Raw genomic sequence first — 72089 nt, 5'->3', positions numbered from 1 at the left:
ACTCGATATTTTTGTATTACCTTTTTGTATTCCTTTTTTTTTTTTGTTTTACGATGATGTAGGAGAGAGCCACCTTCTCAGCCATGTCATCATCACTTGTCCTCACACTGGCCCTTGTATCTGCAGGAACAGAAGCACTTTAGTTCATCTGATTACTCATTTCATCGCCATTAACTCCTTCACCTTCATCATTCTTTGTCTGTGTCTGCCCTCCTCTCTTCCTATTTCTCACCATCATCCACTCCCGTGGTGTAGTGCAGCCTTCTTCTTTTACCTTTGTCATTCTTTCTCTGTGTCTGTCCTCCTCTCTTCCTGTTTCTTACCACCATCCACTCACTTGATGTAATGCTGCCTACTTCTTCACCCTTATCATTCTTTTTCTGTGACTGTACTTCTCTCTTCCTATTTCTTCCATCCTTCTTGTCACTTTTTATTACTCTTCTTTCCTTTTCAGGTGGCTTTACACTGAGTAACAAGCCTAATGGTTTCCTGTAAGCCAGGAAACCATTTACAACGCTGGGTGGTAACCATATAACTAACCTATATGTTTTCCCCACGTGTCAACAAGTGGGTTGGCAGAGGGTTAGTGCCCCTCCCCGTAAAATAATGAGCTCAAAGACAAAAAGCCACCCCTTACTGGATTGTGGCATCTGGCTATAGATAGACAGATAGATAGATAGATAGATAGATAGATAGACAGATTGATAGACAGACAAATAGAACTCCTTCAATATGCTATTTTTTTTTAGTTCACTCATACAACTATGCTATGGTTTTAGTCACCTTAAAAAATCTTTAGGAGTGAAACAGTTAACAAAGGATATGTTCAATCCCTCTAGCCTGCAATATCACTCCTAAACTGAATCAAACCATCAAACAGAAACAGGAGTACAAAAAGATGGAGGTCAACATATTAAATGGGCTAATAATATTTCACCAAGTCAATATTATACTGCAATGGGAAAAGTGAAAACTAGTAAAAACTAAATGGCTGCAGCAAGAAACTTAAACAGAATCAAAAGAAATTGATTATAAGAGTGGTATGGGATGAGGGATAGAATACTAGACATCCACAGCCATGAGAGAGTTAAATATAGATACCTGGTACCGTACAGATAATGTGACGAGCTGCTAAACAAACTGACATGACAGACCTGGTGCTCACTCACTGACTGCACCCGGTTCAGCATTATCACCTCCCGTACCTCAACCAGGAGGTCTGCCTTGGCCTGCTGGTTGGCCCAAACATAACACTGTACAGCTTCCTGATGGCATCTTCCTCCAGGTCACTCTCAGGTTTTGTGCATCATTTCTGAAATATAACATGGTGGGGATATTTATACATCTCACTTATGAACACATCAGTAAAAAAAACAAAAAGTTGGAAACATACCAGATGCACTGTCTTGTTTTAAGGGAAATTATATGAATGTACAATACTATAGAGAAATGCTACTACTTTACATCAGTAACAGTTTTGTCTAATGGTAGGTGGAGTAAACTAGGATGAAATTTAGTATATAATGAAGGCATCTTGAATTGGTCTATTACTGGTATCTTGTTTTCATTTTTCTTGGAGGGAACAATTTTGCCCACTTCAAGCCTTTGGTTCCTACTTCCTTGCATTAAAAGAAATAAAAGATATAATATCCATGAAGAAAAATGCACTATGAACTAGCTGCCTTAAATGTGGAAGCACATACAAAATTGTAAATCATCTCTAAAAAATCCTATCAACATACTACACTGAGAAATACACTGAGGTGGTCTGGACATATGGAGAGAATGTAGACTGAATGACTAAGAGAGTGTATGCAGGTGTGGTGGAGGGAGGGAGAGACCAAGGATGAGGTGGAGGGATGAAGTTGAGAGGTATATAAGGGAGGGGGGAGTGAGCTAGGGGGGAGGGCAGTCAAATGGTGGGTGACAGAGCAACTTGGAGGCATTTCGTATGCGACCATCCTTTCCGGGATTAGGGCATTGGGCTATTGATAGATAAACAGATAGACATACAGAACTGTAAAACATCTATAAAAAAAATCCTATCACCATACTGAAAGGGATTAACCCTTGCTAAACTACAAACTTCATATAAGGTACAATGAAGGTGTGCACGGGCCCAGCTGCAAGTCTGGTATGAGGTACAGTTTACACTGGCTATAAAACAATGATTCAGAGGAGGTAACCTATCTTACAAGCAATCAGTGTGGCAGGGGTTCATGCTCTCCTTCTCACTCTACCTTCCAGCACTCTGTCCACATGTAGCCTATACATCACCTCAGAGCCACTCTCCTTATCCAACCCACATCACCAATTCATTCTCCATCATATTTCTATTATTCTAGCTAATGACCTAACAACTCTGGAACTGTCTCCCTCTGTCTGTACTTCCTACTGCCTATGACCTCCAGTCTTTCAAACACAGTTTGTCCAAGCATCTTGAAACAAATGGATCTTGATTTTGGCTCTCTGTTAACTTGTTTTTTTTTTCTCTTTCTCTCTCTCTCTCTCTTGGAGGGAACACTCTTACAATGACAATATACTTCCTACTTCTGATCTGCTTCAATAAACCTGTTGCCTCAATACAAATTACAGCATTACATCCATTTTCTTCACAAGATTCAAGTGCATTCACTATCCTTTCATGGTTTTCTAAGATAGCAGACACAGTATCTAAATGACCTGACCATCTCTGTTCCAAAAGTCGTTTGAGTTTTGTTCCATCATAAATCCTGTCTAGCTCTGGACGGTGTAGAAAGTTGTACAGTCTATTGCAAATGGAAAAAAACAATTTTACATCATTCTGCATTTCAACTGAATGTACCACAACCAAGTGCAGTTGGTGACTGAAACAATGTACATATGGGATTTCCTTCTGAAGTTTTTCTTGTAGCTTTTTTTGAACACCTCCATGCTGACCTGACATCACAGATGCTCCATCATAACATTGAGATAATATATTACTGCAATCAAGTCCACATTCATTTAGTGTTTTAAGCATTAATGAGGCCAGGCTTTCTGCATCAAAATCATCTGTTGTTGGCATACCAATTAGACTCTCATTTACTTTACCACCCTTTACATATCTTACAACTACATATATATTGTCTGTGTTAGCAGGGTCACGAGTTCCATCAGACTTAATGCTAAAAAATGGTATGTCAGCCTCCTTGATATCATTAACAACATTCTCTATGACAGTGTCTTTCATAATGTCTATTATCTCATTCTGAATCCTAGCAGAAGTATAGGAGGCATTCTTAGGAATCATTTGAATAATCTCTGAGAGCTTCTTATCTTTAGACAATGTATACTGAAATAACTTCATAAAAAGACCAGATGGCTCACCTTGAGACTCACTACTTGTATCGAGACACCCTGCTCCACTCTTACCATCTCCACGCATAGGTAGCTCATTCACACATAAAAACTGAATTACCTCTACCACTGATTTAATACAGTACCTGTTTTTCTCCAACTGCTTTTCATTTAACATTGTACTGACACTCTGGTTCTTCTCTATGCGCATTTTTCTCTCCTGCCATATAACCACAGCTTCTACATGAGTTTGAGAATTTTCGTGTTATTGGAAACCTTTGTGTTTGTCTAATGCATGGCACCAGTTTGAGTAACCCTCTTTAGTAAATGTACGGTCTTTAGAAGAACTTTTAAAATGTCTACAGGGAAAACAAAATGCTGCCCCCTCTTCTACTGGATACTCAAGCCATGTGCGTCCATTATAGCAGGATGCTGAGAAGTCTCTCTTACTATTACCATACTGCTTTGGATTAAAAGAAGCAATCTTAGGCTGTACTGGTTCATGATCAGCCTCCCCTAAATCTGAAGGAATTTTGATTTCACTTGGTCCTGATCCATCTCTACCAGTCTTGTTTTTCTCCGGTTCTTTTTCTTTCTTATCAGAAGATGAATTTCGTTCTGGTTGCTTCCCATGTGAACCAACAGGCTTGAAGTATGAAGTAATAGACATTGCTGATAATTTTCTGAATATTCTTCACATAAATCTATCCATATGGTCACAATGCTCCTGACCTGTGGATGAGTGACACCAAGCTCTTGGTAAAATCATATTATGGTATGTGGTAAAAATCATATTATGGTATGTAGGTGAGGTGGAGGGAGGGAGAGGGAGGGGTAGACCGAGGATGAGGTGGAGGGATGGAGTTGAGAGGTATATGAGGGAGGGGGGGGTGAGTTGGGGGGAGGGTAGTCGAATGGTGGGTGACAGAGTGACTTGGAGGCGTTTTGTCTGCGGCCACCCTTTGCGGGATTAGGGCGTCGGGCTACAGATAGATAGATAGATAGTAAAAAAATGTGAGTGTGTGCACAGTGGCAGAATGGCAGGTAAGTCATTTGGCTTTTTGTGAAAAATTAACAGAACTGGAATAGGCTAGGCCAATGTCCCTGGCTAGACAGGCTAGTTTAATAAAAAAAAATAAATAAATAAAAGGATAAATTACCCTTTAGCACAGAATAGGAATTACCAAAAAATAAATAATAGAAAATAAGTAAATAAATAAACCTTGTAAAAGTATAGGGGATGATAGTACAAAGTAAAATATTACCAAACAATAACATATTATATATAATAAGAATTCTGTAAGTCGGCCAAAATCCTTTGGCCTACCCTTAATAAAAACAGGACAAACCTTAATGTTATGGTTATTATTAACTTTATGTATCAATTGACTTGAATACAAGCTGCATGCCTATACTGTATCTAGGCCTAAAAAAAACTAGGCTAGGCCTAAAATTAATGAAAAAAATAGCCTAGGCCTATCCTAGCCCGACCTGACCTCATAAAACTGGTTAAGAAATCTTGATAAAACTTATGAAAATCATTTACCTACTTCACTTTGTACATGTATAAATTAAAGGTCAAGGATTCAGACAAGGAATGACAACCTAAACAGAAGACATAAATTTCTCTATTGTAATTTTTTCCCATAAATTATCTGTGTAAAAGAGAACTCAGGTCTTTCCTGAATGATATGCTAGTATGATACGTTGTACATTATAACTAAAAGAGAAAGAGCAGTTACATACTCAAGTGCTCATCTAGCCACGTACCTCTTTGCCCCTTCACAGTGTGGTGGGTGAGTCGGAATGACACCCACACAAACAAAACATTATGACATACATACATCATCTAATCCTGTGTTGCCCCATGAGCAGCACAGGAGGCCAGGGCTAGGCAAGTTGGTCATGACATTTAAGATGAGAATGACCAGCCTCACTCATCCCTCAGTGGCATTACATGAGCAATAAACCCCAATCACCCCTTGGATATAAACCTACTCAGGCTCAGTCCAAACAATTCAAAACTGAAATTTACACCAATAAAGAAAAAAAAAAGTATGCCTGGGGTTATAAGACTGTAGGTAACATTAGGACACGAGTGCCAATTCTGAGGAAAAATGAGTTGTGAGGGGCTGTGAGAAAAATTTTGTGAGTACTGTAAGGAGTCACTGAAAATACAGTATTTTACATATTGGTATTAATCCTGAGCACAGTTGCTTCAAAGAGAACTTTGAATGGGAAATTCATCTATTTATAGCCTGATGCCTTAATAACGTAAGGGGTGACCACAAACAAACTGTCTCCATATCACCCTGTCCCTTGCCATCTCACTGCCCTCCCTTCAACACACACCTCCCTCTGCCATATATCTCTCCACTCCATCCCTCCATCTCATCCTTGGTCTCTTTATACAATGATAAAATGCCACATGAGCTTGTGATAAGTGTAATTCTACTGGACAAAAGGGATCCATATGTTTACTGAATTAGACCAACCCTCACCGCAGTTCTAGGTCATCGTGACAATGTATTTTTGGGGGAGGGGGGAGTTATCATCATTCCAACTTCATTTCCCACATAAAACAAGGGCTGAGGCAAAGAAGAAAAACAAGAGAGCAAGAATTTACAATGTAGGTGGTGGTGACCATCATCCACTCACTTGATGTAGTGCTGTCTACTTCTTCCTTCACCTTCATTAATTTTTTTTTGTGTCTGTCCTCCTCTCTTTCTATTTTTCCCATTTAGTCACTTTGTATTTTTATTTTTTCCTTTTCAGGCGGATTTATATTGAAAAACAAGCTTAATGGTTTCTTGGCTTTTATAATGCTGGGTGGTAACTATATAGCCAATTCATACATGTTCCCTACATGCCAACAAGTGGGTTGTTGGAGGGTTAGTGCCCCTCCCTGTAAAACCACTAACCCAAAGACAAACAGCCAACCTGTACGGGATTATGGCATCTGATTATACACAGACAGATAAAAAATAAAACTGCCCACTCACCCACACCAACCTGTACTCCACAAGGACCCTCTGGTGTGGCAGGAGGTTGATGAGTGCAATGCATTACCAGAACGACTCAGGAGTGTTGTTGGTGATCCAGAGGACTTCTGATGCTAGCTGGCTGTAGTCCTCTGCAAAATAACAAAGTCATTGGAGGAGGGAAGTGCATAAATCATCATTATCATCTTCATCTGCATCATCATCACCATCATCATCATCATCATCATCATCCAGATCTACTTTCCAACCCTAGGATGGTGTGAGGTAAAGTGCAGAGCCAGAAATAACTATATAGAATGTGAAAATAAAGCCTATCCAGTTGAATGTGCCACAAACTCACTCCCTCACCATTCAAGCCCCTGGAATCCTGACTCCACCTCATAAACATCCACACTTAAATGCTTCATATTCTAGCATTAATATCCTGTACATCTCAGTAGTCAAGATGGAGAGATGGTTATTTTATGCTGTGATACATAGACAAACAGACAGACTGACAAATAAGGAAGTAAAGGAGCATTGTGGTGTTGATGTGGTTGAAAGTGTTGAGAAATACTCTGAGATGGTTTGGCTATGTGGAGAGGATAGACAATGAGAGACTGACTAGAAGAGTTTGTAAATGAGGTGGAGGGGAAGTGGGGGAGGGGGAGACCAAGAATCAGAAGAGGGATGGAGTGGAGAGGATGGAGAATGAGAGAGTGACTAGAAGAATGCATGTGAGTGAGGTGGAGGGGGAGGCCAAGGATAAGATGGAGGGATGAAATGGAGAGAGAAAAGAGAGAGAAGGGGTGTGAGTTGGAGGGAGGGCAGGGGACAGGGCAACATGGAGGGAATAGGGTATTTTCGATTGACGTCACAAACATTTGTGACGTCATCATCCTGGTGCATTGTGGGTTAGTGTGCAGAAGTGTGAGACCACCAGGCTCCTGCGTATTTGTTTTGGTTTGATACGGTGGTGAATATTTTCAGATTCTGGAGACTTATACGTGGTGTGTGTACTTGTCTCGTAATGAATAACAATGCCACACTTTTGCTGCATTGTTGGCTGTGGAAATAAGTCCAATAAACACCCCAGTCTCTCCTTTTATGGTATACTGAAGATCCCAAGTCAGGGAGAAGCACGAAAGAAATTAACTGCAGAAAGGAGAAAATTATGGTTAGCAAGGATTGCTCGTGCCAATACCTCAAACCCTGACATCTGGAAGGTCTGCAGGAAGCACTTTATAACAGGTAATTAAATCTTTATACATAGTATGATCCATCAGTGAAGATAACACGGATGTCAAAGTTTTCCTTGTCTGCTTTGCCACAGGCCCTGATAATACAGTCCAGTATTATTATCTCTGTGCAAGATAGTGTCATTTATGTAAGGTTATTATTTCATGAACTTGGACAAGATATTACTGCAAGTATAATTATGTAATTCTGTTCACTGTAGCACCAACGTATACCTTCATGTAAAGAAAAAATACAAATGCTTTACGCAGAGTGTAAATGGTAGGGCATGTTTATTTATAATGATTTTTGTATCGGTTCAGGTGCTCCTGCTGACTTATATGACTTGCACAACCCAGACTGGGCACCAAACCTGAACCTGGGACATTCAAAATTTGTGTCTAATGCAACAAAGTCTATGAAGTCAATGGAGAGATATGAGCGTTTATCAAAGCGACGTGCACAAACAACTAGATTTGCTGCAGTCTATCTATCTATCTATTGCCAGACGCCTCAATCCCGTTTGGGGTGGCCACAAACAAATTGCCTCCACATCGCCCTGTCCCCCGCCATTTCACTCCCCTGCTCTCAACTCACACCCCCCTCTCTCATATATCTCTCCACTCCATCCCATCCTTGGCCTCCCCCTCCCCCTCTCGCCCTCCACCTCCCTCACATACACTCTCATTAGTTTCTCACTCTCCATCCTCTCCACATGGCCAAACCACCTCAATGTGTTCCTCCAAACGCTTCCTATCACATCCACATCCACACCACAACCCTCCTTCACTTCCTCATTTGCCTGCCTGTGTGTCCCTGTGACTCAACATGCTCCTCTTAAATAACTCATTTCCACTGCTCTCACTCTTGACCTGTGTCCCTCCAACAACGTCCAGGCTTCACTTCCATGCGTTAGAGTTGGTATCACAATACTGTCATGTAGTAACTTTTTCACTTCCATGCTCACTTGCCTGTTTCTTATCACTGCTTTCAAGGAACCAGCAACTTTTCTTCCATGTTGAACTCTTTCAAGCACTTCACCCTCCAAATTTCCATCCTTACTCATCACACTCCTCATTGAGTACTTAAACGTACTCACATTTTTCATTTCCTCACGATCCAACCTCTGCGTACATTCACTGATTTCACTTCTCGCAAAGACCATCACTTTACTCTTCCCTACATTCAACGTTAGTTTCCGTTTCTTACATACTCTCTCAAACTCATCCACCAAGCCTTGCAGCTCCCATTCGTCTTCACTTAACAACAGAGTATCATCTGCAAACAACAGTACAGGGAGTTTCCAAACACTACCCTCTCTCACTAGGGCCACTCCAACATCCACTGCCCTACCTTGTAACACTTTTATTACCCCATCCATGTACAGAGTAAACATCCATGGAGACATGACACATCCCTGTTTCAACCCAACCTTCAAACAGAAAAATTCACTCAGTTCACTATCAACATGCACTGCAGCCTTGGCACCATCATACATACTCTTCACAGCATTCAACAACTTCCCATCTACTCCATATATTTTTCATACTTTCCACAATCCTTGTCTATCCACCCTGTCATATGCTTTCTCGAAATCCATGAAAGCTGCATACTAATTCTTTCCCTTCTCTAGAAACTTTTCCACTAAAGATCTAAGAATGAATATCTGATCTACACAACTTCTTCCCTTCTTAAAGCCTCCCTGTTCTCCAACTAATTCCTCTGTTATTTCCCTGTCAGTAAGTATCGTACCATATACTTTTCCTATTACACTAAGAAGACAAATGCCCCTGTGATTACCACACACTTCTTTTTCTCCTTTCTCTTTGTACAAGGGAATAATTATACCTGACTTCCAATCCTCCGGGACTCTACCATCCTCCCAGGCCAATCTTACCATCTTACGTAACCATTCGACTACTGTCTCTCCCCTGTGCTTCGGCATTTCACCAGACTCTCCATCAATTCCTTGGGCTTTCCCCAATTTGACTTTCTTCGTTGCTTAACTGTGTTTTTGTATTGGCTACAGGTTACATCATATACAGTACTGTAAATGCTTTGAGGGAAAAGGTGTTGTATACATGATATAAGTATGATTTTTATACAACACTGTAGGTATGGGTGCTGCTGTCCAGTCTGATGCTCCTGCCGTTGATGTGGGTGTGCCTGTTCCTGGTCATCTTGATGTGGGTGCTTCTTCTCCACCCCATCTAGGAGTTAACGATGCTTCTGCGTCAGGCAATTCTGTGGATGATTATACACCTGGCCATGATACTGATGCTCCTGCTCCAGGCTGCACTTGTGTTTTGGATATTTCTGCTGTTGGCCAAGAACTCCAGCAACAGTCAGCTAACAGAATGGCTGAAAGTGGATCACAAACTGAAGTTACATCTAACCATGTAGAATTATTACAGGATCAGCTTAACAGGTTAATTATGGACAAAGTGAAATTACAGGAAAAGCTGAGCAGAAAGGAAATGACGGAAGACTTTTTTCGAGGACATGATGAGAGAGTTAAATTTTATACTGGGATGAATAGTTACTCTGATTTACAGAAATTGTTTCATTTTATAAAACATTACATTACTGTAACTGGTAAGAGTGCCTAACACCTTTTCAGCAGATGATGCTCACACTCATGAAACTGCGTCATAATTTTCCACTCCAAGACTTGGCCATCAGATTTGATATTTCCACTAGCACTTCCTCAAAAATATTCCTCAAGTTACTGGACATTCTGTATGTCAGGACAAAATGGAATGTCAGATGGCCAACCCGAGAGGAGTTGCAGCTAACAATGCCAATGTGTTTCAGGGAACATTATGGGGAGAAGGTAGTGGTTATTATGGACTGTTTTGAAGTGTTTTTGGATCGGCCAACAAACTTACTGGCACAGGCTAAAACTTGGTCATCTTATAAGCACCATAATACTGTGAAATATTTAACTGGAATCTCTCCTCAAGGTTCTGTGTCATTTATATCCAAGGCATGGGGTGGTAGAACAAGTGACAAATACATTGCTGAAAACTGTGGTATCTTGGATCACATCTTGCCAGGTGATTTGGTAATGGCTGACAGAGGGTTTGATATAGCTGAGAGTGTAGGTCTTGTGCATGGATCACTTGTTATTCCAGCATACATGAAAGGAAGGAGGCAACTGAGTATGAGTGAAGTGGTAGCAACCAGGAATATTGCTAATGTACGGATACATGTTGAGAGGGTGATTGGTCATATACGTCAAAAGTATAAAATCCTGGGAGGACCCATACCTGTACATTATGTTATGAACTCTGACAGCCAAAAAATGACAACATCTGATAAGATAGCTGTTGTATGTTGTGCTCTTTGCAATTTTTGTCCTTCAGTCATAACCTTTGATTGACCAGCTGTCCACCCAGATGAGTAGAGACATGTGTCTTATATTTTAAAATTGTTCCATTCATAATTACTTAAACCCACCCATCCCTATACCTCTTCTACAGCCTAGTTCAGTGGTCTGTGGCTATGGAAGCCAACAAAAATATACTCTATACACAGGAGCTGTCTCCTCCTGTCTACTCCTTCTCCCTCTCATCCACTTCTTTTGTACTGTTAATCTGATCATTTCTATGTAATGGTCAGATAATCCACTCCCCCACCCTCTCCACATTCTTGCATCCATCACTTGTCTTCTTATTTGCCCATCCACACACACAATCAGTCACAGCCTTCCATTCTTCCAATACCTCACTCATTCTCCTCATCACTTGCCATGTATACCTGTGGATCATTTTGTATCTAAAGAAGTTATTGGCAACGGCCAACCCCCTCCCAGCACAAATGTCCACCGAAGAACTTCAGGTACTTTGATATTACCTGAGAGAATATAGTTGTCTAGGGCTACTCAAGTAAAACAGCAGACATCCTTGGCCCTGTATGGGTTATGATGAAGTACTGTCTGGTAAGCACTGTCAGATAATATATGCATGTGTATTTAATAATTATTTGACAATAAATGTATCAAATGAAATAAAATCTTTTTGTACCAACATATTCTTTTTTGTAAGCATTAATACATCAGGAACTGTATGGATAGTAATATACAGTAGAAAACTTGCTAACAAAAATGTTTTTATTGGTAAGTATGTGAGCTGTGAATATCTATGTAAACATAACCTCTTCTCTCCATTTATGCTTTTCTTTCATGTACTGCTTTATACGAGTTTTTTTCCTTTCCAAAATTTGTACAGAGGCTGATCACAGTTACAGTGGAATCATAGGTTGAACAGCAATTTGTGAGTGTTGTGTGAGAATTTTTGATTTTACAAGTTAGAACAAGAAGTTGTTGGTATATTTTCATGGGATTTTTTATTCTCATTATTCTTTGAGCATTTCATCTTTGAAAAGTAGCATCCTAAAAGCTCTAAAAGTACAATGTTATTGAAAAATTTTGAGGCGTTACTCACCATAACATTCTGGAATTCTGTGTTTGGTTTTATTCTTTGTATATATACTTCTTTTGGATTCCACAAAATAAAATCACAATAGGAAGTCATGGTCACAAAAAGATGTGACTGAACTTGATAGTAATAAGGGTGACTCTCGCTCAGATGACATTCAAGATTTGGGTCATTTTTTAGACATGGATGTTCCAAAAGATTTCCCTCTGCAAGGTTATAGGGACATTTGATTTCAATGCATCCTTTGCCACAACAGGTGCAGTTAACAATACCATCTGGTGAAGCTCCAATGTGCGGATGACTAGGACTTATAAACAAACCACAAGTATTTACAGTAAGGTTATGGTGACTTGTGGTCTGATGATGTATGTAGTTTTGTCTGGGAATGTTCTCATGATCTAAACCCCATTTGGTTGCTGGTACTCTCAACTTATTCTTGTTAAGATAACATATTTCTTGAATCTGAGATATAGAAGGTTTGTCTAATTGAGCTGAACATACCTTTTTCATATTTGAAGAGGTGATTCTTTCTGCCCTGTATTCAAACCACAACCTTGAGTTAGACTGTTGACGAGTTGCAGACTCCACCAGTGATACCTGTTCCTCAGTTATTACAACCTTCACTTGCAGAACTGATTTAATAAGTTCCTCAGTGTCACTGCTTATATCTTTGTCATTTTTAAGCTTGGTTAGTGGTGCAGGCAGATCATTTGCTAGTCTTACTGCAGTTGGAATGAAAGATCTGTTAAAGGGCGATTTTACAGACAGCATAACACTTCGGGCACCACTATCAGTAAATGATTTCATAAGATGGTATATTTCCTCCTCACTTGGCTCCATTTCACTGTAGCTCCTTTGCCTCTTACCACTGACCTCTTTTGATGTGCTGGCCAAAGAATCATCCAATATTCTTTTCTTTCGGGCTGAAGAGGTAAAGTCTGTGCTGGATACTTCTTCATACTTTAGTTTCCCCAGTGCCCGAGGAAGTACCGTAACCAATATGCCTTCTCTTGTGTCACAGTTTTCTTGCCTCTGATGCGTACTGCAGCTTCAATATAGAAAAGAATGGCTGCTACATGAGAGGAAGTTCCACCTGAAATACATTCAAGAATTATGTCAGAAATGCTAGTGGTAGGTGAGGGCGCTCACCATCCACTCACTCAATGCTGTAGTAAAAAAAGTGGGAGTTAAGGGGAGAGAGCTTCTGGGGTTGGTGATAATTGAGTAAAAAAAAGAAAAAGAAAGAAAAAAAAAAACAGTATAGAGCAGGGTAAAGTGTTAATAAGTAGTAGTGTGGGTGTGAAGGTGGGGAAGTAAGAAAAGGTGATGTAAAGTTAATTTTTGGGAGTAGTGAGGGAGGACAAGTGCCATCAGACTGCTGTTTCAGGTTTGTCAAAAGACTAAAGTTGTAATGGAGTGAAGAGGAGGCATCTGTGAATTAATGTGGGTGGATGGGGGTGAGGTGGTGTGGTATAATGTGTAACCAATAAGGTGGGAGTTTGGGAGAAGAAACTTGTGGGGGAAGTGAGAATTGAAATGGAGTGTGGGGGTGGTACGTTAGAAATGCACTTTTGGCTGACTGTGAGCTGATGACATGGGTGCATGTAGAGGTAGGGAAATGTGCTAAAAGGTGATGAATGGGAATAAAAGGGAGAAATGAATGGGTGGATAAGGTAATTGGAAAAGTGAGGTGGCTGGCTTGGTGTTAGGTGTGGTGATTTTGGGTTCGGGTTTTCAAAATCTGGATTTATGGTGGGTGGAAGGTGCTGTAGGATTAATGAATAGAAGTGTAGTGCAGAAAAAAGTGTACCAGGAAAGGAAAAGAATGGTAGATGAAGAGAAGGTTATGTTGGGGTTACGATTGTGTGTGTGTTGTGGGAATGGTGAGCTTGAAAAATCATTTTTTATTTTTTAGACCTGTGGCAGGGTGTTGGCTGCTTGTAGTGGTGGGAGAATAGGTAGAATGGGTAGTAATAAAGGTAAAAAAGATTAGAAAAGGTGGAAGAGTGCAGTAGGATGAGTATTTGGCTGAAATGGGGTAGAATGGGTACTGTCGATTCATGGGTTCGGGTTATTGGCAGGAAACTAAAGTTGTTGTGGTGGGGGACAGAAGCATTTGTAAATATTGTTGAATGAATGGAGGGGTGGGACAGGTGGTGGTGCACCCAAAAAGGTGATAGTTGAGGGGAAGGATGTGTAACTGTTGTGGAGAATTGGATCTTGTGTTCAGAAATGCCAACTACTGTAAGATAAGAATCATGAATATAAAAACAAATACTGAACTACTGTCTAATAACTATAGAAACCACATAATAATATTGTTTGTGTTTTGATATGAATAATATCCAAACAAAAATAATCTTCACCTTGACCAGCTTTGCAGTCACAGTGTGTTGTTACTACCACACCATCATGTGTAGCAATAATCCATGAATGCGTTGCTGTAGCACCAACAGATTGTGAATGTAGAACCTGAAATAATCATCATGTATTAGAAAAGAAGTAATTATGTTGTGGGCATTAACCATTCTCACTATGATGACACTCTCCTATCATATACTGTGTTTATAAAGGACAGGTAGAGCCCTCATGGCTGAAGCACTATTCTACTGGTTGCATCATTTAAGTAAATCCAACATATCCTGGCTTCCAAGAATATGAACACCAGATGTTTATGTTACTGCTGGTTTCATCATTTAAGTTTCGTTTCGTTTTTAAAGGCTCCAACATGCTTGCATGTGTCGGCCTTGGTCACCTAATGGCGGCTCTCCACGCTGCACGATCCATTGCAGCCTCCCTGTTCAGTCCCCTAACCCTAAGGTCACACTTAATGACCTCGTCCCATGTCTTTCTCGGTCTACCCCTCACAACCCCACCCCCAATATTAACACTTCTCACCTCCCTCACCCAATTATCATCCCCCATCCTCTCCACATGTCCAAACCACCTCAATCTACCTCTCCTCATCACAACACCAATACACTCCAGTCCCATCCTACCTCTCAACTCTTCCACTGTAAACCCAGCCCCTCCATGCCTTGGACGCAGGGACGCACTGCATATCCACCTAATCATTGTCATTTCTGTACGTCTGAGCCGGCGAATGTCTTCCTCCTTCACTGCCCAGGTCTCACTGCCATACAGCATTACACTCCTAACACATGCTGCATACAAAGACCCCTTAGCATGTAGGGAGAGCCCTCTCAATGTCAGGAGAGGCAAGAGCTCCCTGAACTTCTTCCAACCACTTCTCACCCTAGCCACAGAGCTACCTCCAGCCCCACCTCCAGCACACAACATGTCTCCCAAATAACAACACTCTTCCACAGACTCAAGAGATTCACCAGCAAGTTCAATCCTTTCACATCTGACGATCTCCACCTGCTCACCCCGGCACGCCGTACACATAAAATCAGCATTATCTCGTAGTCTACCTCTGATACCGCTACATCTCTTATGCACCCATTTATCACACACACCGCACAAGATGGAATTACTTCCCACGCCCTTGTGGCAAACTGCACATGGCCACTCTCCCTCGTCTTTGACAGTATCGCCACCAACCCTAGATATCATCACTTTTGTTTTATCTGCATTTACCCTTAAACCCTTTTGCCCCATACCATCTCTCCACTTCCTAAACCTTTCCTCCCCTCCCTTTCATTCTCTGCAATCAACACCAAATCATCAGCATACAACAACTCCCACGGGAGTCCGTTTCTAAAGTCACGTGAAAGGGCTTCAAGTACCATGATAAACAACATGGGACTCAAGACTGACCCCTGATGCACACCAACATTCACGGAAAACTCATCACTCAAATCTCCATTCACTCTCACCTGGGTGTGAGCACCCACATACATGGCCATAACCAGCCTAACCAGCCACTCCTCCAAGCCAAGCTTTCTCATTGCCCACTTCACCACCTCTCTAGGGACTCTGTCAAAGGCCTTTTCCAAATCAACAAAAACAAAATAAAGATCCCTTCTCCTACCAATATATTTTTCCTGAAGCTGTCAAACAATGAATATGGCATCAGTGGTCCCCCTACCTGGCATAAACCCAAACTGCATCTCATCAATATTCACTCTTTCGCTAATCATACCTTCTAAAACTCTCTCCATTACCTTCATTATCTGATCTAAAAGCTTTATACCTCTATAATTTCCTCTTTCCAGGGCAACACCCTTCCCTTTATACACATTTACAATTACACTCTTCAGCCAATCATCTGGGACAACACACTCATAAATAATCCTATTTATCAGGTCAGTGACTAAACTCACCCCTATATCACCTGAGGCCTTCAACATTTCGGCAGTCAACCCAGACACACCTGCTGCCTTCCCCACCCTCATCCTGCCTATTGCCTCACTCACAGTAGCAGTATCAATCAAAGGCCAAGGGCCAGACACTGGATCTGCTGGCTCCAAACCTTCCCTGTCCCAGTCAAACTCCTCATTCAACAACCGGTTATAATGCTCTCTCCATGCATCTTTAATAACCTCACTGTTCACCACTACCTTTCCTTCATCATTCTTCACACACTGCTCACCTATGATATCCCGATTATCCCTCTTCACCTGACCTGCCACCCTAAATATATTTTTCCTTTCCCCATGATTTAGGTTATCAAGTAATTGTCTCTGTGACTCAGACTTTGCCCTGTATACCTCTCTCCTAGCCTTACGCTTGGCAGCCAAATATTCCTCTTTGCTACCACCCTTCTTCCATTCCCGGAAAAGCCTTCTTTTCTCCTTAATTGCAGCTTCTACACCCTCATCCCACCACCAAGTTACTTTATGTCTTGGTGGTCCTCTTGTCCAGCCACATGTTACATCAGTAACTCTCATTAAATTGTTCTTGAGGGCTCTGTACTGTTCATTAACGCCTCTGTCTACAGCTCCCTGTTCAACCACCACTCTCCTCAACTCACTATACAAGACATCCCTTACTACTTGGTTTTTCAGCTTCCATATTTTCCTCCTAGGTACATAAGTTCTCTTTTTCATCACTTGTTCTTTAAGCACCATATCACAAATCAATAGTTTGTGCTGCTGCACACACTCCTCACTTCCTATAACTTTAACATCCCTCACTAACCTCCTATCGGCCCTCCTAACCAGAAAATAATCTATCTGACTGCTATTTCCCCAGACTCATACGAATTAAACCCTGCCTAACCTCGAATGACCTAATCCAACTTAAATCAACCCAACCTAATCTAGCTTAACCTCACCTAACCCAGACTAATTGTATTTAACCTCACAATCTCACCTAACCTCCTCATACTTAACATAACCTATTTTGAAGCAGCCTAACCGCATCTAACCCTACCTAATGCTACCCAGTCTCACTTAACCATACCATACCCGACCTAACCCAACCAGTTAAGCCTAAAATGACCTAATCCAACCGAACCTAACCCAACAAAATAAAACCCAACCCAAAATATATCAAAACCGACGTATTCTAAAGCAATCTAACCTAATCCGTCTATATCTAGTCGAACTGAAGCCAACCCAACCAAAAATTACCTAATCAGACCAAACCCTGCCCAAAGTGACCTAACCTAACTTTCGATCGGCTATATATTCGCTAATAAATTTTGCTGCCTGGAAAAAAAGTCTACGGATGTCACATTCCAAGTTTCGCCTGTTCTGTGTACTCGTATACCTTTGTGTGTGTGTGTGTGTGTGTGTGTGTGTTGAGTTGTCTGTGTGTACGTAGGTGAGCCTGTGTTTGTGTCGGGGAGGGATACAGGGTGTGGAGGGATGGACAAGATCACAGAGCCTGTGTGAATGGAGGTTTGGGTATGGATGTTAGTAAATGAGTGTGTGTGTGTGTGTGTGTGTGTGTGTGTGTGTGTGTGTGTGTGTGTGTGTGTGTGTGTGTGTGTGTGTGTGTGTGTGTGTGTGTGAACAAAAGGATATTAACCAGCCTTATGCAAAAATATATTGTTAAGAAAATCTTTGCTTGACTGGTGCGATGTCCTGTGTGTTACCACGGCAACCTCCCACACCACCAGTTACATAAACACATTTCCACACCAAGATCCATTAGAGAGTATTGTGTGTGTGTGTGTGTGTGTGTGTGTGTGTGTGTGTGTGTGTGTGTGCGTGTGTCTAACGTGGATATGCATGTGTGTAAGTGCAGTAATGTGTGCTACGGTGTGTGCTTGTATCAGTGGCTGTGTGTACCAGTGCCAGTGTGTATCAGTGCCAGTGTGTATCAGTGCCTGCGTGTATCAGAGCCTGTGTGTATCAGTGCCTGTGTGTATCAATGCCTGTGTGAATCAGTGCCAGTGTGTATCAGTGCCAGTGTGTATCAGTGCCTGTGTGTATCAGTGCCAGTGTGTATCAGTGCCAGTGTGTATCAGTGCCAGTGTGTATCAGTGGCTGTATGTATCAGTGGCTGTATGTATCAGTGGCTGTGTGTATCAGTGCCAGTGTGTATCAGTGCCAGTGTGTATCAGTGCCAGTGTGTATCAGTGGCTGTGTGTATCAGTGGCTGTGTGTATCAGTGCCTGTGTGTATCAGTGCCAGTGTGTATCAGTGGCTGTGTGAATCAGTGGCTGTGTGTATCAGTGCCTGTGTGTATCAGTGCCTGTGTGTATCAGTGCCAGTGTGTATCAGTGGCTGTGTGTATAAGTGGCTGTGTGTATAAGTGGCTGTGTGTATAAGTGGCTGTGTGTATCAGTGCCTGTGTGTATCAGTGCCTGTGTGTATCAGTGCCAGTGTGTATCAGTGCCAGTGTGTATAAGTGCCTGTGTGTATCAGTGCCTGTGTGAATCAGTGGCTGTGTGTATCAGTGCCAGTGTGTATCAGTGCCTGTGTGTATCAGTGGCTGTGTGAATCAGTGGCTGTGTGTATCAGTGCCAGTGTGTATCAGTGCCTATCAGTGCCAGTGTGTATCAGTGCCTATTAGTGCCTGTGTGTATCAGTGTCTGTGTGTATCAGTGCCTGTGTGTATCAGTGCCTGTGTGAATCAGTGGCTGTGTGTATCAGTGGCTGTGTGTATCAGTGCCTGTGTGTATCAGTGCCTGTGTGTATCAGTGCCTGTGTGTATCAGTGCCAGTGTGTATCAGTGCCAGTGTGTATAAGTGCCTGTGTGTATCAGTGCCTGTGTGAATCAGTGGCTGTGTGTATCAGTGCCAGTGTGTATCAGTGCCTGTGTGTATCAGTGGCTGTGTGAATCAGTGGCTGTGTGTATCAGTGCCAGTGTGTATCAGTGCCTATTAGTGCCTGAGTGTATCAGTGCCTGTGTGTATCAGTGCCTGTGTGTATCAGTGCCTGTGTGTATCAGTGCCTGTGTGTATCAGTGCCTCTGTGTATCAGTGCCTGTGTGTATCAGTGCCTGTGTGAATCAGTGGCTGTGTGTATCAGTGCCTGTGTGTATCAGTGCCTGTGTGTATCAGTGCCTGTGTGTATCAGTGCCTGTGTGTATTTGGGCCTGTGTGTATCAGTGCCTGTGTGTTTCAGTGCCTGTGTGTATCAGTGCCTGTGTGTTTCAGTGCCTGTGTGTATCAGTGCCCGTGTGTTTCAGTGCCTGTCTGTAGCAGGGCCTCTTTGTATCAGTGCCTATTAGTGCCTGTATCAGTGCCTGTGTGTATCAGTGCCTGCGTGTATCAGTGCCTGTGTGTATCAGTGCCTGTGTGTATCAGTGCCTGCGTCTATCAGTGCCTGTGTGTATCAGTGCCTGCGTCTATCAGTGCCTGTGTGTATCAGTGCCTGCGTCTATCAGTGCCTGTGTGTATCAGTGCCTATTAGTGCCTGCGTGTATCAGTGCCTGAGTGTATCAGTGCCTGCGTGTACCAGTGCCTGTGTGATTTGTGTCTGTATGTATCAGTGCCTGTGTGTATCAGTGCCTCCGTGTATCAGTGCCTGTGTGTATCAGTGCTTGCGTGTATCAGTGCCTGAGTGTATCAGTGCCTCTGTGTATCAGTGCCTGTGTGTATCAGTGCCTGTGTGTATCAGTGCCTGTGTGTATCAGTGCCTATGTGTATTTGTGCCTGCGTGTATCAGTGCCTGTGTGTATCAGTGCCTGTGTGTATCAGTGCCTGTGTGTATCATTGCCTGCATGTATCAGTGCCTGTGTGTATCAGTGCCTGTTTGTATCAGTGCCTGCATGTATCAGTACCAGTGTGTATCAATGCCTGCGTCTATCAGTGCCTGTGTGTATCAGTGCCTGTGTGTATCAGTGCCTGTGTGTATTTGTGCCTGCGTGTATCAGTGCATGTGTGTATCGGTGCCTGTGTGTATCATTCCCTGTGGGTATCAGTGCCTGTGTGTATCAGTGGCTGTGTGTATCAGTGCCCGTGTGTATCAGTGCCTGTGTGTATCAGTGCCTGTATGTATCAGTGCCTGTGTGTATCAGTGCCTGTGTGTATTTGTGCCTGCGTGTATCAGTGGCTGTGTGTATCAGTGCCCCCCCTTGTGGCGGGGGGGACACAATCTGGCCGCACTAGGGGGTGGTACTACTACTCTGCGGCCAGGTTGTGTTAGGAAGAATACTGCCATCATATTCCCTTCGTGACGTAAAAGGCGACTAAAAGGGGCAGGGTGAGGGGACTAGGGACCCCCTCCTCTGTTTTTTAGTTCCTAAAAAGAGACAGGCCAGAGAAAGGGATGGGGGATGGAGTTATCCCCGAACCCTGAAGATTGGGTCTATGAACGTGCTTGGCTGTAGTACGATTGAGGCTAAAGGGGAGGAGATTGGGAGAATGTTTGTGAGAAGAAAGTTGGATGTGTTAGCTTTGAGTGAAACGAAGATGAAAGGGAAGGGTGAGTCTATGTTTGGAAGTGTGAATGGAAGATTGTCAGGTGTTGATAGAGGAAGGGCAAGAGAAGGTGTGACCTTGTTAGTGAGTCCGGAAGTACAGCAGTGTGTGATTGAATGGAAGGAGGTGTCATCGAGACTGATGTGGGTGAAAGCGAAATTTGAACGTGAGTTGTGGGTGTTTGTGAGTGCATATGGGCCTGGTAGTGAAAGGGATGAAGAATAGAGGGAGTCTTTCTGGAATGATGTTGATCAGTGTCTGCAGAGTTTTGGAGCGAATGTGAATGTGGTAATGATGGGTGATCTGAATGCTAGAGTGGGAAATGTAGCAGCTGAAGGTGTAGTTGGTATGAATGGTGTGCCTGGAAGAAATGAAAATGGGGAACGAATGATAGCAATGTGTGTTGAGTGAGAGATGGTGATTGGGAATACGCTGTTTGAGAAGAAAGATATTTATAAGTATACATGGGTGAGACAGGAGGGTGGAAGGGTTGTTGATTGAGCACTGATGGACTATGTGGTTGTGTCTAGGAATGTAATAGGAAGATTGTTGGATGTGAGAGTTCTGAGAGGAGAGGGTGGAGGTATGTCTGACCACTACCTGGTGGAGGGAAAGTTAAGAGTAGATAAGAGATGGGTGAGAGCTAGGAGGGTTAGGTGTGGCAGGGAGGTTTTGAAAGTGAGTGAGCTGGATAAAAGAGAGAAAAAGATAGAGTATCAAGAGAAATTGAAAGATGAGTGGAACGCAGTGAAAGATCGGGAAAATGGCAGCATGGAGGAGGAATGGCAGTTGTTTAAGAGTGCTGTGGTGGGGCATGCAGAAGAGGTTTGTGGTGTGAGACGTGTGGGTGGTGGTGTAAGAAAAGGAAGTGAATGGTGGTGCGAGGAAGTAATTATGGATGTGGCTGAGAAGAGACGTGCATATGAAGTGTGGCTGCAGAGGAAGGATGAGATGTCATATGAAAGGTATAAGGAAAAGAGGAATAGAGCGAGAAGGGCTGTGCGTGATGCTAAAGTGGCAGCAGATGAGAGGTGGGGTAGGCGGCTGACAGAGAATTTTCAACAGAATAAGAAAATGTTTTGGAAGGTGAAAAGGGTGCGAAAGGGAGAGTCTGGGAAGGAAGAACGAGTAAAAGCAGAGGATGGAAGGATGTTAATTGAGATGGATGCAGTAAGGAAGAGATGGGCAGAGTATTTTGAAAGACTGTTAAATGTAGAGGAGGAAAGGGTGGCTGAGATTGTGGCAGATGGAAGGGTGCAAGGAATAAATGTGTTGGGAGAGTTGAATGATTCTTTGATCACGAAGGAGGAAGTGGAGAAGGCAGTAAAGAAGATGAAAATAGGGAAAGCTGCAGGTATGGATGGGTGTGCTGTGGAATGCCTGAAGGGTGGTGGAGTGACTATTGTTGACTGGTTAGGGATGTGTGCTCTGAGAAAGGTATGGTGCCAATTGACTGGGCAAGTGCTTGTGTGGTCCCGTTGTATAAAGGCAAGGGTGATAAGTATGAATGTACTAGCTTTAGGGGTATAAGTCTGTTAAGTGTTGTAGGTAAGGTGTATGGTAGAGTGTTAATTATGAGAGTTAGAGAGGGTACAGATGGAGTGATTGGTGATGAGCAGTGTGGCTTTAGGAGAGGGAGGGGATGCATTGATCAGGTGTTTGCTGTGAGACAAGTGTGTGAAAAGTATTTAGCGAAAGGCAAGGATGTGTTTTGGGCATTTATGTATTTAGGAAAAGCGAATGATAGAATTGATAGGGAGGCTTTGTGGACTGTTTTAAGATTGTATGGACTTGATGGTAGGTTACTAAAAGGGGTGAAAAGTTTTAATGTAAATAGTAGAGCGTGTGTAAGAGTGGGAAATGCTGTGAGTGATTGGCTTCCCATGAGAGTGGGGCTGCGACAGGGATGTGATGTCGCCTTGGTTGTTTAATATTTACATGGATGGTGTTGTAAGGGAGGTGAATGGAAGAGTTTTAGGTGGAGGTCTGAGTCTGGTGAATGTTGATGGTGGAGAGTGGAATCTGAAGCAGCTGCTGTTTGCAGATGATACTGCACTGGTGACTGATTCAGAGGAGAGATTGAGACAGTTAGTAGAGGAGTTTGGAAGGGTATGTGAAAGGAGGAAATTGAAAGTAAATGAGAATAAGAGTAGAGTGATGAAGTGTACGAAGTTGATAGATGGTAGGGGGATGAATATAGTTTTGAATGGTGAGTTGCTTGAGGAGGTGGAGTGTTTTAAATATCTAGGGTCACATGTTGCTGTGGATGGAAGAATAGATGCAGAAGTGAAGTTTAGAATAAATGAAATAGGAAAGGTGCTGGGAGGAATGAAAAAAGTGTTTAGATGTCGTTCGCTTAGAATGGATGTAAAGAGAAGGTTGTATGAGGGTGTTGTGGTACTGACTGCGTTATATGGGGCTGAAACATGGAATATGGGTGTAGCAGAGAGGAAAAGTTTGAATGTAATGGAGATGAGGTGTCTGAGGAGTATGTGTGGAGTGACGCGTATGGATCGAGTGCGAAATGATGAAGTGCGAAGGAGAACTGGAGTTGTTCGGGAGATGGCTGGTAGAGTTGAGCAGAGGGTGTTGCGATGGTTTGGGCATATGGAGAGAATGGATAATGAGCGATTGGTGAAAAAGATAACTAGATCTGATGTGAGAGGTGTAAGGCTGAGAGGAAGACCACGAATAGGATGGATGGACAGTGTGAAGAGAGCACTGGATGCGAGAGGGATAGCAAGGAAGAGTGGCTGTGCGTGACAGAAATAAATGGAGAGAAATTGTGAATGAATAAGTGATGACGCAGCCCTGAGGGGATACTCTCCCGCATTTGGTCTGATCAGCTAGTCAGGTCAGGTGCGGGTAAGGGGATGGGTCTGATATGATGTGGCAGGGGTAAACCAGCTCTGCTGTCAGGCCCTGCTGAGGATGTCACTGATTGCATTGCGCAGTTGACCCTTGTGCGGTGTGGTGCGGTGAGGATCTGTCCGTTCTTCCTTTGGGGCTAAGATGCGAATGAATGTGTTTGAATGGATGAGTAAATGGGGAGTGTGTCGTCCTGTCTCGGCTACCTCCCTTTCCTTGGGGGAAGCAGCCTAGGTATATAGATAGATAGATAGAATAAAGGGTATATACAAGATAGCACTACAACAAAACGGAGGTCTATCTATCTATCTATTGCCAGACGCCTCAATCCCGTTTGGGGTGGCCACAAACAAATCGCCTCCAAGTCGCCCTGTCCCCCGCCATTTCACTCCCCTGCTCCCAGCTCTCACCCCCCTCTCTCATATACCTCTCCACCCCATCCCCCCATCTCATCCTCGGCTTCCCCTCCCTCTTTCCCTCCACCTCACTCACATACACCCTCTTTGTCAGTCTTTCACCCTCCATCCTCTCCACATGGCCAAACCACCTCAGTGTGTTCCTCATAACGCTTCCTATCACATCCACGTCAACACCACAACGCTCCTTTATATCCTCATTCGTCAGCCTGTCTCTCCATGTGACTCCACAGGCTCCTCTTAAATAACTCATTTCCACTGCTCTCACTCTTGACTTGTGTCCTTCCAACAACGTCCAAGCTTCACTTCCGTACGTTAGAGTTGGTATCACAATACTGTCACGCAGTAACTTTTATATTAATACCAGTAATAATGGTCATAATAAGAATAACTACAACAACAACAATAATAATAATAACAATGAAAGTCAACTAATTTGAAGAATTAGTACATTGATAGCAAGTAAGATTTATAAGAAGATTTGAAAGATACAGCCTCGCTTAGTTCCTCAATGGCCATTGGGATACCATTCCAAACTTTGGGTCCCTGATAAGTGATATGTGACTGGGACTGGGTTGAAGCCATGACTGGTATTTTTAGATTACAGTTATTTCGGAGATTATACCGATCATTCATATTCAAATCGAAGTAACTGTTAAATGATAGGTTGTGCAAAGACTTGTAAACAAACAGAGCAGTGCAGTAGGACTTTATATCAAGCAATTTTAGGATACCCAATTTGTTGAAAGATGGATTAGTGTGGTCATAATTGCGTAAGTTTTCCATTATACGGACCGATTTCTTTTGGGCTATAAATAAGCGGTTTAATTGAGTTACTTGAGAGGAGCATGTGGAATGAAGTGGAGGGACAGGTTGACGAATGAAGAAGTGAAGGAACGTTGTGGGGTGGATGTGGATGTGGTTGAGAAGATTAGGAGAAATACACTGAGGTGGTTTGAACTTATGGAGAGAATGGAGAATGAAAGACTGACTAAGAGGGTGTATGTAGGTGAGGTGGAGGGAGGGAGAGGGAGGGGTAGACCAAGGATGAGGTGGAGGGATGGAGTTGAGAGGTATATGAGGGAGGGGGTGAGTTGGGGGAGGGTAATCAAATGGTGGGTGACAGAGTGACTTGGAGGTGTTTTGTCTGCGGCCACCCTTTGTGGGATTAGGGCGTCGGGCTATAGATAGATAGATAGATAGAATTGTGTCTTATGAGCACCACTCCATACATTGTTACAATAAAACAATAAAGGAAAAATCAGCCAGTAATAAATGAGCTTAAAAGACTGTGTTGTTAGTTGATCATGAATTTGGTACATGATCCCACACTGTTTGCTAATCTTTGTATGGAGATACTGGATATGTAAATGCCATGACAAACGTTCATCAATTATAACACCAAGGAATTTTATACTGTCCACTCTTTCAATTGACTGGGCACCTATGTAGATGTTGGGTTGATTTGCAATGCTTTGTGTCCTTCTAAATATAATTCAATGAGATTTGCCTATGTGAGTTTGTTGCTTGTTATCTATTTTTTAATATCTGTTAGGCTGCTATTTACAACATTTGTTAGTTCATTGAGATTTTGGTGGCTGGCATAAAAGGTACTATCATCAGCAAATAGTACTGGCTTCATATGTGAGGTAGCGTACACGATGTCATTCATGTACAAAATAAACAAGAGTGGTCCTAAGACCGACCCCTGGGGAACTCCAGATTCTACTGGCATACAGATAGACTGGCACTGTTTGTATTGCACAAACTGTTTGCGATTGGCTAAGTAGGAAGCAAACCATTGATTTGAAGTGCCTCGTATACCACAGTGGTCAAGCTTCTTTAGTAATACAGAGTGATTTACAGTATCAAATGCCTTAGCCAGATCTAGAAATACACCCATGGTAAATTTATTTTCATCAAATGAAGTCAGCATGTCCTTGGTGAATGACAGCAAAGCACTCTCGGTAGACAATTTTCCCCTAAATCCAAATTGTGAATCAGTGATAATATTGTTGTTGGTGCAAAACTGAATTAACCTACCATAAACCAATTTCTCTCTTATCTTACTGATTGCTGGCAGGACTGAGATAGGGCGATTATTGCTTAACAGCTTACGATCACCAGATTTAAAAACTGGAATGGCTTTGGCCAATTTCAGCATGTCAGGAAACTTTCCAGTTTATAGGGAAAGTAAGAGAGATATCAGAAGTCCTAGTCAGTGATGAACAGAGTGGCTTTAGGAGTGGCAGAGGATGTGTGGATCAAATATCTGCAGTGAGACAGATAGCAGAGAAGGCTTGTGAGAAGGACCATAAGGTGTTTATGACATTTGTGGATCTGGAAAAAGCATATGACAAAGTAGACAGAGAAGGATTGTGGAAAGTTTTGCATGTGTACAGTGTAGATGGTAAGCTGCTAGGTGCCGTCAAGAGTTTTTATGATGGTAGTGAAGCATGAGTAAGGGTTAATGGGCATCTAAGTGAATGGTTCACCATTGGTGTGGGCATGCAACAAGGTTGTGTGATGTCTCCATGGTTGTTCAATATATATATACATGGATGGGGTGATGAGAGAAGTAAAAACATGAGTAATGGAAAGAGGGATGGCGTTGGTAATGAATGGTGATGGATGGAATATCTCAAATTTGTTGTATGCTGATGACGCAGTACTACTTGCAAATACCGGACAAGAACACAGCAGACTAGTGCAGTGTTTTATTGATGTCTGAGAGCATTGTGCCTTGAGAGTAAATGTACAAAAGAGTAAAGTGATGGTTATTAAGAGAGAAGGTGACTCCCAGTGTGATGTTACAGTGAATGGAGAGAGACTAGAATTGGTGAAGTGTTCAAATACCTCGGTATACAGTGCTCGTCAGAAGTATTCAGCGTTGTCCGCCGGGCGCGCAATACTTATGGCCCAAAAAGAATCACCCATTTTTGGGGGTAAGAATTGAGCCATAAGTTTGAGCTCCGAGCATGACGTCACGGTAGCCTGAGGCCTTCTGACGCGCTGGTTGGTTCCCGCCTCAGTCGCCCACGGGCTGCCTGAGAGAGAGGAACTCCGCCGAGTGTCCCTCTCAAATTGCGCCATTTTTTACCGAGTGTCCCGCAGTGTTTTGGCCTTCAAAACTTTGTTATGGCACCTACCCGTGAACTATCGAGTGAAATCATATCCCAGATCATTGCTCTAAAGGAGGCAGGCCACCACACAAAGGAAATTAGTGAATTAGTTGGTGTGGCACGATCGACAGTGCGTCGTTGGTGTGCGCGGTTTTGGGAGGAAAACAGTGGCGAAGTTCCCACAAAGAAACCGAGGTCTGGTAGGCCTAGGAAAACTTCCCCAAGGTCTGTTAATGTTTTAAAACGTGCAGTGGAGTTTAATCCTTGTGTGAGTGCAAGGAAAATTAAGGAGAGCAACCCAGAAGTGTTTGGTGAGGTGTCAGTGAGAACAGTGTCTCGTAGGGTGCATGAGCTTGGTTACACAAGTCACAGGCCTGTGAAAAAGCCTTCTCTCTAGCAGCCAGAGAATTCGTAGGCTTGCCTTTGCTATTAAATATCTAAATTGGGGTGAGGAGCAACGGTTGTCAGTGTTGTGGTCTGATGAGGCAACATTTAGTGTTACCTGTAACAGAGGAGCATGCAAAGGTAGTGACCCACTTGACCCACGGTATGTAGAAAGCACAGTTAAACATCCTGATTCACTCATGGTATGGGGTTGTTTCTCAGGGAAGGGTTTGGGGAAGCTTGTTGTACTTCCCAAGAACCTCAGAGTGAATCAGGATGTTTACCTGGAGCTTCTGTGTGATCATTTACCAGACTCCTTCGAGCTAACAGGTGCACGAGTGTTTCAGCAGGACAGTGCACCTGCTCACAAGGCCAAATCGGTCACCAATTGACTTCGTGACTGCGAGGTATCATTCATGACAGACTGGCCAGGAAATAGCCCAGACCTCAACCCGATTGAAAACCTCTGGTACCTCGTAAAGAAGAGTCTCCAAGGGAAGGACGTGAGCTCTCTGATAAGCTGGAAGCCGCCATTCGTGACTCCTGGGACAAAATACCCCTCCAGCACCTCAGGAGCCTCGTCCTTTCATTTCCAAGATGTCTCAGGTCCGTGAAGAAACATAAAGGCTACCCTACGAAGCACTAAAGGTAAATAAAATGCATTATTTATATGTTTTTTCAATGTTGAAAGGTTTGTTTCTCAGGAGGGACGCAGGGCGCCCCATACTTCTGACGAGCACTGTAGTGATAGAAAAGAGAGGAAAATGTGCAAAAGAAGTTGAAAGTAAAGTGACACAAGGAAAGAGAGTAGCTGGTGTAATGAAGGCCTTGACAAGAAACAGAGGCTTGAGTGCTGCAGCTGCACGAGGCTTACATGAAAGAGTGTGTGAGACTATGGTGTGGCATGAAAATGAAAAGTTAAGAGTGAGAGCAGTGGAGATGGGACTGCTAAGGAACGTATGTGGTGTACAGAGATTGGACAGGATACGAAGTAATGTGATTCGTGAAAGATGTGGAGTGAGGAAATCTGTGGACACCAGAATCGAAGAGAGTGTACTGAGATGGTATGGTCGTGTGGAGAGAATGGATAACAATAGAGTGGTGAAAAAGGTATATCTGAGCGACTCTGAAGGAGGAAGGAGGCAAGGTAGGCCAAGGAGAAGGTGGAGAGATATGGTGGATGAGTGTATGAGGAAGAGAGGTTTGGAAATCGGTGAGGCTAGGGAACTGACGTGAGATCGAGCTGGCTGGACGAATGTTGTGAGGAGAGGTGCATGCTCAGGGATTTGGCACCCCGTTTTAACATGGCAGCATCTGGATTGACTCTATCGGATACGTTAATGTGAAGCTACAGAACGTGGTGAATGTTTTTGGCATATCTGAGAGAGCCAGGATTCCCAGGGCACGAATGATGAGTGAATGGAAACATGGCCCATTGGATTTGGCAAATTTGGGCTGTCTGGACACTGCTGCTCCTCACCCTGCCCTAGGGTGGGAAAGGAGTTCCAAATGATGAAGATGAATGATGATGATGATTACCATCATCATCATCATCATCATTATTGTCTTCATCACTGTCATCATCATCACTCCACACCTCACACACAAACAACATAATTATAATCATCACCCAAACCTCTTTTCCCATCTAAGGATGGGGTGAGGTAGGGTTAAAAACAAAAACAAAACAAAACAAGAGAACCAGCAGCCCTGTTAAATGGGCCACACTCTCATTCTCTCACCATTTAAGCTTCCAGAATCCTGACTCCACCTCACAGGCATAAATATTTGCTGGTATTTACAAAGGTGACCTGTCTTAAATGGTATAATGCTTGAACCAAAACACATGAAATAATTAGACCCTAATACAGTATTATATCACTGTGGTTAGAATCAAGCCTGACACAAAGACCGAGACAGCAACTATCTGTCAAGGAGCTGTGGTGGGTTGGTAGGAACTTGAGAGGCACATGGTACTGTATATGCAACACACTGGCGGTGTTCCATCAATGTTATGACTTTGGCTTAATATTTACTTTCAGTGGTACACGGGCTGTGAGCAATAATTTAGTTTCTTTAAATTTTTTCTATTACTCTCCAGAAAAATGTATACAATTAAATAATATACACAACTTAATTATTGCTGTCTTTCTTTGAGTGTAAGGAATCTAGTGCTAAATTTGGTCATTACTTGCAAATCTAATTTTGTTTAGCAAATGTGAAAAAATGCTGGCACTTAAAAAATTATATTAATACAATGAACCACATCAATTTATCACAGTTCCTTAGGTATGGTGCAATACCACACTGAATGCAATATTTCACCTTTGTCTCTTCTTGTTTGTTGTTTTTTTGCTATGCCTGACTCTGGAAACATTGAAATGAATCGCTCAGCATAATCATTTGTACTTCTATCTATCTATCTATCTATTGCCAGACGCCTCAATCCCGTTTGGGGTGGCCACAAACAAATCGCCTCCAAGTCGCCCTGTCCCCCGCCATTTCACTCCCCTGCTCCCAACTCACACCCCCCTCTCTCATATACCTCTCCACCCCATCTCTCCATCTCATCCTCGGCCTCCCCCTCCCTCTTTCCCCCTCCACCTCACTCACATACACTCTCTTCGTCAGTCTTTGACCCTCCATCCTCTCCACATGGCCAAACCACCTCAGTGTGTTCCTCATAACGCTTCCTATCACATCCACATCCACACCACAACGCTCCTTTATATCCTCATTCGTCAGCCTGTCTCTCCATGTGACTCCACAGGCTCCTCTTAAATAACTTATTTCCACGGCTCTCACTCTTGACTTGTGTCCTTCCTTCCTTTGTACTTGCAAAAGAATAATTGGAGCTGACAACTTGCAAAGCTTGAATAGTTTCTATTTCGAGGATCAAGGTCCAAATGAAATGGAGGAATAGAAGAAGGGAAGGGTAGGAGGTAGGAGTACATACAAGGAGAGTGGAAAGGTTACAAGAGGATGGGAAAAGACAGAATATATGAGAGAAGACGAGGAGCGATTGGGTAAATATGGATTGCGGCAGATGGGGGACGTGGAAGGTGTGTGCAAGATATTCACAGAAGGAATCTGTGCAGCAGGTGAAGTGGTGCGTGGGGTGAAGAGAATACGAAAGGGGGTGCAAGGAACAGCATAGTGGAATGAAGAGGTGACACAGGCTGTGGCACAAAAGAAGAAAGCATATGGTGAGTGGATGAGAAACAGGGGTGTGGATGAAGTTGTGAGATGGAAGAAAGAGTTATATGTAGAGAGGAAGGGAAAGGTGAAAAGATTAGTAAGAGAAAGTAAGAAAAGAGTGGATGAGAGATCTGAAAGGAATTGAGTGTAAAGTGGAGGGAATGTAAGATAATGTTCTTGAAAGAGGTAAAGAGAGTTGGACAGGGTGTTAAAGAAGATAGCTGGGGAGTGAAAGATAAAATGGTAGATTACTAGTTGAGAAGGGAGAAAAAGTGAGCAGATGGAGAGAACACTTTAAGGAACTGTTGAACATAGAGAATGAAAGTAATAGGAGTGTAATTGGCTGGGGAATGGCTGGGAGACAGAGGGATGTGAGAAGAGAGGAAGAAATCAGTAGGATGGCAGTTGTGGAAGCAATGAAGAAAGTCAAAATGGGGAAAGCCTCAGGAATTAATGGAGTATGTGGTGAAATGTTGAAGCATGGGGGAGAGACAGTAGTAGAATGGATGTGGAAGATGTGAAGACTGGCCTGGGAGGAAAGTAGAGTCCCGGAGGACTGGAAGTCAGGTATAATTATTCCCTTGTACAAAGGAAAAGGAGAAAAAGAAGTATATGGTAATCGTAGGGGAATTCGTCTTCTTAGTGTGGAAAGAGGAGAAGTATATGGTAGGATACTTATTGACAGAGTTTGAGAAATAACAGAGGAATTACTAGGAGAACAACAGGGAAGTTTTAGGAAGGGAAGCAGTTGTGTAGATCAGATATTCATCTTAGATCTTTAGTGGAAAAGTTTCCAGGGAAGAGAAAAAAGTTGTATGCAGCCTTCATGGATTTGGAGAAAGCATATGACAGGGTGGATAGACAAGGATTGTGGATAGGATTAAGAATGTATGGAGTAGATGAGAATTTGTCGGATGCCATGAAGTCTGAAATACATTAATTTCCTTCTAAAAGGCAGAGTAGCAGTAATATTGTGTACTACCGGCATTTGTAGAATTTTGTACCTTAAGAGTGGTACTTCCCTCCTCAGTTAACTGAAGTGCTATTATAAGTGTGACAGTCTGCCTCTCACAACCCAATTCCCGACATTCACACTTCTCACTTTCCACACCCAACTGTCATCCTCCATCCTCTCCACATGCCCAAACCATCTCAATCTACCCCTCATCACCACAACACCAATACACTCCACTCCCAGCCTTTCTCTCAACTCTTCAATCACGAACCAGCCCCTCAGGCCTCATGTTCAAGGACACACTATACATCCTTTTAATCACTGTCATTTCTGTACATATGAGCCTACAGATCTCATCTTCCTTTACTGCCCAGGTCTCATTACCATATAGCATTACACTCCTAATGCATGCTGCATACAAAGGTCCTTTAGCAATGAAAGGAGAACCCTCTCAATGTCAGGAGAGGTAATAGCTCCCTGAACTTCTTCCAACCACTCCTCACTCTGGCCACAGAGCTGTCTCCAGCCCCACCTCCAGCACATAACAGGTGCCCCAAATGACAAAACTCTTCCATATACTCAAGAGACTCACTAGCATGATCAATACTTTCAACCTGACAATCTTAAATGATCTCCCCAACACACCACACACATGAAATCAACATTACCTTGCAGTCTACCTCTAATACCACTTCATCTCTTATGCACCCACTTATCACAAGCACTGCACAAGATGGAGTTAGAACTGGAGAGGTCATACTGTATATAACGTTCAATTACTCCTTCCCTAAATGAGGTCTCCCTGATGCTGCATAAAATCAATTAGATGTAACAAGAATAAATAAAATACTTCACTGGAGGGATAAATTAAAATATGAGGAACATGCTTGTCACTGAATACTCAAATGCAGGTCTAAATTAGGATAAATCTAACACTAAAATCAGGCAATATATTCTTTTTTTGACTCCAGTTATTTGTAGGTTAAAAAAAAAATCAACAGCATTTCCTAGCACCAAATCTGGAATGTTATAGAAAGAAATAATATAAAGGCTAAGCTGTTAAAAGAGTGGCTAATACTGACATGCAACAGAAATGAAGGAGTGATGTGATGTGGATGTGATAATGTTAGGAGATATACACTGAGGTGGTCTGGCCATGTGATGGAGTGAGAGACTAACTAGGAAAGTGTAAGTGAGTGAGGTGGAGGGGATGAGAGGGCAGAGAAGACTAAGGATGATGTGTAGGAATAGAGTAGAGAGGTATAGGAGAGCTGGGTGTACGTTGGGAGAAGGGCAACAAAATAGCAGAGGACAAGGCAACATGCAGGGAATTTGTTTGTGGCCACCCCTTACAGGATTAAAGAGTCTGGTTATAGGTAGATAGATATATAGATAGACTGACAGACAGATAGATGGGTAGATAGATAGATGGACAGATAGACAGTGCAGATTGCCTGCCTCATCCAACATACTTGACAGAGTGACTTATGTGGTGCCACAGCTCAGACAGGATGCACAACTCAGGGTCTCTAGAGGTCCATGTAGAGGTCAACCTGAGAACAACAAATTAATTATTATTTCTACGCATTTCACTGATATCCCAAACTGATGACCTTATCTAAGTTACAGTTCACTACCAGTCTTTAACCCAACATATACTTGTGTGTACTAGCTGACAACCATAAATATTTCTATCTATATACTGTATCTCTCTATCTGTAGCCAGACACCATAGTCCTGTTAGGGATGGCCATTTGTCTTTTAGTTGTTTTAATGGGAGGGGCACTAACCCTCCACCAACCCACTTGTTGACAGGTAGGGAAATATATACATACATTCATTAAAACTCTGCACTGTTTCCTCTCAAGGAATCCCCATATTGATGTTGGCCATGGTACAGCCAATGTTTCCTACGGACTGCAAGCTAAACCAAGTGCCAAAACCAGCTAATTACTTCCCAGCAGTTGCTGCAAGCTGATGGGTAAAAAGACATTATAGATGTGTGATTAGCAAACAATATGACTCTCACCTTCAACCTAGATTCTGTGTAAAGACAGTTAGAAAAGAAGATCAGCAAATACTTGTACAGTAACACCTTGATACACGATACCCCTAGATACGAAACCCCGGCTTTACGATGGGGGTAGAAATACCACCATACCCCACCTAACGATGACCAAACCCTGGTTTAACGATGTTTTGATTTTTTTTTCAATTTTGATGATATTTTAGACTAAAATTGTGTTTAGGTTGATTTACAAACTCTTTTAGACTTAGATTAATGTGTTTTAGCCACAGGTGGGGTGAACATTGTCATTTTGGGGTACAGTTTACCAAACTTGATTTCTCCAGAATATATTTGACGATTTTCATATTTTATTTATTGGTTTTAGTGAGTTATTTACAGGTGTTAGCTTAGGTTAGCTTCTTTTACAGTTGTTAGGCCATTTAGATTGGCTTTAAATTTGTTTTTCGGCTCATTTGGGTGAGTTTTGGACTTGGTTTGGGGGGAAACTCAAGGCTGGTAAATGCTCCCCATTACTTTACATGTTAAAAGTACACTGATATAGGGGTTTTACCTAAGCAGTTACTGTATGTTATTAAACTGGGGTGAATGTTTGCTGATTAAGAGTGATGCTTGTGTACGTAATTACCAAGTCTGTAGCTACACTCCACTGTCATGGTAGTAGTTGCCAGGGTCAGGGCCTGGAAGAAGGGGTTGTTAGTGGTACCAAAACACCAGCCGGGTCCAAATGGGGTCTGCAAAGTAAGGCAGTAGTTACTTACTGTTCAATAATACATCTTATTAATGTATTGAGTGAGGTGGAGGGGGGAAGAGGGAGAGGGAGGCTGAAGATGAGATGGAGGGATGGAGTGGAGAGGTATATGAGAAAGGGGGGTGTGAGTTGGGAGCAGGGCAGTGAAATGGCGGGGGACAGGGTAACGTGGAGGCGATTTGTTTGTGGCCACCCCAAACAGGATTGAGGCGTCTGGCAATAGACAGATAGATAGATAGATAGACAAATATCATGTAAATGTAAACAAACAAAATGTATCAAACAAAATGGCCAGTTAAATGACCCATACATTCATTCATATGTCATTCAAACCTTTGATATCTTGGCTCTACCATACAAAATTATCTGCAGTGCAAGTGCAACAATGCACCAGAACCAGCCAATTACTGTACTGCCAATTACTGCTGCAAACTACATGAGAGGGGACTGACAAGTTCATGGCCTGAGGCAGAAGGAGATGAGCTATACAGTACAGTTTTCACTGAATGTGAGTCCAGTTCATCTTGGTGAATGACTGCACAGATAATTTACAGTTACTGAGTTATTTTTCTGTTAGAGACTAACCTGCAGATGCTATGAAAATATAAAATATCAGCCATTATGTAGCGATGCACTACCTCACTGTCAAGAGGTATCGTCCCCTAGTGTAGCCACCATGTCCTCAGGAATCTCCTTGGTTGTTAATCCCTTGAGACTTAGGTAGCAGATGACTGTACTGACACTGATCTGTGGACAAATGAAATTATTAATATCAGTTGCTATGCGTCACCACTCACATACACTCTCCTGGCCTCTCCACATGGCCAAACCATTTCAAAGTATTTCTCTTAACACTTTCAGTTGCATACATTCTTCTAGTCAGTCTCTCATTCTCCATCCTCTCCACATGGCCAAACCATTTCAAAGTACTGTACTGAATTTCTCTTAATACATTCAGTCCCATGCACAGCAACACTACAAAGCTTCTCTACTTCCTTGTATATGCCTCTGCATCACTTTCACATGCTAATTAATTACTATACCTAAACTGTCCTGTAATTTACTCTGCTCAGGGGGGGGGGGATTTCAAAAACTGGTCATTTCAAACAAAAAAACAATAAATCACACAAAAAAGGCAGGAGAAAATTACCTAACAAAGCCACAGCTACCAGTACTTCATGACATAGTTTAGTTGATTGCGAGAGAGAGAGAGAGAGAGAGAGAGAGAAAGAGGAAATGATGAAAAGGAGGAGGAGGAGGAGGAGGAGGAGGAAAAGGAAATGATGGAAAGGATGAGGATAAGGAGGAAAAAGATAAAGTGGGGGAAGAGGGCGAAGGAGGGGGAAGTCTATCTATCTATCTATCTATTGCCAGACGCCTCAATCCTGTTTGGGGTGGCCAGAAACAAATCGCCTCCAAGTCGCCCTGTCCCCTGCCATTTCACTCCCCTGCTCCCAACTCACACCCCCCTCTCTCATATACCTCTCCACCCCATCCCTCCATCTCATCCTCAGCCTCCCCCTCCCTCTTTCCCCCTCCACCTCACTGAATACATTAGCCAGAATACTGTAGATGTAGCAGTAGTCTACTTTTTACCTACTTAATATATACAGGTGCAGTTTAATATAAGCCAGAGTATTGTAGATCATACAGTAGTAGTAGTCTAACATTACAGTGCCTACTTTAGTACATGATGGAGTAGCCTAACATATGTCATAGTACTGTAGATGTAGGGGTGGTCTAACATTACCTACCACATCTTGCCGGTGGTGCAGTGGGCTGGGTGGATGGCAAGTCGTCCTGCGCCAGGTGTTGCACCGTCTCCCTCAAGCGCTAGCGGCCATGACTGCAGGAGGAACTGCCAGGAGTGCTTGGCAAGAACATCTGGCACAGACTCATTAAACTGCTCAGGTTCTGTTGGGAACGGCACATAGTTAGGGAATAATATCACCAACATTTTATCCAAATTTCCCATACAGGGTGTTGAATGAAATGTGTGACAAACTTCAGCAAGTTGTTCTTGAGACAATTTTGAGTTAAGAATCGCCCCATCAACATGGGTTCATTTCTCATCTATTATGCTCAGGTTCTGTTGGGAATGGCAGCAGATTAGAGACTGGTATCTGCAAAATGTTATCCATCACCACCACCACCACCACCAGGATTATCATCATCATCATGTCTCTTTTTTCCCCACCTACAAGTGGGGTTAGGTGGGGTCCAGAAGGCAAGGAAGAGGAAGTAACAAGAAAGTGAAGGACATAATCATTTTATCCAACTTTCCTATATTTTAAAAATTCAATGCAGCTTTATAATGAACCATGAGTAGTGTGATGAGTAAGGATGGAGGTTTGGAGGATGAAGTGCTTGAAAGGGTACAGCAGGGAAGAAAGGTTGCTGGTTCTTTGAAAGCAGTGATAAGAAACAGGGAAGTGAGCATGGAAGTGAAAAAGTTACTACATGACAGTATTGTGATACCAACTCTAAAGTACGGAAGTGAAGCTTGGACGTTGTTGGAAGGACACAAGTCAAGAGTGAGAGCAGTGGAAATGAGTTATGTAAGAGGAGCCTGTGGAGTCACATGGAGAGATAGGCTGACGAATGAGGATATAAAGGAACGTTGTGGTGTGGATGTGGATGTGATAGGAAGCGTTATGAGGAACACACTGAGGTGGTTTGGCCATGTGGAGAGGATGGAGGGTGAAAGACTGACGAAGAGAGTGTATGTGAGTGAGGTGGAGGGGGGAAGAGGGAGGGGGAGGCTGAAGATGAGATGGAGGGATGGGGTGGAGAGGTATATGAGAGAGGGGGGTGTGAGTTGGGAGCAGGGTAGTGAAATGGTGGGGGACAGGGCGACTTGGAGGCGATTTGTTTGTGGCCACCCCAAACGGGATTGAGGCGTCTGGCAATAGATAGATAGATAGTAACTTTTAAGTAAACAGTTAAGTCACCATCAATTTAACAATGAAACCACCAAGACATGGAGTACTTGGAGAACACAACACCTAAACCCTTCAATCACCAAGCCCTTGCCCTGTGACTGTGACCTTTGACTGATCATTCCAAATACAGTCATGTGCCTTACTTGTAATGATGGCTTTTTGTATCCTGGCTCCCTCTCTGCACCAGCTTCAACTTGTTCTTCAATTTACTTCTCAGACCACCAGCTTCTTTCATCACCTTAGCCACATCTTTCTTCTCTTTGGTCATCTTTTTCTCTTCTGCTTCCTTCATCCTGCAAAATCAATTATCATAATCAGTACAACATTGCCATTTACAGTTGTATTCTTGGTGGATTTGGATATATCTCAGCACCTCTTTCTGAGCCATTCACTGTGCACATTTCATCTCAGTGTGGTTTTGTATATTACTGATGCAAACACTGTCACTGTACAAGCACCATAAATAACAGTGCATAATGCTGAGGTGTAATATACAAAAAGGGTTGTTATGAGAGAGGGTTGTATACAAGAGAGGGGCGTGTGAACTGGGAACACAATAGTGAAATGATGGGGGACAGGGTGACATGGAGGCGATTTGTTTGTGGCAACCCCTTATGGGATTAAGGCGTCTGGCAACAGATAGACAGATGGATAGATAGGTTGTTAAGGAAGGGCTGCTATCAGGCCACCTATGCTCCCTACACCATTTAACCCTTTGACTGGACCTGATGCACACAGTTTTTATTCAAGCTAACACCAAAGTATTTTATAAAACTATGACAGTTACTAGCAGTCACAGGCTCATGAAAACTAACTAGAAATAAACTCTTTCTCTGTAACTGATCCATCTAAAAGTTATATTTAGGCAAACACTACATGATTATACTCAGGTTTAAACTAGTGCACAACAGATGCTGACATACAATATATCAAGTAATACAGCATCAGTACAGGTACTTCAGGTTAAAAAAAAAAAAAAAAAAAAAAGCAGCACACATTCAAGAGTGGTATTTCCCTCCTCATTTAACTTAAGTGCTATTATAAATGTGACAGTCTGCCTCTCACAACCCTACCCCCGACGTTCACACTTCTCACTTTCCACACCCAACTATCATCCTCCACCCTCTCCACATGCCCAAACCATCTCAATCTACCCCTCATCACCACAACACCAATACACCTCAGTCCCAGCCTTTCTCTCAACTCTTCAGTCATTAACCAGCCCCCCAGGCCTCACATCCTAGTTAAATCAACCCAACCTAATCTAGCTTAACCTCACCTAACCCAGTCTAATTGTATTTAACCTCACAATCTCACGTAACCTCCCCATACTTAACATAACCTATTTTGAAGCAGCCTAACTGCATCTAACCCTACCTAATCCTACCCAGTCTCACTTAACCATACCATACCCGACCTAACCCAACCAGTCAAGCCTAAAATGACCTAATCCAACCAAACCTAACCCAACCAAATAAAACCCATCCCAAAACCTATCAAAACCGACGTATTCTAAAGCAATCTAACCTAATCCGTCTATATCTAGTCGGAATGAACCCAACCCAACCAAAAATTACCTAATCAGACCAAACCCTGCCCAAAGTGACCTAACCTAACTTTCGATCGGCTATATATTCGCTAATAAATTTTGCTGCCTGAAAAAAAGTCTACGGATGTCACATTCCAAGTTTCGCCTGTTCTGTGTACACGTATAACTTCGTTCTTACCTAATTGTTCTTACCTAATTGTATCTTTACAGGAATGAGTAAAGCTCGTACTGTCCCGTGTCTTAAACTATATTTATCATACATATTCTTAAATTTGTGAATTGTTTTGGCAAACACTATTTCATTCGGTAGTGCAATTCCATTGATCAATTGCTCTGTTTGGGAAACTAAATTTCCTTACGTCTTTATCACCTCTCCTTCTCAGCATGTCTTCATTTATGTATGTGTGTGTGTGTGTGTGTGTGTAATTCACCGGGTCGTGTGTGTGTGTGTGTGTGTGTGTGTGTGTGTGTGTGTGTAATTCACCGGGTCGTGTGTGTGTGTGTGTGTGTGTGTGTGTGTGTGTGTGTTCTTACCTAATTGTATCTTTACAGGAATGAGTCGTACTGTCCCGTGTCTTAATCATACATATCCTTAAATTTATGAATTGTTTTGGCACACACTTTCATCCGGTAGTGAATTCCACTGACCAATTGCCCTATTTGGGAAACTAAATTTCCTTACGTCTTTATTGCTTCTCTTTTTATGCAGTTTTTTGCAGTGTCCTCTTGCTGATGCATCCCCATAGGTTATATACTTATTTTTGTCTATTTTCTCCTACCCTGATATGCATTTATATAGTTATAATCATGTCTCCTCTTTTCCTTCTTTTATATGGTGTTTGCAACACCTTAAACCTTCTTTAGTTATACTTTTCAAGTAGTGCCCAATTCTCTTGCTGTATGGGGCTACTCTTGGATCAGCATTATTAAATTCTTTAGGCAACTTACCTCACTCCAGTTACCTCCATATTCACTTACCGCAGGCCTTTGCCGGTTCCACCTTTATATTTTGTAGTTTCCCAACCTCCCGTCACCCATCAAAGAAATACCAGTACTATATGACAATAGACCAGCTGGCCCACGCTAGTCAGCTCCTACACAAGTGTGACTAAATAAAAGAAAGTCATAATCCCACTGGCTGGGGAAGCACCCAGGCACCTTTCTTACCAGTTTATTTCTATATCGTGGTAGGTGGTGGCGACTATCATCCACTCACTTGATGTATTGCTGCCTACTTCCTCCATAGCCTTTATCATTCTTTTCTGTGCCTGTCCTCCTCTCTTCCTATTTCTCCCATCTTTCCTGTCACTTCTTATGGCTTTTCTTTCCTTTATAGGTGGCTTTACATTGAGTGACAAGCCAAATGATTTCCTGTAAGCCAAGAAACCATTTACAACGCTGGGTGGTAACCATATAACCAAACCATACATGCTCCCTACATGTCAACAAGTGGGTTGGTGGAGGGTTAGTGCCCCTCCCTGGAAAACAAATAACTCAAAGTCAAATAGCCACCCCTTACGGGATTATACATATCAATGTATATACATATTAATGTTCCCTTGTTTATGATCACAAACAAACTGCCACCATTCATACAGCAGTAAGAGAAGAGTTGTGTAAGGTCAGCAAAACACATCACTAGGACTCAGGTGCTAAAATGCCTCCTGTGCTAAACACCACTGTCCACTACTAACGAAGGCTCTCTCATTTACCTGATCAATTATCCTGTATTCTTGTCTACAGGAGCATTTTGTTAAGTGCTCAGCAGCAGATCACCATCCTCCTTTCAGGGGATGCTGACCACCAGTCCCCTGAGTTCATATCTAGCTGAGTGAAGTGAAAACAATACATGAAGCTAAATGCTGAAGGATTTAATCACTCAGCTCAAAATGATGATGCCATCCTTTTTCTGAAGGAATCCCCAAACTGAGGTGAGCCATGCTTCTGTACACATGGCTTGTATTCTCATCAATTAAGCAAGCTCCCTAGCCCTTAGCTAGTTATTTTTGGATACAGCGGGGTAATAGGATTATATTAAAAAAATATGGATACTCAGTCTCTGCTTTTCTTATGAATCCATACATCTTTCCATGAATAAAAAAAAGCAAATAGTTGAGAACCTACAAGACTTATTTCTTCCAAGGATAATAGAAAAAAAGAAACCAAATCAATATACATTCATTCTGAGATACCTGGACATGTAACAGACGAAGTCACAGGCAATGGGAAGGACAGACTGAGGAAAGAAGTTCCTGAGCTGACCAGCCGTATAAATGAAAGTCTGAAAATACCAGCAGGTTCTAGTTTTAGACAGCTGGACCCTTGTTTCCTTCTGTACAGTTTTGTGTTTTATATTTTAAGCCTGGTTTAGTCAGCTAATTTATTGAGTTTTAAGGAAAACTTTTAATAGTGAAGCTTCAGCAAGGCCTTTGATCATCATCAATCATTCATCATCCATTCCTATGGTGCCCCATGAGAAGTGTAGGAGCCCAGGGCTTGGCAAGTTGGTCCTGACTTTTAAGATGAGTGCGACCAGCCTCACTCATCCCTGCTATACATCTTTACAGGCTCAATTAGACTGGAGCGCCTTAATTACCCACTAAACTACCCGAAGCCATAATGTGGTACCGTACTGGTTATATGGTTACCAGTGTAGTAAATGGTTTCCTAGAGTACAGGAAACCATTTGGCTTGTCACTCAGTGCAGAGTCACCTGTAGACAGACTGAAGAGGAAGGAATGAAGGAAAGAAAGACAGAAGAGCATGGAAGAGAAGAAGGAAGGAAGAGAGAAAAGGGCTACAGTCACCCGAGAGCAGTGGATGGTGAGAGAAAGGCCTTTGATAATAGGGAATTTAAATAAATCTAACTTAACCACTCCAGTAAAAGCACATCTTTTAACTATTATTCTTGCTACTCCCAGATCATTTATGCTTTGCTTAAGGAAGACCTCTGGAAAAGAAAGGGCTAGTATCATCTGATATGAAAGGGTTAAAAATATGCACAGTCTGAGAATACTGTATCCCCTTTATTCTAAAATACCTATTTGATGATGATGATGATGATTCATATTTAAAGCCTATCCATCTCACTACTGTAGTGAAGACAGGGTGATGATAAGGATCATGATGCTTACTGGTATTCAAATCACCCTTTTAGTGACAGCAAGAAAAAGGTTATGATGATGAAGACAATTATTATGATGAATCTTACTAACCATATTTATAACTGTGAGAGTGAGATGCTAATATTGTTACTGTTGATTATGATGACAAAATGTAACTCATGAGCAATTAAACCTGGTACTGACCTAAGAGTATGAAGAACCATACCAGTGAAGCCACCAGTGTCGCCAGGGAGAGGGTGAAGCCATGTTCCACCACTGACCTTGCCTCACAGTGCTGCCCTGCAATACACATCAGTCACTGCCTCTGTTCTTGGGAAGCAGCTGTGTTATCATTAGCTTAAAGGACCCTGTAGTACCTCTTCCTTCACAATTTGGTATACCTTTGAATACCTATTAATTTTCTCTTTGCATATACAGTATAAATACAGCTTCATATCAGAACATGATTTTTTTTTATTAAGAAATATTTAATGAAATTATAAGAAACTGTATTTTAAATATATTCATGTCTTTTTATATATTTACTGGCCACATGGATTATATTATTTAGAGTTTACTGACCACAAACACTCTACGTAAATGTACATAAACATGGTCAAGCTCTTTTGGTCAAAAGACTGGGAAGCATGAGAGTTGGCAAAACTTGAGAAACACAGCAATAAAGCAATAAGCAGCATGTATTTTGGGTCTCACCAATGTAGGAGGAAGGACAGTGGCAAAAATACCCTGGGCTGGCATTGGCACAGGTTCCACCATTAAGACAGGGTGACCACTGACACTCATCAACGTCTTCACAGTGCCCACCCTCTCGTGTAACCTCTGATCCCTCTAGGCACCTGAAGGTCCATGGTTAACAATTATTTTAATTACTCTGCAGGACATATAAATCTTCACAGCAGTTAATTATATCATCATCATCATCATCATCATCATCCGGACCTCCTTTCCCACCCAAAGGCAGGGTGAGGAGTAGCAATGTCCAGACAGCCCAAAATTGCCCAATCCAATGGGCCACGCTTCCATTCACTCATCATTCAAGCCCCCGGAATCCTGGCTCTATCGGATACGCCAAAAACATTCACCACGTTATGTAGCTTCACAGTTAATTATATTCTAGAATAATTTTGCTTTGTCATATTTTTTCCTGCAATACAATACTTAATTCACTCTGGTTTGGTTTCTGGTGTCTGATAACCCTATGAGCGAGGATGAAAGTATAAACAGTATCATGCTAGTGAAGAGACACAGACAGACAGACAGACTAAGAAATATTGTACATTCACACATTCTGTAATCCAGTGTTCCTTGTTCGCCAAAGTCAACCTTTTCTTTCATTGTTCGTAAAGAATTCTGGTCAAGTTCTCTAAGCATGAGGCCCTTTCATGCAGTTTCATTCCACATCTTCCTTGGTCTAACAATGGGGGCTATCCCTCCCACATTCAGCTCTCCCATCCAATAGCTCTCACACATTCTCACCATGTGTTCAAACCACTTTGACCTGTCCATGTGCATTACCCCACTAACATTCTCAATAGCCATGCAATCTCTTAATTTGTCCACAATGTTTGTTTCTTAATGTGGAACTTCCTCTTAATTTCCTCACACTGTGTATTTCTTAGTGTGGAATATATTACAAACTAACAGATGTGGACAAGAATGAGACATGCAGATAAAGAGTGATAAAGAAAGTACTGTACTAACCCACATTCATGCCTCCACCAGACATCAATACAGGTGAATGTGGTGAGGCAGGTGACATTATTGCAGGCTGGTGGGGCAGTACAGCCAGCAGACACACTAGTGAACATGGTGGCTTGGGCTAGGGCTGATGTGTTAACCAGACGTGGCAGGGGCAGTGGCACTCCAGACACTCGTAGGTCATCCAGGCAACCTTAAACATCATTGGAGGAACACATATATAACAAGAAACAAGGTCCAAATTACCAAACACACGGATCTAGTCATACAACCATAATATAATACTGCTCCATCAAAAGAGAAGAGGTCTTTGGCTGTGTGACACAGTTCAAACAGATCCACACTGTAAAAGAGATTAAGGAGATCTTATTGTATGTCTAGACACTTGGACACATACCATGAGTGAGATACAAAAAAAAAAAAAAAAAAAGGCTAATTATCAGTGAACTTAAACATCTAAATTTTTGGAAGAGACAGAGAGAACATGCGTCTGGGCACTCAAGACACCTGCAGGTCATTGAGGCAGCCTGACAAACATCATATATTACAAAAGAAAGCTCTGGACAGTAAGTCCTAGTTATAAATAGTCTTTATTAGGTAAAAAATAATTGGTAACAGCCTCATATTTGCTGCCCCATTGCAAGCCACACAGAGTTCAGGGCTTGGTAGGGTTAATAACTACACTTCCATAATCTAGTTAATTTAAGTCATAAGAAACCATCCTACATCCCTGACAACATTACAAATTAAAGAAAAACCTCTGGCCTCACACAACTTCTTTCTCTAACTGGATTTCTATCAGTAAATTATATAAAAATTACTGATTACAGATCCACTGCTACCTATAAAGGAGCTTTACTAGTTTTCCCTAACTTGTAGTATAGTACCAGTTGTATGGAGAACTTTGAGATACAGTATATTGAAAAAAAAAATCTTGTGATTGAACTGACAACTGCCTCAATAACAAACACTAATATCGACATTCATAAAAATGGTGGAAAATGCTAATACTCATGGAAATGGTGGCCAGCGAAGGACAAAAAGACCTTAATGTCATGAAAACTGTGAAGAACAAAAGGCAAAAAGGACTTATCATCAAGGCAGTCATCATGAACAATGGGTTAAAAGAACGTACCATTAAGAGAGCTATGCAGAACAAAAGGCAAAAAGATCTTACCATCATGGAAGTCATGATGAACGACATAGAGGCTCACTCCTACATACTCTGGTGAGCCTCCTACGTAGACCCCCTCCTGTCGGTCCCCCAGGAGGGGTGTGGACCATCCCTGGGGGGAGGCAGGGGCTGGGGTAGCATTGTACAGTGGGCCATCACCTTGGTCCACCTCCATCTCTGCCCACTCACCTACCCTGTCCTCACAAAAACATAATTATTATTGTTGGATGTGTTATTGTAGTCTTCAGTATCATCATCCTCATCCTCATCAACATCTATCTCTCTATCGATCTATCAACTGCCACAAGCCTTAATACCATAAGGGGTGGCCAGAATCAAATTGCCTCCGTGTTGCCCCATCCCCCGTCATTTCACTGCCCTCCCCCCAGCCCACGCACCCCCCTTTCTCATATACCTCTCCACTTCATCCCTCCATCTCATCCTCCATTTCCCCTTCCCTCTCCTCCCCTCTCCTTCACTCACATACACTCTCCTCATTGGTCTCTCAGTTTACATCCTCTCCACATAGCCAACATCATCATCATCATCATAATTAGTCACTCTGGTTCACTTCCATCTCTGTTCACTCACAAACTCTATCCTCACAAATGTCTATCTATCTATCTATAGCCCGACGCCTTAATCCCGCAAAGGGTGGCCGCAGACAAAACGCCTCCAAGTCATTCTGTCACCCACCATTTGACTCCCCTCCCCCCAACTCACCCCCCCCTCCCTCATATACCTCTCAACTCCATCCCTCCACCTCATTCTCGGTCTACCCCTCCCTCTCCCTCCCTCCACCTCACCTACATACACCCTCTTAGTCAGTCTTTCATTCTCCATTCTCTCCACATGTCCAAACCACCTCAGTGTATTTCTCCTAATCTTTTCAACCACATCCACATCTACCCCACAACGTTCCTTCACTTCTTCATTCGTCAACCTGTCCCTCCACGTCACTCCACATGCTCCTCTCAAGTAACTCATTTCCACTGCTCTCTCTCTTGACTTGTTCCCCTCTTGCAATGTCCACGCCTCGCTTCCATACGTCAGGGTAGGGATCACAATACCATCATGCAGTGACTTCTTAACTTCCATACTCACCTCCCTATTTCTCATCACTGCTTTCAGTGTACCAACAACCTTTCTTCCCTGCTGTACCCTTTCATGTACTTCATCCCCCAAAGTTCCATCCTTACTCATCACACTACCCAAGTACTTGAATGCACTCACATTCTCCATATCCTCACTATCCAACCTCACTGCACACTCTGTGACTTCATTCCTCTCAAACACCATAACTTTACTTTTGTTTACATTAACTTTCAGCTTCCTCCTCCTACACACTGTCCCAAATTCATTCACCAAACCTTGCAACTCCCATTCATCTTCACTCAACAATACTGTATCATCAGCAAACAGCAACACAGGAAGCTTCCAAATCTCACCCTCATTCATTAGGGCCACCCCCACATCCACTGCCCTACCTTGTACCTCCTTTACAATCCTCACAAATGTAACACCATTATTCTGGTTGTTGGCACTGTTTTCATTATATCATCACTATTCACTCACACACTCTGCCCTCACAAAAACATTAATATTATTCATATAATAATATTATTATTCTATGGATGTCCGGCCCATTTCACTGAGCATGCTTTTGGTACTTCTCCTAATTTCATATTTCTTCTTTTCTTGCATCAGCATCCTACTTCATTCTATTTTTAAGTGAAAAAAACATGAGGATAACAATGATGATAAAGTTATTATTATTACCGCCACCAATGAAGTTGAAGGAGGTTATATATTCACCTACATTTGTCTGTCTGTCCAGACAGTATCTCCAAAAGTTCTCAATTATGTCAATGAAGTTTAGTGGAAGGGTGGGCCATGGGCCAAGGAAGAATTTATTAAATTTTGGGGTGGATCCAAATCTGGATCATGCATTGGCGGAGGTATGCGCTCTTTGAGTGCTTCCTAGTTATTATTATTATTATTTATCATTATTAATAATACCATATTATTATAATTTTGAAATTAAAACCTTACACAGTACCTTCGGATATATATGGTGTGCCACTGCCCATCAGTAAGGACGACCTGGGTGAGGCAGAGGTGTGTGAGTGCAGCAAGGTGTAGCGGCAGCTTCAGACACACCCGGCCACTGACTAGGTGTAGCGCTGCCAGGTCACGCCCATGTTGTGACCCCACCCACACCAGCTGACCAGGGTGTTCCCACGTACGAAACCTTACAAATATATAACAGTGAGTCCTCAATACAGCTGGGTCCCATTAAATGAGTGGGATGTGTTGATGGAAGACTGCTTGGATAGCAAAAGAGCAGACACTTGTATATCAAACAAAATAAAAGGATCGTGAAACTCATATAACAAAGTACATAAATTAAGAGAAAAATAGGGTTAGGCTAACTGACCCTGCTCGCATAACTGAGATCGGGTCTAAATTGCCCATTCTCATATCACTGGTTTCTTGTATAGCAGATACTTGTATAACAGGACCTGCTTGTGTAAATAACATTTTTAAAGTCCTCTGCTTTTATTGTTCCCATGTTCACAACCTTACAAAAAATATTTTTACCATATCCCCTTGCTGTATGTTGCCTCTTTTCATGTTATTATACAGTAAGGACCTCTTCATCCTTACATGTCTCTTTAAAAATTAATAACATATTTTCTGGCTAGAATACAATACAGTTGACATTATCCAACAGCAGGATAATGGAGACTTTTCTAACCCTTCCACCCCAAGGCATCTCTCCTTAGCTGAATAAATCACTAGGTATTTGTCAGAATAAAATATAAAGCATCTCCTCTGGCTGAATGGGTCTACAGTAAATAATGGTAAAACATCACTCTCATCTTAAATGTCAGGACCAACTTGCCTAACCCCTGGCTCCTACACTCCTCATGGGGCAATGTAGGATTGCATGATGGATGGATGGATGGATGGAAAACTAATTTGTCAATCAGAAATCCACTATAACCTATAAATCTTAATTCCCCTGGTTCCCCAATTTTCATCACCAATTACGTGGAAAATGTTGTAACAGTCTGGAACACATCCGTGACTTAATAATGAAGACTGTCTGCATGGCCCTTCTATTGATCAGTGAGTAGATGAGCATTTTGATGGTATAGTCATAAAGACAGAATGATTATGAACTAGGAGGAGAGGAGGGTATTGCATATATGTGTGAGTCTGAGGACAAGGGGAGGCAAGGAAGGCCAAAAAGATGTCTGGATATGGTAAATGAGAGCATGAGAGGGAGAAATAAAAGAAATTTCATGAAACAAATGACTTGGTGAGGAAAAGAAATTTATAAAGATGAACATAACACAGATTTCACTCATTTTTTAACCTGACATGAATTGAACTGGTTTTATCCTACAGGCACTTGTGAGTTACAGAAAAAGAAAACAGACCTTCTTTTTTCTTTTACTTTCTCTGAATGGATTATTTTTTTAAACAAAAGGGCTCTCTTAATTCCATTTTCTTTAACAGGATTATTTTTTGAAAGGATTCAGTCTTTGGGTTCTACTTCTGCATAAATCAAATGGTTGGTGTAGTTCTTAGGATTTCATTTCATTTGATAAGTTATGGATGAAACAATTTTTAGTAGAGCTTGAACCTTTTGTTTGTATTTTCTGCACAAATAACTGGGTTCTTATGCTGTGGCTCCTTGACTTGCCAATAAGCAAGGTGCAGCGGGCTAAAACAACATAAGCTATGTCAAAAGATTTCTTATGTTGTGTAGTAAACAGGGCTATCACATATCTGACTCCTTATGGAACAATATTTTTAGAGTTTTAATCACTGCTTTCTTATTTTTGCATAAATTAAAAGGACCTAGTAAAAAAGCTCCTCAACTGCTCAATGAGCAAGGACTGAGGCAACAACACAGTCCATTCCAATATCAGAATTTTACTCATATTTCTCACTCAAACTACATCACCCATATGGGTAACTGTCATTCTAATCTGGAATGGACTATATAGTGTACTGTAGTTCCAGGTGATAAAATTAAGAGTGTGGGAATATGGGCAAGTGTGAGGGGGTATGTAATGATCAAGTGCAGTTCTAGTAAGGAAGGGACTTTGACCGAAGGCCAGTTGATCTCACCTGAGCTGGAGGAAGGTGGTATGTGGAGGTGGAACAGAGGTGAGTGCCATCTCGACGTAACTGCTGTGTGCAAAAAAGACAGGCTGAGTGCGGTGCATGCAGGTTTCACCCACCCAGCCTGACTCACACTCACATGACCCCTTCCCACCCACACCAACACACCTGTTGAAAAGACAAATTTAGAAGGGAGCAATGAAACTATACTTTACACTAATGCCAGTATCAAATCTTATATAATCACAAGGTGGGACAGTGAGCTGTCTTCAGCTGTGTATACGAAAGAACCCCTGCCATATGTTCCCTATTTTTGCATTCCTCTTTGCTGTCAAGTCACAGTAATTTTAAAAAATATATATATTAATCTTCCATGCTATCTATAAAATTTATATGCTTGTATCCTTTAATTTATATTACCAAATGTATGGAAAAAGCTGGGATATATTGGAATAAATAATAAACAACAAGGACTAAACTGTAACGTGCTCCCATATCCCAGGGAAAAGAATACTACCTACTGATTACTTGCACGTCATAGACACATAGTACCTTGTGCTGTCTGGCACAATGGACATACACATATTTACCTACTACTGTACAGTACATGCATAGCCAACATAAATTATTATCATACACTCTGAAAGGCAATACAGTATTCCAGGCTTGCCAATTTCAACCTTGTTAACCTTATGGCTGCACTCCTAGTTACAAAGTCTTCCAAAGCAAATCTCCTCAAGTTCCCTAATGCAAAGGCTCATTCTGAAATCACATAATTTTCAAAGTATGTCTGTAGACTTTCTTATCCATATATATGCCAAAGAGGTTAATGGTTAATTCATAGATGGTATACATACTCAATTAATTTATGAATAACTTACCTAGCATTGTTTTGACAAGGGTGTCCAGCAAGTGTGCAGGCGTCCTGGCCAGGGCAACCTGGGGAACTATCCTCACCCAACACACCTTCACCAAGGTCTCTCAGCTGAAACACACAGTACACTGCCATTCATTGCTGATTATAAACATTCATCTCACACTCACATCAACATCATCATCATCATTTTTACTGCTAAATACTGTAATGGGGTGGAGTACGATCCAGAATAAATGATGTACAAATACTGAATTAGCCATTAAGTCCACTGTTATCTGTAAAGCTAAATTACCAGACTGCACCAGTTACCTCTCCATTGACTCGTAAGTTCCTAATGCAGCCGAGGAATGCAGCATCTGTGACTCGTGCTGGCCCATGCATGCTGGAGGTGTTCTGGGGGAGGGGAAGCCAGGCCGCCCACCTGCAGAGGCGCTGACACACTCAAGGCGCGTTCTTGTGGTGGCAGTGGACCAGCCACTCTGCATTCTCCACCACCCTCACATCGATCTACAACAATTTCTACCTTCTGAAAATGAGAAATAAATACTGTATAAGCAAATAATAACTAAATAAATAAATACAGTAATCTCTTGATTATCCGGACGGCCATTACCCTGACAATCCATTTCCTGGATGTTGTGATCTGGCTGTTAGAAACCATTATTTGTACATTTTTCCATAATATCCAGACAAAATGCTTGCATCCAGATGGAAATTATGGGCATCTGACTGGGCAGGAATAGCCTGGTGGTGCTATCATTGTTGCTAGGTGGCGATTGTGTAGTAAACAGCTCCTCCCAGACAGTTGTTTTGGCAGTGAACATGTTGGTTTTTGTGGATGTTCCCTACCTGCTTCAGGCCTTGCTGTTCCTTGCATGCCTCTTCCTAGGGTGTGTGATGATGGCCCCTTCACCAAGGAAAAGGAAGAGGGTAGTGCTGACTCTTTAGAAGCAGGAGATCCTGGGTAAGACTGATGTGGGATGGTCGAATCATGAGTGTTGACGATTTTTTTTTCTAGCTTACTACAGTATACTGTACCATGCTCTTGTTCTATTATTCCATGATTCTATTTCATTTTACCATTATGTTTTGTGTGCACACTGCATTTTTAGGTCTGTTCGACCAGACTGAGTAGTGTTAAACAACAGGAACAAGTGTGTACGATGTACTGAAGTGACCTAACACTGGCTTCCAAAATTATGTTATGTACGAAAGGGGGTCAGGGGAGAAGTCCATTATCCCGATGGAACCATTACCCGGACATGCCTTTAGCTCTATTATGTCAGATAATCAAGGGATTACTGTAATATACTGCACATCTGTAATTCAAAATCTTTCATTCATCATCCTAACTCAGTTTCCTGCTACCTCATCTATCTATGATTGTTAAATGTATGGTAAGCCATTACGATATCCTACCTGTGGTCCCCAAATGAGATCCAGCCTGTGCCACTCCCAGTCTGCCAGTGAAGGAAGGTGTGGACCAGCCAGGAACACGGGTCCACTGCCTGAGTCCAGTAACACCTGAGGCCGTCCCCCCACCAGCTGCACACTCACAACATCCTCCTGTAGCAAGCACTACTTTAAGGAATGAAGTTCCTGGTGATGATGATATGATGATGATGTAGAGGAGGAGAAGTAGGAGGAAGTTTGTGAATAAAAATTTGAATGATGATATTAAGCAGTGATAAAATATGCAAAAAGTGCTTCAGCAACTTCTCATTGTCAAATATTTCAGAATTCCAAAAAAAGACAGACTCAATACAAATAGCATTTTTAAAAATTTTTACTTTCATAAACAAGTCTAGAACTGAAATAATGTGTGCGGCTGCAGGAAAATGCAAGGTGATGGAATTTAATAACAGGGAGAAGAACCAGTGGGTGATGGGGAACAACGTAATGGAAATAGTAGATAAATATACGTACTTAGGTATAGAAGTGAGTAAGGAAGGAATAGGAGGGGAGAAACAAAGAAAGATTAATGAAGGGAAAGCTCGGAAGATGGCAGGCATGATTATAAATGGAGGGTGTAGAGTGATTAACAAGTATAACGTGGGTAAGAGTCTGTGGAAAGGAATAGCAGTGCCTTATTGTCCCTATGGATCGGAAATAACAAACTACCGAGATGGAGATATCATGAAACTGGAAAAAGTACAAAACATAGTGGGTAGATGGGGCCTGGGGGCCCCAAGAAGTACGGCAGTAGAAGCCATAAGGGGAGACATGGGCTGGAGCACATTCAAAGAAAGAATTGTGAAAGGAAAATTGGGGTTCACAAAGAAAATAGAAAAACTCAGTGTGGAAAGATGGGCTAAGAGGGTGCTGGAGGAAAGAGGGGCAAGATCATCATGGGGGAGAGAAATTAACAGATGGAAGAGGAGAGAAAACCTGGCAGAGGTTTGGAGTCATATAGAAGACAAACAAATTAAGAAAAAGATTGAAGAGAATGGATTGAACAGATGGAAAGTGGGGTTAACAGGAAAGGTGACTCTGAAATGGTATAAAAGAAAGCAAAAACCAGAAGGGCTAACCTGGCATGTAGGAGACTGGGGAAGTAGACTGTTAGTTAAAGCTAGGACAGGTACTCTGGAAGTGAATGGTAGAAATAGAGAGGAACAGGACAAGAACTGCAAATTTTGTGAGGGGATAAAAGAAACAATAGAGCACCTAATTGTTGAATGCAACAACTACAAAGAGCAAAGGGAGAAGTTAATAGCATCAGTAGTAGCGGTGATAGGAATGGAGGAATGGCAGAGAAGACTTGAGGAAGAAGATGGGGGGATTTGTACAGTACTGGGACTATATGGGGATAAGGAAGAAACAGGGAGAATAATGAAGTTTGCTAAAATATTTCTAACACAATGTTGGAAGAAAAGGCAACAGCAAGAAGGACAGTAAATAAACATATAAAAAAGGTAACGAAAATTGAAGTGTGATCAAGAAAAGAGAAGAGGATAAGGGGCAAGAAGAGAAGGAGGACCTACGAAGCGATACAAAGCAACAGAGGTCACAAGAAGAATAAGAAGAAGAAGGTGACCAAGGCCGACATATGCAACCATGTTGGAGCCTTTAAAAACGAAAAACGAAAACGATATGTGATACCAATTATCACAAAACTCACAACACAAGCCATTATGGTTCGATCTCACCGGTCTGTCGCATGTGCCACAAAGGTTCACAGGACGCCGCCTCGCTGGGTAGGTTTGTTTACGTCGCTTACACTTAGAGCAACGCGATAGTGTTTACATTTTATCCATTTTATCGACATTCGTAAAGAATCATAATATATGATCAAATAGATGTTGTTTCTATATATGTAAAGTAGTTTTTCACTTTTAAACTACTTACTGATACTCTAAGGCTTTCTAATGGTAATTTATTAAATATATCAAGCAGAGTGGAATCTTAAGCAGCTGCTGTTTGCAGATGATATTGCACTGGTGGCTGATTCAGAGGAGAGATTAAGACAGTAGGTAGAGGAGTTTGGAAGGGTGTGTGAAAGGAGGAAATTGAAAGTTAATGAGAATAAGAGTAAAGTGATGAAGTGTACGAGGTTGGTAGATGGTAGGGGGATGAACATAGTTTTGAATGGTGAGTTGCTTGAGGAGGTGGAGTGTTTTAAATATTTAGGGTCGCATGTTGCTATGGATCGAAGAATAGATGCAGAAGTGAAGTTTAGAATAATTAATGAAGTAGGAAAGGTGCTGGGAGGAATGAAAAAAGTGTTTAGATGTTCGCTTAGAATGGATGTAAAGAGAAGGCTGTATGAGGGTGTTGGGGTACCGATTGCGTTATATGGGGCTGAAACATGGAATATGGGTGTAGCAGAGAGGAAAAGTTTGAATGTAATGGAGATGAGGTGTCTGAGGAGTATGTGTGGAGTGACGCGTATGGATCGGGTGCGAAATGATGAAGTGCGAAGGAGAACTGGAGTTGTTCGGGAGATGGCTGGTAGAGTTGATTAGAGGGTGTTGCGATGGTTTGGGCATATGGAGAGAATGGATAATGAGCGATTGGTGAAAAAGATAACTAGATCTGATGTGAGAGGTGTAGTAAGGCTGAGAGGGAGACCACGAATAGGATGGATGGACAGTGTGATCAGAGCGCTGGATGCGAGAGGGATGTTTGTTGAGCAAGGAAGAGTGGCTGTGCGTGACAGAAATAAATGGAGAGAAATTGTGAATGAATATAAGATGACGCAGCCCTGAGGGGATATTTTCCCTCATTTGGGCTGATCAGGTCAGGTGCGAGTAAAGGGATGGGTCTATTATAATATGGCAGGGGTAAACCAGCTCTGCCGTCGGGCCCTGCTGCGGATGTCACTGATTGCACTGCGCAGTTGACCCATGTGTGGTGTGGAACGGTGAGGATCTGTCCCTTTTCCCCTTTGGGGCTAAGATGCGAATGACTGTGTTGGAATGGATGAGTAAATGGGGAGTGTGTCGTCCTGTCTCGGCTACCTCCCTTTCCTTGGGGGAGGCAGCCTAGGTATATAAATAGATAGATTCTTTGTGCTGGTAACACTTCATGGTAGGAGCGAAATTACTACTACGTGTCCTCCTAGGAGGAACTTTTAGAAGCAACTCTCATCTACAACCACATTTAGTAATAATTTTAGGAGTACTCCTAGAAGTTCTTATTAATACTGGCCCTGATCTACACAACCTCTTCCCTTCCTAAAGCCTCCCTGTTCTTCTCCAAGTAATTCCTCTGTTCTTTCTCTAACTCACACATCTTATATCTGCATACACATGCAGTAATACACGCATGGGCACACATGTTGTAGTCATATGATGGGTAATCTAATAATAACGGTGATAAGATGATGATGATGATGATGATGATGATGATGAGCCAAGATGATGTGTGGGATACTGAGAGGATCTTATGGGTAGTGTAAACGCACCTAAATACTTACTAAGATTATTTCATTCAGCTGAGATACATTCTGGCAGTCAGATGTTAATATGCGTGTCATAATAAAAAAATATATATATATATATATTAATATCTTGAGACTCGGTGGCAGATATAATTAAAAAGGCGCATCTTACGTAGAGGTTAATGGATGATGATGCTATAAGCGATCATTTTCGACAGGTTTTACTCTAGATAATTAAAATCGTCTGACAGTAATATGAACAGAGGCAAAGAGACGTTCTCAAAGTGAAGTGGTTAATGTATAGATAATGATAATGTTTAAGTATATAACACATAAGTGAAAAGAGTATAGTTAAAATGAAATATACAGTAAAGCAAATGTTACCGAGCATGATTGAAATGAGTCTTCTGTCTCTAACTGGAACTCTGTGAACCCTTGAAGTTCCGAATCCCATCAGTCACCCTCTAACCGAGAAAGGCGTAGTACGCAGGTGTTGTGTGTGTATTAACTCAGTGATAGGATTATAGTGTGTAAACAGCTTCCCCGTCTACTTGAGGTACAGAAGGGTAAGCGAGGATACTGTTCATTCGTTCTTTGATAGCTACGAGTTCTCGCCGCTGCGCCAAATCGTCTGTATTAATCTGAAAAAGTAAAGATACGCTGTGGTGTTGATGTGGATGCGCTGGAGAGTGTTGGGAGAGGTACATTGAGATGGTTTGGCCATGTGCAATGAAGACTGAGAGATTACCTATAGTTCTTCCACCTTAACTTGGCCCAGGTTTTCGTCCCTTTGTAGCTTATTTCATGTAGCTCAGTGGCAGGAAAATATAATACAGTACTACGGTTCTACGTACGTTCCTACCATGATCTATCTATTGCCAGACGCCATAATCCCGTAATGGGTGGCCATTTGACTTTGAGTTATTTGTTTTACGGGGAGGGGCACTAACCCTCCACCAACCCACTTGTTGACACGTAGGGAGCACGTATGGTTTGGTTATATGGTTACCACCCAGCGTTGTAAATGGTTTCTTGGCTTACAGGAAACCATTTGGCTTGTCACTCAATGTAAAGCCACCTGTAAAGGAAAGAAAAGCAATAAGAAGTGACAGGAAAGATGCGAGAAATAGGAAGAGAGGAGGGGAGGCACAGAAAAAGAATGATAAAGACTAAGGAAGAAGTAGGCAGCATTACATCAAGTGAGTGGATGATGGTCGCCACCACCTACCACCACCTACCATGATGCTTGTTATTTATTTATTTATTTTACGCGTCATATTCTGGTATTCGTATTGCTACAGCTCAGATCTGAAGACAGAGACAGTAATATTAGGACAAGTTAGAGTGAAAGGAGTATAAGAGAGTGTATGTGAGTTAGGTGGAGAGACGAGTAGTGGGAGACCGAGAATAATGAGATGGAGGGATGCGGTGGAGAGGTACATGAACGATGCTGGTGTGAGTTGAAGGAGAGGCAGCCTGATGATGCATGACAGGGTAACATGGAGGCAGTTTGTTTGTGGTCACCCCTCCAGAGATTAGTTTTAGATATAAGAAAGAGCACCGAGATATAAATACATCCATAGTAGCGAGTCAATTGATTTTTCTTTTCTGTTGCTCTGTAAGGTCTTCTCTCAGCTTAACATAATCCTGGAGTTTTTGCTTGAATATATATCTTTATTAATCTATGCTACGTTCAGTGTAGGGTCGGACCTTACATTCGGAGGGAGAGTGATAGCCAGAATTAACTTCCATGCTGAAGAGGTGCCAGTGGGAGATGGGTGTCCGTAGGAGGGATGATGCATATGAAAGTGGAGAAATATGAGGGAGAGTGAAAGGCAGAATTAACTACCACATGCTGGCAAAGTACATCTGGGAATGGGATGGGTGTGTAGGGAGTGTGATGTTTTTGAAAGTGGAAATATTGTAAAGTATTGGTTATGTTTATGCGTCAGAGTGTGTGTATGTCATTGGTAGAAGTAATATGGTGTGAGTATATGTAAGTATATATTATCTTTATTGATAGACAGTGGGTGATTCTGTACTTAGGAAATAAGAGGCTTTACGAAATGATGATATACATATTTAGACACCACGTTATGAAGATGGTTTGTGCAATATCCTGCAGAGACACACAGCCACACCTCCATACACGGGCACACCTTCATACACAGCCACACCTCCACATACACACACACACACAAACACACACACACACACACACACACACACACACACACACACACACACACACACAGCCTCTTCCCTTCAGTAGAGCTTCACCCATCTTAGGAGAAATCTCTAGACGCTGGCAGGAGTAGAGGAGACTGTTGACAACCCAGTTACCTGCAGTGTTCACACCTGAGCCAATTATAATCATCAGGTTGTACCAGTTAAATAATAATAATAATAATAATAATAATAATGAGAAGGTGTCATGATGTTGAATAAGTAAAGAATTTTCACTATTCTGTCAGATATTCTGGTCTCATTATTATTACTTCATGTATTATGTTCAACCTTGGATGCTGCCAGTCATTGTTTCAAATGTGGATATCACTTTCACTGACCTTTCCGTATTCTGTATTCCGTCGTTTAAACCTCTCCCACTTACTCTATCGACATATCGAGGAGTTCAGATAACCGTTCCATAACTTTTACACTTACTCTAGGCACTGATGAATGCATGGATGAGAAAAAAGAATATTTCATAAAACTGTTCATAGCACTGGTCGGCTTAAACAGTTAACAGTATTGGAAGCATGTCAGAACAGTGACACCAGACGTTTTAGTATATTGATGATACCAGGATAGATATATTAGGTCACTGTAACTTGGTAATAATTATGTGTCAGATTTGTAAAGTCTAATAAATACTCATAACAAAATGAATGTAGTCATTAAACTGGCAAATTTTCATGACCTATAAGCATAATATATACCGGAATGCATCGAGTAATAATTTGCGGTAAAATACTGGATTTGGAGAAAACAAATGACAGGGTGGATAGACAAGGATTGTGGAAAGCATTAAGAATATATGGAGTAGATGGGAAGTAGCTGAATGCTGTGAGGGGTATGTATGATGGTGCTAAGGCTGCAGTGCGTGTGGATAGTGAACTGAGTGAAGTTTTCTATTTGAAGACTGGGTTGAAACAGGGATGTGTCATGTCTCCATGGTTGTTCAATCTGTATATGGTTGGCGTTATAAAAGAGATACAAGGTAGGGCAGTGGATGCTGGAGTGGCCCTAGTGAGAAAGGGCAGTGTTTCGAAACTCACTGTATTGTTGTTCGCAGATGGTACTGTGTTGTTAAGTGAAGACGAAGGGGAGCTGCAAGGCTTCGTGGATGAGTCTGGGAGAGTGTGTAAGAAACGGAATCTAAAGGTACATGTAGGGAAGAATAACGTTATGGTCTTCGAGAGAGGTGAAGTCAGTGAATGTACAGTGAGGTTGGATGATGAGGAAATGGAAACTCTGAATACGTTTAAGTACTTGGGTAGCGTGATGAGTAAGGATGGAAGTTTGGAGGGTGAAGTGCTTGAAAGGGTACAATAAGGAAGAAAGGTTGCTGGTTCCTTGAGGGCAGTGATAAGGAACAAGGAAATGAGCACGGAAGTGAAAAATTTATTACATGACAGTATTGTGATACCAACTCTAACGTATGGAAGTGAAGCTTCGATGTTGTTGGAGGGACATAAGTCAAGAGCGTGAGCAGTGGAAATGAGTTGTTTGAGAGGAGCCTGTGGAGTCACATAGTGAGACAGACTGGCAAATGAGGATGTGAAGGAGCGTTGTGGTGTGAATGTGGATGTGATAGGAAGCGTTAGGAGAAACACATTGAGGTGATTTGGCCATGTGGAGAGGATGGAGAGTGAGAGACTGAAGAGGTGAGTGTATGCGACTGAGGTGGAGGGGGAGAGAGGGAGGGGAAGGCCAAGGATGAGATGGAGGGATGGAGTGGAGAGGTATATGGGGAAGGGGTGTGTGAAGTGGGAGTAGGGAAGTGAAATGGCGGGGAACAGGGTGACGTGGATGCGATATGTTTGTGGCCACCCCGTATAAGGGATTAAGGCGGCTGGCAATAGATAGATGGATAGAAAATCCTGCAGTTCACATGCTTCACAACGCGCTTCACAAACCATCACTGATATTATGCACCTGTACTGATGTGTTGATTTTACCTGTATGATATCTTAATTAGGAACTCAAAATGTGGCATGCAGGCTAATAAATCTGATCCCTGCTAGTCTTAAATTAGTGACCGTCAAAAACTGAGGTCTTTAATTCTCCTTTGGTCTCATAGTTTTAAGATTAAGGACTAAATTAAGACGAAGTATTGAAGGAGTCTGTATTATTTCTGTGTATTTTTTTAATGCAAGGAAGAATGAACCCAAGGCCATTTTTCCTGGATACCTCTATGACAGGTTTCCCTCATTTATTTATACAGTTTTCTTATCTTTTTTATTTTCATTACCATTTTCCTGATGTTCTCTGCGTGTTCCTCTCCGCCAAATTCCTAACAGTAAGTGCTAGCAATACAATATACTAACACTATTTCATTTTTCAGAGAGAAGGAACCAAAGGCTGAACACAAACGCAAGATAGTCAAACAAGCAAGCCAACGTCAAGACCATGCTGTACCTGGACACACAGCGTTAGAAAAATGGAGGTCGAAGGCAGGGGGAGATGCACACCAGAATTTTGGCAATGCAGGTGAGTGATTACAAGACACGTAGTATTTTTCCACATCATTTTATCAACTCCCCCACCTCTCTCTTTCTCTCTCTCTCTCACACACACACACACACACACACACACACACACATTACATTAACCCTTCCACTACAGTGAGGAGATGAAAGGAGCACTTTGAGGATTTGTTGAATGTAGAGGGTGACAACAGTGCGAGTATAAGTGGTTGGGGAATGGCTGGGAGAAGGAGAGATGAGAGGAGGGAGAAAGAGATCAGTAGGGCGGAAGTAGTGGAAGCAATGAAGAAGATCAAGATGGGAAAGGCCCCAGGGATTGATGAAGTGTGTGGTGAAATGCTGAGGTATGGGGGTGAGATTGTTGTGGAATGGATATGGAAGTTGTGTAGATTGGCTTGGGAAGAGGGAAGGGTTCCAGAGGACTGGAAATCAGGTATAATTGTTCCTTTATACAAAGGAAAAGGGGAGAGAGAAGTATGTGGTAACCATAGGGGTATTTGCCTTCTTAGTGTGACTGGTAAAATATATGGTAGAATACTCATTGATAGGGTTAGGCATATGACTGAAGTTAACTGCAAGTTCGCCTAGATAGCAGCGCGAAAGTCTTGACTACCAGGGGACTGGGGAAGAGATGTTACTGCTGCAAGTGCTGGGAGAAGACTGTCGATGATGAATCAATGTCCTCGCGCTAGTTGCCCCTTACACCCTTTATTCAGCAGCTGCCTTACGATCTTTCTCCTGCCATCACCGCTCTTCCTCGTCCGCCACTGTCGCCCGTGTTTTGCTCTCATTCGGGAGCTTAGTTTTCCTGCCTATTTCTCTGACGGGCTCTCATGTTTGCCCGTGTCCCCACCTCTGTTGTGGGGCAAATATTTACAATCTCATCCCTGGTCTCCCCCTCCACCACATTCACATACACTCCTAGTTAGTCTCTCACTCTCCATTCTCGCCACTCAATCCCTCCATCTCATTCTTGGTCTCCCCGTCCACCTCGCTCACATACATTCGTATTTGCTGTTGTCAAAGAAAATTAAATTTGATTATAAAGTTTTATAAAACGATGAGTGATGTTTGAATCAAAATATCTACCCACGGCCTACACCCACGTCCGAAGTTGCACTGCATCCAACCACGGTGTACATCTACGTCCGCACGTTGCACTATACTATCCACCCAAGGTGTACATCCACGTCCGCATGTAGCACTATAATATCTACCAAAGGGGTACACCTACGTCCGCATGTTACACTATAATATCCACCCAAGGTGTACATCCACGTCCGCATGTTGCACTACACTACATGAATGCATTTACTTCGGTGACATCATCTGCGGCCAATCTGCAGTCGCGAAATAAAAACACCCTACTTGCCCCATACATCTCAAGTGCACAGGTCAATCAAACAGACTATAGTAATCAAGGACAGTCACCCGTCCCTCATAACCACTACTCATCGTATATCCTGCAACCACCACTTAGTATTAAAGGTGTGGCGGTTTACCCAGTCCCGTCAGATGAAAACACACAAGTTATACGTATAATTAGGTTAAATCCATCAATTCCATGAGATATTTCTTATTGTATCGTTCATACCGTATCGTTTATAAAGGCTCCAGTATGCTTGCATGTGTCGGCCTTGGTCACCCACGCTCTTCACGTTGCTCGATCTCTGGCAGCCTCTATGACCTCGTCCCAGGTCTTTTTCGGTGTGCCTGCCCCCGACCTTTACACTTTTCACTTTCCGCACCCAGCTGTCATCCTCCAGCCTCCCCACATGCCCAAACCATCTCAATCTACCGCTCCTCATCACAACACCAGTACACTCCAGCCCCATCCTTCCTCTCAAACCATCTCAATCTACCTCTCTTCATCACAGCACCAATACACTCCAGCCCCCATCCTTCCTCCCAAACCATCTCAAACTACCGCTCCTCATCACAACACCAGTACACTCCAGCCCCATCCTTCCTCCCAAACCATCTCAATCTACCTCTCTTCATCACAGCACCAATATACTCCAGCCCCCATCCTTCCTCCCAAACCATCTCAATCTACTCCTCATCACAACACCAATACACTCCAGCCCCATCCTTCCTCCCAAACCATCTCAATCTACCTCTCTTCATCACAGCACCAATACACTCCAGTCCCATCCTTCCTCCCAAACCATCTCAAACTACCTCTCTGCATCACAGCACCAATACACTCCAGCCCCATCCTTCCTCCCAAACCATCTCAATCTACTCATCACAACACCAATACACTCCAGCCCCATCCTTCCTCCCAAACCATCTCAATCTACCTCTCCTCATTACAACAGTACTCTCTACTCCCATCCTTCCTTTCAACTCTTCCTTCATAAACCTAGCCCCCTCAGGCCTGGCATTCAAGAACACACTACACATCCACCAAATCATTGTCATTTCTGTTGGTCTGAGTCTACGAGTATCCTCTGCCTTTACTGCCAGGCCTCATTACCATACAGCATTACGCTCCTAACACCGCAAACTAGCACCAAACGTTTGTAACAATGCTTTATATTTATGGGTGCCACCTATCTATCGTCGTGTGTACCAGCAAGGCTATTTATCATATTTTAGCTTCTGGAAGCTGGTCTGAAGCGGGAGAGATGACAGTATTTGTGTATGATATCGTGTGCTGGGTGTTGTTTTTATATTCCTTGATGTGTGTGTGGATGTGCTGCCATATCGTGTAGTGGATGGCGTGGGTTTGTGGAGGCTGCGGCAAGAATTTGTGTGCCTCTCATGTCTAGATGATCCTCGACTTTGAAGACTTTGGTTTCTTGATGTGCAGTAGGTGGTCTGTGGGTGTAGTAGCTGTGCAGCCTGTGATTATTTTTAGGGCCTTGTTCTTAAAGACAACACACAGCTGCATGCACGGCCTCCTGATATCCACCCTTCTGAATCCTATTTCCCTCGTGAGGACAGAGTCCACCTGGCCAGGCTGAGATGTGGGCATCATCCAGCCCTCTTGAGTAACCAGAAAAGGCTGGATGACTCCGTCGTTGATGCCTGTCCAGGATGCAACGCAGCACCCCATACCATTGAGCACATTATGCAAGACTGCACTGCACACAATCTGCAACACAGCACCCCATACTATTAAGCACATTATGCAAGACTGCACTGCACACAATCTGCAACACAGCACCCCATACTATTAAGCACATTATGCAAGACTGCACTGCACACAATCTACAACACAGCACCCCATACTATTAAGCACATTATGCAAGACTGCATTGTAAACAATCACCTACGCCAACAACACAACATACTGTACACACCTTGCGAGCTCTGTGGGAAAGCCCGGTCTCAGCCGTGGCCTTCCTTAGGGACTCGGGGCTGTTCGACCAGACTGCCTAGGCAACAACTACTACTACTAGTAGTAGTAGTACTACTACCACCACATTTTAGCGTGGCACAGGAGCGAATGTGATGAATTGTTTAGCTGAATTACGTGATATAGTTCTAGGCTAAACACATGCTATTACCTTTAGCGTGAGCAGGCTGGCAGGCAGTATGGGGGCGGTATTCTGGTACGGTCATGAAGCTTACCAACACCTCTTTCTTACCGGCTTATTTCTGATTCTGCTCCGTTACTACATTCTTCTGTGATCAGGGAAAATGAGAAAATGATGTGTGTGGTAATCACAGGGGCATTTGTCTTAGCGTAACAAGAAAAGTATGTGGTAAGATATTGACAGAGTTAGGGAAATAAGAACAGAGAGGTTTTAGGAAGGAAAGAGGTTGTGTAGATCAGATATTCTTAGATCTTTAGTGGAAACATTTCTAGAGAAGGGAAAGAAATTGTATACGGCCTTCGTGGATTTGGAGAAAGCATATGACAGGGTGGCTAGACAAGGATTGTGGAAAGTATTAAGAATATATGGAGAAAATGGAAAGTTGCTGAAGGCCGTGAAGGGTATTTATGAGGGTGCTAAGGATGCGGTGCCACTCCTCTCGCATAGCTTGGCCTGGCCAGTCGTCACTATGCCCGAGCTCCGTGAGACTTCCAGCGACTCTGCTCGTGCCTGCGACCCGTTGAGGGGGGCACCCAACAGCAGATCCGTGCCGCCAGGAGCCACTACCATCCAGGGAACCGTGAATTGGTTCAACGTGAGATCGTGTTACGGTTTCATCAAGCGCCGCGACACTGGCGCTGATGTTTTCGTACACGTTTCTGAGATCGTTGCACCAAATCCACGGCATTTCCAGCGCTCACTTGACGAGGGAGAGACGGTGGAGTTTCGTGATGTACAGGCTTCCATGGGTCCCGTGGCTAAGGACGTCACTGGGCCGGGTGGTGTTGCTGTGCAGGGCTCTGCCCGCGCACGGCGGCGTCCCCTGCCCAGAGACGCCAGCCAAGGGATCTTGGAAGTTCTGGCAACACAAACACACTCGTTGCGATGTGTATCGCGACGGCTGAAGCTTTCAGTGGGGGTAGCAAGACGGTTCTGGCTGTTCTCCTTCCTCAAATCTTTGAGGAGAACGGCCTTCCACGCCTTGCCATTCCCCGAAGCTTCACCCGCGATCCTCGTCTCCCCCCTCGTCAGGAGCGTCAGGCCCGGCGACAGCAGCCACCACCACCTCGCACGACACCGGGAAAACGGCTGTGTTTGGATGCCCCTCTCAACCGGACGACTGGCGCCACCACCATCGAAACTACGATCACCGACCCGGAACCGTCACAGGCCATGGACACCGAGCATGGGGAGACTGTTGTGGAGGTTCACCTCCCTTCGTCAGGAGCTGAGGGGGAGCGTGTCTCGTCTCCCGTCCCTTCAGTACATCTGGACGTAGTAGAGCCCTCCTCCTTGCCTTCTCCATCTGCTCCTGACGAAGTGGAGGAGCCTCTTCCACCTTCACCACCGCCTGCTGCCATCGCTCGCTCTTCTTCTCCTCCTCCACCTAAGGAGAAGAAGAAGAAGCCAAAGAAGAAAGGGGGAAAAACCAAGAGCAACCCTTCCACCGTTGCTCGCCGGATCGAGGCCCTCCTTCCACCACTCTCAGGCACTTGTGATCTTGATACCCGCACGGTTGCGGACCTAGAAGAGCTACGGTACTCTTCTGCCTAACGGATCCGATCAACGACGACGATACACTGCTTCTCGTCTACCAGACTCCGTATCAGAAGATCCGTGAGGCATACATCTCCAACTCCCTCTCTCCATCTGAGGAAGCCGCCATCCGTGAGGGCATCGGGTTCGACCCACAACGTGCTGCCCTGGTCAACTATATAGCCACCAGACTGCTCTCGTAACTGCCGATCCATGCTTGATCTTGTCCTGCCTTTGCTGCCTCGTCTTACAGTCTTGTCACCGCTATGCTGTCGTTTTGAGAGCAACTTTTTGCTACATCCCTGACGGGCTCTATGTTTGCCCGTGTCCTCACCACGTTGTGAGGCAAATATCACAACAACAACAACAACAACTGGACAGACAAGCATTGTGGAAAGTATTAAGAATATATGGAGAAAATGGGAAGTTGCTGAAGGCCGTGAAGGGTATTTATGAGGGTGCTAAGGATGCGGTGCGTGTGGATAGTGAACCGAGTGAATTTTTCTATTTGAATGTTGGACTGAAATAGGGATGTGTCATGTCCTCATGGTTGTTCAATCTGTATATGGATGGGATTATAGAAGAGATACAAGGTAGGGCAGTGGATGTTGGAGCAGCCCTAATGAGAGAGAGCAGCGTTTGGAAACTCCCTGAATAGTAAGATCTCGCATCTAACGTGTAATAGGTACCAAAAACCACTCGTTACATGCGACTTCATTAGATGCCGATACATAAACATATGGGGAAAATTATAATAGGTAAAAACTGGATCTAACCCCTATTTTGACCCTATTTTCACTCATTATGTAAGTTATTGTCGTTAATTTGTCATATAATCATACATAGTGACATAAAATAAAGAAGAAATAATATCGATAACTCACCTGTGAGTGATAAATGAGGTGCTTAAGGTGGTATCCGAGGCGGGAAGGAAGGCTACTGGGCCGCTCCTTCTCACCTACGCCACCAGCACAACCACCCTCCTCCCACCTCTCGCTCTCCATTGCCTCTCGCGATGCCTCCCAGAGTTTTGTTATCTTTTTGTCTGCATTCTTTTCCTTCCCAACAAATCCAGAAAAGTCATCATGAATGTCACCACGAAGATTCTGTTTTCATCGACATCACTCACAGTCTTATCGTTCATTTCCATCATCACTCAGTCTCTTATCCTTTATTTCCATCATCACTCACAGTCTTATCCTTCATTTCCATCATCACTCACACTCTTATCCTTCATTTCCATCATCACTCACGGTCTTATCCTTCATTTCCATCATCACTCACACTCTTATCCTTCATTTCGATCGAGATTTGCCAGAACTTCCCCAAGCTCATGGCGTTTGTTTAAATATTCGGTGATACCGGTAACTGTTTATCTTCTCTCATTCACTTTCTTTGCATATTCATTGAGCTGGTTTAGTTTCTGTAGCAAAGGGTAACATCTTTCCCGTCCACGCACTAGACCAAGGTGGCGACAGATTTGAACCGCTCGCCCGGGATTTTTTTTCGTTAGACGGAAACTTCCACGTTAGATACGAATATGGGTAGAGGTCCAATGGTGTCGTTAGATGTGAACTCCTTAGATGCGAGATCACACTGTAAATTCCTCACTTGTCATAACAAGGCTGATGTGGCACTGGTATGCTGTGGCCATGCAGCCAGGCACCGCGGAGTTGGGTATCACACGTCTGCCTTCCCCCTCTGACATGCGGTAACTGAGCCTGCCGCCTGGTGTATGGGACAGTGATGCGTCCAGGTAGACAGTTGGGCGCCACGGATCTAACCGACTTACATGTACACCCCTCCCCTGCAAGAGCGATACTGAGGGGCACCGCCGCATTTTTTTTTTTTTTTTTTTTTAGGAAGGTGGAGGAAAGAAGAGAGAACAGGGGAAGGGATAGCAAGAAAGAGGAAGGAAGAGGGAGTAGACAGTTGGTGGGTTGGCCACCGTGCTTTTGTTTTGTTTATAGTATTAGTTAGGTAACTGCTTTAATTTTGTTTATTGAGTTAGTTAGGTAAGTGCTTTGTTTTGTATATTGTGTTCGTTTGGTAAGTATATATAGTGGTTTTGACTGTGTATGTTTGTATGTGTGCGTATGGATGTGAGCGTGTGTGTGCGCGTGCGTGGGTGTGCGTTCGTTCGTTCGTTCGTTTAAAGTTTTCTGCACCCTTAGTGCAGGCCGGGCCATCTATTAGCCCGGTTTGAGTGGGAAGGCTTGTATAGTAACTGGGAAGATGGCATGTCACTGCGGTGCCCCTAGGGCTTAGCAGCGCATTGCGTTCTTCTGCTGATTTTTTTTGGGGGGGTTATTTAGGAGGTGGGGCAGCTTGTGCCACTTCTAAGAGGGTGAGAGTTGGTATTGTGGCGATGATATCAGCGGCTGCCTTGCGGAGCGTGCATGGGGGAATGGGATGATTTTCGGATCTTAGTGTGTCGGGATTAGGGTAGGGGGGTTTGACCCGAAGGCGAGATGTGGCAGGGCAGTTTAGCAGGTAGTGAAGGAGTGGCTGAGAGGTGGGGGCCTCGCAGTGTTCGCATTCTGTGGGAGAGGTGTTGTTGGTGGTGATTTCAGCTTTGCACGCGAATCCCAGCCGGAGGCGATGAATGTGGGTGAGGAGGCGGTTGTCTTTGGGTAGTGGCTGCATGAGTTCAGTATATTTGGTGGCCTGGGCAAACCAGGTAGCAGATGGAGATCCGAGTTTGACTTCTGCCTCATGATCGTTGCGATTGCGTCTGGCTGTTCGTTGCTTAATCTTTTGTTTAATGCGTGATAGGCTTGGGGGTATGTCTGTGTCAATGTGGGGGTGGGCTGATGCATGTTTGGCTGCCTTATCAGCCCTCTCATTCCCCTTTATTCCAACGTGGCTGGGGATCCAGTGGATGGTGATGGATCCCCCTGCCTCTCGGATCTGTTGGGCTGTTGCATGGATGTCAGTGGTTAGTGCGAGGTTGTCAGAGGGTGAGAATTGTTTAAGGACATGGATAGCGGCAGTGGAGTCAGAATGAATGATGATGGTCGAGGAGGCTGCGGTGTGGAGGGCATCTTTTAAAGCTGCTGCAATAGCAGCGAGTTCGGTTTGAAGCGTGGAAGCGCCATTTGTGATTCGGAAGCCATGACTGTGGTCGCCACACAAAAAGGCTGCCCCGGCTCGTGTGTCCGTAACAGAGCCGTCCGTGTAATAAGTGACGGCATCAGGGGGGGTGATAGAAGCAATGCGTTGCAACTCCTCATGGCGCAGCAATTGGGTGGGGGTGTTAGCTTTTTTTGGCGAGTCTGGGAGGAGGAGGTTGTATAAGGGTGGGTTCCAAGGGGCTTGGGGGCGGTAATGAGGGGCAGGAGAGTAGGGGGCTTGCATCATAGCAGAAAGGTTTAGGGCGTGGATGGCGCGGGCAACATTGTGCATCCAGCTCCGGGAAAGGATGTCAGGGTGAAGGCCGGTTGCAGCTTTTATGCGTGAGAGGAGGGGAAGGGGGGAGGCTGTGTGGGCCAGTTTGATGGCTAGGCTTGTCACTCTTGCCTGGATGCGATGGTGGAGAGATTCTAGGTTGCATTCTAGGCGGAGGTTGCATAGATTGGTCCACTGTGGAGAGTTGGTCATAATCCTCAGGGCTTCATTCTGAATGACCTCAAGTCTGTTCGATTGGGCAGTGTCGATGGTGAGAAGGACAGGGGCGTAGTCAACAATGGACCTTATAGCTTGTATATAAAAGAGACGGAGGACTTTGAAGGACGCACCTCCCCCTTTGCCTGCTAGGGCTCTGAGCGCGGAGGTGCGTGTTCTGGTTTTCTCCCTGAGCCGTGTCACTTCACCTCTGAAGGAAAGGTGGGAGTCTATTGTTACTCCAAGGTATTTGTGGGATGTTACATATTCAATGGACGTGTTTCCGAGTCTTAGTTGGTCTGTGGGAGGCCCAATACCCAGGGGGATAGCTTTGGTTTTGTTGATGTTAATTTTTAGCCCCAGTTCTCTGCATATAGTGGTGAGCTTAGAGAGAGCCCTTTGTGCTCGTGTAAAGAAGGGGCCTTGATGGATAATGAGGGCAAGGTCGTCAGCGTAGCAGAGTAGGCGGGTTCCTGGGCCTAGGTCAGTGCATAAGAGGCACTCCACAAGGGTGTTGAACAGAGTTGGGCTGAGGATACTGCCTTGTGGAGTGCCATTTTGATGTCGGTGTGGAGCAGACGTGTGTCCTTGGAAGCGGACAGCAGCTTCACGATCCCGGAAGAAGTCATCGAGCCAGCAAAGGAGGCGGCCCCTCACACCCTTGTGTGCCAAGGTTGCCAGGATTGCCTCAGGACATGCAAGCTCGAAGGCCTTCTCGAGGTCAATGAAGACAGCAAGTCCTTTGCTTCCTCGGAGTTCACAGAGGAAGGAGCCAAGACATTCTGTGGCCCCTTTGCCTTTGGTGTATGCAAAAGTGTAGTGGTGAGGGGGCAAGCACCATTGGAGGCGGTGGAGCACCATGCGCTCAGCCGTTTTGCCGAGGCAGCTGAGAAGAGAGATGGGTCTGGGGTTATTGGGGTCATTTTGTTTGGGGATTGGGTGTATCACAGCATGCTTCCACTGCAAGGGCAATCGGCCTAAGGTCCAAGAGTGGTTGAGGAGGTCCAGAAAGGCCTTCTCAGCCACTGGGCCCGCATGTGAAAGCATGCTGTAAGCGATTCCATCTAAGCCAGGAGCTGTATCTGTACTGCTTTTCATTGCTTGGGCCAGCTCATGTGTTGTGAAAGGGCGATCAGACTCGGCTGGGGTGTTTTGGCTGATGTGGATCATTTCGGCTCTGTGTTGGTGGAGTTCCTCCTGCCGGCGCCTGATATCATTTGGGAGTTGAGTGGGGGAGGTGCGTCTGGCGAAGGACTCTGCTAGGTTTTCTGCCTCTTTGCGGGGATTTGGATGAGTTGGGGGCCGGGCAGAGGGGGGGCTGGAGACCGCTTTCAGTTTTTTCCATATAGAGCCAAGGTTAGAATGTGCTCCTAGCGACTGACACCACTCCAGCCATTTCTGTTCTTTGATGCTGTTTTTCTCAGCGATGGAGTGCTGGATGACTGACTGGAGATATCTAAGTGCCTCGGGGGTGGGGTTGGCCCTGTAGATCTTTTTGGCCCTGTTTAGATGGTGATTAAGTTCTTTGACTCTGGGGCAGCAGTACCAGTGGTTTTTGTGGTGGCGCTTAATGGGGGTGGTGGTGGGAATTGCCGTTCCTGCTGCTGCTTGAAAGGCACTTATGATCTGGGCAGCATGTTCCTCTAGGTCCTGTGAGGGATCGCTATTGATGAGGTCGTCTAGTGTGTTTGTGAACAGACCCCAGTCTGCACGCTTGGTGTTCCACCGGGGGGGGGCCGGAGGTCTGGGGAGTGGGGCGATTGGGATGGTGCAGAGGATGGCATGGTGGTCAGAGGTTAGAGTGGGGTGGATCTCCCAAGTGGAGTGACGTGCTAGCGTTGACGACACGAGGGAGAGGTCTAGCCTGCCCCTTTGTAGGTGTGTTGGAGAGTCAACGTCGTTTAGGAGAGTGATGGTTGGTGTTTCCTCCAAGACTGTAGCTAGGTGGCGTCCTGTGGGGTTTGTGGGGCTTTGGGAGTTAAGGCAGAAGTGGTGGGCATTAAAATCTCCGCCAACAAAGACTTCTTCTGTAGCAGAGAGTGAGAGTAGCTCCCCCAGTCTAAGGTCGGCCGTGGGTGAGCGGTAGACATTGTATATTTTGAGGTGGCCTTGTGCTAGGGTGAGGTCCACTCCCTGAATCTCTGCCTCAGAACAGTCTGGAAGGGGGCTGATGGCGGCTGCAGGAATGTGTTTTCGGACGAGGATGGCGCAGCCTCGAGAACCACCACGCACATAGGGTAGTAGGAAGGGGGTGAAACCCCGCATATGCAGTGGGCGGTGCTTGCTTAAGAGAGTCTCCTGCAGGAGGAAGATGTCGATATTGTCTTTGTGTGCGACTTCTTCTAGCAGGGAGCGGCGTGCAGAGGCACCGAGGATGTTCCACTGCAGTATGCGGAGGGAGGTGGGAGGTGAGGTGTTGGCGGTGTTGCTGGTGTCCCCTAGGTTGTTTGGGTGGGAGTAGGAAGGGGGGACCTGGAGCGGGGTCTCCCTCTCTCCACAGAGCACTTGCGAGGTTGGTGGGGTTGGGCTTTCATTGTTTTTTTGTGCTCGGTGGGTCTGTCGGTAGACAGGGAACGGTTTCTGGCATCTCGGGGTGTGTGTTTTGTACGGTTGTGTTGTCTGTGGCATGGTTGATGTGTGGGGCCTGAGGTGGCAGGAGGTGGAGGAGGCTGTGATGAGGTTTGTTGTGGGGGAGTGGCTTGGGTTAGGTCTTCGGGGGCAGTGGTGTGGGGGTCGGGATGTTCTATCCAATTCTGGATCGTTGAGGATATTGCAGAGCGGAGGGGGCTTGGATCTATGGGCCGATTGAGGACCTGTTCTAGCATACACACCATTGTGTTGCATAGCATTTGGCCTAGATTTTTTAGGTGTTCTGCCTTGAAGATGAAGTGGTCTTTGGGAAGAGTGGTGTCTGGTTGTGGGGTTTGTGTGAAGGCTTCCAAGGTGGTCTGTGTGCTTGCGTCCTGCTTTGGGCGTGTGTCGGGAGGTGGTTGGCAGTGCGGCTGTGTGGGTGGGGTGCGTGGTTGGTGAGGTGGTTTTGTTGGGGGGTGGGGAATTGCCTGAGGAGTAACAGTGGCGGTTGGTAAGGGGGAAAGTCGGTGGTCAGCTGGGGAGGGGTGGAAGTGGCGAGAAAAAAAAAAACACAAGGGGGATATATATATATATATATATATATATATATATATATATATATATATATATATATGAATAAGTATCTAGCCGATAGATAGATATATATGTGGGAGGTATTTATTTACTCAGTGGTTCGTCCATTAGTTCTAAGCAGCACACACACATATATACACCCATACACACATGTATACTCAAATGAAATTAAATATACTTGAGTGTATGAATGTAAATCGGTATGTATGCTTAAGCAAGAACAACGAAGGAATCGATCAGGATAAATAAATTATCAGCTACAATCCGGCGGTTCCCTACAGTGCCGGGGGGGCCTAACTCCCCGTCCTCTAGAGCAGAGGTTCTCAAAGTGGGGGTCCCGACCCCCAGAGGGGTCGCGACATAATTTTGAGGGGTCGCGAGATCCTGCAACCCCTCCTCTTTCCTCCTCCTTCTCCTCCTCTTCCTCCCACTACCCATCCTAACGCTTCTAGTACTTGTCAGCTGTGGTCGACCTGTCCGATGCTCGGTAATGCATCATAAAGCAACGTTATGTATGCATGCTTTCTTTGCTGTATAAAGTACTCCGCACTAATAATCTTGTAATATTGATAATAGTTACTACTTTGTAATGTGTTTCCTCACTTCAGAACGATTTATTTTAGAGTTATTCGTGTTGTTACACGTGGCATATGCACTCAGTAACGGCGTGTATT

The 72089-nt window shown here is 43.5% G+C and overlaps 1 protein-coding gene across 1 annotated transcript; it reads right to left on the bottom strand.

Annotated features, from left to right (window-relative positions):
* Positions 1-12936: 12936 nt before the first annotated feature.
* Positions 12937-66355, bottom strand: LOC145389933 (putative neural-cadherin 2). The gene is made up of 13 exons (XM_080265045.1): positions 66245-66355; positions 51395-51541; positions 50397-50501; positions 49980-50083; positions 49105-49266; positions 47021-47212; positions 44965-45155; positions 43791-43980; positions 42783-42925; positions 42273-42368; positions 36228-36387; positions 33651-33670; positions 12937-13067 (listed from the first exon to the last, which is right to left on the bottom strand). Exons 1-13 carry the CDS (start codon positions 66353-66355, stop codon positions 12937-12939), a joined length of 1752 nt encoding a protein of 583 aa, XP_080121171.1.
* Between the last annotated feature and the right edge of the window lie 5734 nt (positions 66356-72089).

The sequence above is a fragment of the Coenobita brevimanus genome, unplaced genomic scaffold, assembly GCF_032717465.1.
Source record: "Coenobita brevimanus isolate Jiangsu-jjx unplaced genomic scaffold, ASM3271746v2 jjx.HiC_scaffold_2624, whole genome shotgun sequence".
NCBI classification, from domain to species: Eukaryota; Metazoa; Arthropoda; class Malacostraca; order Decapoda; family Coenobitidae; genus Coenobita; species Coenobita brevimanus.
This window is presented reverse-complemented; position numbering and strand designations above follow the sequence as displayed.

What these genes read in the sequence shown, in the direction of transcription:
- LOC145389933 (XM_080265045.1), bottom strand. Translation starts at nt 66,355, where the DNA reads ATGTCAGAGGGGGAAGGCAGACGTGTGATACCCAACTCCGCGGTGCCT. An exon ending in TGACAAGTGAGGAATTTACA is followed by an intron (nt 51,542 to 66,244) that starts GTGTGATCTCGC and finishes TGCTTGCTACAG; the next exon opens with GAGGATGTTGTGAGTGTGCA. An exon ending in CACACCATATATATCCGAAG is followed by an intron (nt 45,156 to 47,020) that starts GTACTGTGTAAG and finishes TTGTGAGGACAG; the next exon opens with GGTAGGTGAGTGGGCAGAGA.